The sequence below is a fragment of the Apodemus sylvaticus genome, chromosome 18, assembly GCF_947179515.1.
Source record: "Apodemus sylvaticus chromosome 18, mApoSyl1.1, whole genome shotgun sequence".
In the NCBI taxonomy this organism is placed as follows: Eukaryota; Metazoa; Chordata; class Mammalia; order Rodentia; family Muridae; genus Apodemus; species Apodemus sylvaticus.
Genome location: NC_067489.1, coordinates 61,123,984 through 61,196,072, shown reverse-complemented (window position 1 = coordinate 61,196,072; position 72,089 = coordinate 61,123,984). Strand labels below are relative to the sequence as shown.

At 36.3% G+C, this 72,089-nt stretch overlaps 2 pseudogenes; both read left to right on the top strand.

Annotated features, from left to right (window-relative positions):
• Positions 1–32,066: 32,066 nt before the first annotated feature.
• Positions 32,067–32,494, top strand: LOC127668897 (mitochondrial import receptor subunit TOM20 homolog; annotated as a pseudogene).
• A 21,690-nt stretch (positions 32,495–54,184) lies between these two features.
• LOC127668484 (short coiled-coil protein B-like) lies at positions 54,185–54,627 on the top strand (annotated as a pseudogene).
• Positions 54,628–72,089: the final 17,462 nt, after the last annotated feature.

The window sequence follows — 72,089 nt, the reverse complement described above, 5'->3', positions numbered from 1 at the left end:
ACACAAAAATATCAATACACAAAATAGTATTTAATGGTTAAGTCATTATAAAAAGGGTCAGAAAAGCAAGTATCCACAGTATTTGAGCCTAATCATAAAGCATCAACTATTCACATCAAAAAATTATTTCTTTTTTTAATTGATATATTCTTTATTTATACTTCAGATGAGTTCCCCTTTCCTGGATCCCTCCTCCCTGAAAGTCCCATAAGCCCTCTTCCCTTCCCCTGTTCCCCACTCCACCCCTTCCCACTTCCCTGTCCTGGTATTCCCCTACACTGCTACACTGAGCCTTTCCAGGACCAGGGGCCTCTCCTTCCTTCTTCTTGGACATCATTTGATATGTGAATTGTTTCCTTCATATTCCAAGCTTCTGGACTAATATCTGCATATCATTAAGCAAAAAATAATTTCAAAAATGTATTAATAAATTAATTTCTTAGAACTGACTAAATGATTCCACATTATTAGCAAGGAAACAGAAGATCTGGATACCACTATAAACCCAAATGTGCATTGCCAGTCTGTCTAAAACAGCTATGCAATTGAATTAGATGGTAAGTCCACCAATTGATGAGTGGATACGGTAAATGGAAAAACAAAATCATGCAATTTGCAAGTAGATGGCAAAAAGAGGAAAAATGTCAAATGATGTAACCTGAACACAGAAAGACAAAGAACACCTGATCTCTCTCTCAAACGCAAATTTTAGTTTTCAATCTAATTTTGCTTGATGATTCTGGAGTATCACTAAAAGCCACAGCATCAGAAAGAAACTATTGTGGGTGCAATGCCTAAAGGTACAGACAGAGTGGAACATAAGAAACATGAAAATACAGGAGAATGAGAGGGTTAACAGATTTAAGGAGGGACTAACAAGAGAGGAAATGGAAGAGACAAGGGACTACAAAGGCTAACCAAATAGAAATGTTATATTCTACATGAAAATGTAGTGTATTAAGACTCAGCAGGACTATGTATTTTTAAAAGCTTGAGTGGGGGATACCCTAAAAGTGAGCCAATGTTTCTCTTAAAGCTGTGTTTTATTAAAAAAAATTCCAATGCTTGTTGCAGGGTACCTCTTTCCAAGTTGCTGATTGAAGAAGTTCCAGGGGCCTCTTAAATAATACAGGATATAGCCATTTTCTTGCTTGTCAATTAGAATGAATGATAAAAAACTATTTTCAAAGAGAATAAATTGTGGTTTAAAAGTTGTAAAAAATATCAAGTCATAGTTGGGCTTTAAACTACCTCCTTGCTGCAGGAGTTGTGGTGCTGGAAATACTCTGCTATGTGCTATGATAGAAAAGGCATCAAGTGTCTTACCCTGTTTGAGCCTTCTAAACTTCAATATTAGCCTAGAGAAGGTCCACACAATTGTGGAACAGTTGTGTGTTGTGATACAACAGTGATGAAAGTAATTAACTCCTCTAAGTGGATTAGATGCCTTCTTCATAGGAAAGTATCCATGCCTTGTATGACATACCTGTTAAAAACATTTTTTATGTATCATCAATATTATATATACATAATATATATCATATATACATACATTCATATTCATTTATGTACATGCAAACATACATACATACTACTCACTCACTCACACACACACACACACACACACACACACACACACACAGATGTATATATGTTTGTGTGTTGGGGGGGGGAGTTTGAATGCTCCAGTGGGGAACTTGATGTTGTTCAACTAAGCTGACATAGCATCAAACTCCTTTGAACTATTTCTGTTTATACTAAAATAGTACTGTTTTAGCTAGGGTTTCCATTGCTGTTAGGAGATACCCTAATCAAGGCAACTGTTTAATTGAGGTTGCCTTACAGTCTCTCAGGTTCAATTTATTATCATCATGGCAGGAAGCATTGTACCATGCAGGAAAACTAGAGAAGGAACAGAAACTTCTGCATCTTGTTATGACTGGAGCCAGGAGAGACTGACTATACTAAACTGGGTGGGGCTTCAAAGCCTACCCCGACAGTGATGCACTTACAAGGCCACACCTATTTCAACAAAGCCACACCTCCTAAAAGTGCCAGTTCTCATGGACCAAGCATATTCAAACCACCACATGTACTCTCAGATTTAATCAGAGAAGATTCCCTTTTTTAGTGAGCAATGGTAAAAGAGATGAATTGTCAACCAAGGTAATGTGAATAAGTGTTTGTTTTTTGAGTGTTCATCCCTAAAACATATGTGTGTTTGTGTGTGTGTGTGTGTGTCTTTGTGTGCATGCATGCGCACATGTGTGTGTGTGTATGTATAGGTATGTGTTTATGTATGTTTATGTATGCTTATGTATGTTTATATGTTTATGTGTGTATATATATATGTATACACACACATATATATGATTTATTAGAGTGGCTTAGAGGCCACTTTAATAGCAGTCTCCCAATGGAAATTAAAAATATTCAGGTCAATCCAGGAAGCAAATTATCTCAGTTGGTATTCCAAGGAAATAGATTCTGCTTCTAATAAAGGAATGAACTTCCTAGGAAGGGTGAAAGGGCAAGCAGGTGTGGCTCAAATATAAAATGGATCTTCCCACCTAAAAAGATTATGATTAAAGATGGCTCATTAAGAAAAACAACCCCCTCACAGTTGTACCCAGCCTCTTGCATTTTAGTTGATTTCAGATATAGTCGATTTGACAACCAAAAAAAGTTATCATAAACACCAATAGCACTAAAATCAACAGTTAATGAGTAGGACCTCATGAAACTTAAAAAGTCTTCTGTAAATCAAAGGATAATGTCATTCAGAAGAAAAATTCAGACTACTGATATGAAAAAGATTTTTACCAATCCAATAGAGAATTTACAAAGATTTTTACATATCCAATACAGTATCAATGTATAAAATAATTAAAAAACTAAAAGATAGTATATTAAAAAACAAAATAACTGAACTAAATATGGGGTACAAAATTTAGCAGAGATCTTATAAAAGAAAATGGCTGAGAAACTCTTAAAAAACTTCAAATTCATTAGTCATCAGAGAAATGCAAATCAAAACATCTGTGGCATTTCATTTTAAAGCAGTTTACATAGCCATTATCAGTAAAATAAATGTTATGTTATGCTAGTAAGAATGTGGAGTAAAGCAAATACTCATCTATTACTGCTAGGGATGCAAACTTGTATAGATACTAAGAAAGTCGCTGTTCCTCAGGTAGATGCAGTTGATGTACTTTAAGATCCATGTTATACAACTTTACATTTTAATACAAAGATACTTACCGATCCATGTCCATTGACATTCTACTCACAGTAGCCAGAAAATTCTAACAACCTACTTGTCCATCAACAGGAATGAATATAGAAAATGTTATGCAATAGAATATTATCCAACTGCCTAAAATTATATATAATTGTGAAAGGATCTTCACCAACCCTAAATCTGACAGAGGGCTAATATCTAATATACACAAAGAACTCAAGAAGGTAGAACCCAGAGAACCAAATAACCCCATTAAAAAGTAGGGTACAGAGCTAAACAAAGAATTTTCACATGAAGAACTAATACCCCCAAAAGTTCTTTTACTGTTGAGAATAGTTTTAGCTATTCTGGGTTTTTTGTTATTCTAGATAAATTTGAGAATTTCTTTTTCTAACTCTGTGAAGAACTGAGTTGGGATTTTGATGGGGATTGCATTGAATCTGTATATTGCTTTTGGCAAGATGGCCATTTTAACTATATTAATCCTGCCAATACACGAGCATGGCAGATTTTTCCATTTTCTGAGGTCTTCGTCGATTTCCTTCTTCAGAGACCTAAAATTCTTGTCTTAAAGATCTTTCACTTGTTTGGTTAGAGTCACACCAAGATACTTTATATTGTTTGTGGCTATTGTGAAGGGTGTCATTTCCCTAACTTCTTTCTCAGCCTGCTTATCCTTTGTGTATATCCAGTGGAAAAAAGATAGCCTTTTCAACAATTGGTGCTCTTTCAACTGGAGGTCAGCATGCAGAAGAATGCAAATTGATCCATTCTTATCTCCTTGTACTAAGCTGAACTCCAAGTGGATCAAGGACCTCCACATAAAACCCGACACACTGAAACTAATAGAAAAGAAACTGGGGAAAACCCTTGAGGACATAGGTACAGGGTAAAAGTTCCTGAACAGAACACCAATAGCTTTTGTTCCAAGATCAAGAATTGACAAATGGGATCTCATAAAATTACAAAGTTTCTGTAAGGCAAAGGACACCGTCAAAAGGACAAAATGGCAACCAACAAATTGGGAAAAGATCTTTACCAAGCCTACATCCTATAGAGGGCTAATATCCAATATATACAAAGAACTCAAGAAGTTAGACCCCATGAAACCAAATAACCCTATTAAAAAATGGGGTACAGACCTAAACAAAGAATTTTCGCCTGAAGAAAATCGGATGGCCGAGAAGCACCTTAAGAAATGCTCAACATCATTAGCCATTAGGGAAATGCAGATCAAAACAACCCTGAGATTTCACCTCAGACCAGTCAGAATGGCTAAGGTTAAAAACTCAGGATACAGTAGGTGTCGGCGTGAATGTGGAGAAAGAGGAACACTCCTTCACTGCTGGTGGGATTGTAAGATTGTACAACTCTGGAAATCAGTCTGGCGGTTCCTCAGAAAACTGGACATGACAGTTCCAGAGGACCCTGCTATACCTCTCCTGGGCATATACCCAGAGGATTCCCCAGCATGCAATAAGGACACATGCTCCACTATGTTAGTAGCAGCCTTATTTATAATAGCCAGAACCTGCAAAGAACCCAGATATCCCTCAATGGAGAAATGGATACAGAAAATGTGGTATATATACACAATGGAGTACTATTCAGCAATTAAAAACAATGAATTCATGAATTTTTTTAGGCAAATGGATGGAACTGGAAAATATCATCCTAACTGAAGTAATGCAATCACAAAAGAATACACATGGAATGCAATCATTGATAAGTGGATATTAATTAGCCCTGAACCTCTGAGCACTGAAGATACAATTAACATATCAAATGATTCCCATGAAGAAGGAAGAAGAGGGCCCTAATCCTGGAAAGGCTTGATCCAGCATTGTAGGGGAGTACCAGGACAGAGAAAAGGGAGGGGGAAAGATAGAAAAATGTATGGAGAGAAGAGGACTTATGGGACATATGGGTGGGGGGGGGGGACTGGGAAAGGGGAAAGCTTTTGGAATGTAAACAAAGAATATAGAAAACAAATAAAATAAATACAAAAAATGGTCATATCTTTTTCAGTTAGTTGTCTCATGTTTTACATGTTTTTACAATTATTTCTACTATGATGGTTCAGGTTAAAATGGCCCCCATAGTCTCACAAATTTAAATGCTTGCTCCCCATGTTGGGACTGTTAAGGAAGGATTAAAAGGTAAGACATACTACTCCTGGCCCTATACCCAAAAGTTGCTCTACCATACCGCAAGGACATGTACTCCACTATGTTCATAGCAGCCTTATTTTTAATATCCAGAACCTCAAAACAACCCAGATGTCCCTCAACTGAAGAACTGGTAGGGAAAATGTAGGTCATTTGCACAATGGAATACTACTATTCAGCTATTAAAAATGAGAACATGAACTTTTCTCGCCAATGGATAGAACTAGAAAATATCATCCTAAGTGAGGCAACTCACACTCAGAAAGACATGCATAGTATGTAATCATTGTTAAGTGGATATTAGGCAAAAAGTACAGAATACCCATGATACAACTCATAGACTGTATGAAGTATAACAAAAAGGAAGGCTCATGCTAGGATCCTTCAATCTCAATTGCCCAGCCTCACCGCTTGCTCCTTTTCCCCTCAGTTTATCTTCCTCCCTCTCCTCTCTCCTCTCTCTCCTCTATCTCCCTTTTCTCAGCTACTGCTCATTGGCCTTGCCTGACTCTATGCTGCCTTCACACTCCCCACCATGATGATCAAGAACTTACCCTCTGAAACCTTAAGCAAGGCCCTAGTTGAATGCTTCCTATTACAAGTTGTTTTGGTCGGGATGTTCCTTTGCAGTGAAAGAACAGTGATTCGGACATTTACAATGGATAATTAAAGCATATGTCAACATAAAATTCTACTTAAGTTTGAAAATAAAAATTCAGTTTTCACTTAATCTAGAAGTGCAGAAAACTTGTGTTTGGAAATATAAATGAGAGTGAATTCTACACAGATTAACCATTTTAGAGAAAAGCCTTTGTATCATTAAGTGGTTACTACCTCACTCATGTTGTGTTTGAGAAGTTTTGCGTTTACTTGGGTTAACTGTGCTTAGGAGAGAATGTTAGCAAATGGTGATGATAAGAGACATTTAGTAGGTCTAATTCTAAAAATCTAAGTTTTTAATAACTCTTCCTGAATAATCAAACCTGCTCCTAAAGCCTGAAGTGATATAAATAATATTTGAAGGCAGAACTGTCTATCTAATTTCAGAAGAGTGATATTTATAATTTTGAGATATATATATATATATATATATATATATATATATATACATAATAAAACTTTCTGGAAGCCACTTCATGTGGCACACGTCTATTATAACACACAACAGATTGAAATTTGACGCAGATTGAAGAATATGTTCTATTTTATGAAGCCTAACTTAACAGAAAATGTCTTAGTAAAGTACAAAGTTAAACCTAAAGGTGATTATTTTAATATATAACCATATTTATTAAAATTATTTATTCATATTCTGAGATAATGGGGTTGCCATTTTATTGCTAAAGTGTAACTATTTGGGCCATTTCTGCTTAATTTTCTAATGGCATTCATAATAATGTTGTGTAAACATTAAGATCTTTTTTAAAAAAAATTGACATTACTTTCTATTACCTTAGGCTACTTTGAAAACCACTGAACTGATCTGCAGCACTATTTACCCATCATTATTATATTTCACTTTATAAAATCTCTCCATCTGTGAGAATGTTAATAGTGGCACTCCTTTCTCCTTCCCCTTCTCCCCTGAGCAGGGGGTGGCACTTCAAGTCTCTTCAAAGCTAGGTGCTTCCTCTTCCAATGAGACTAGAAAAATATATCCCACATACAGGCAACAGCATTTGGGATGGCCCCATTTCAGTAGTTTGTGACCCACATGAAGACTAATCTGTACATTTGCTATATATGTGCAGGGAGGCCTAGGTAAAACGAGTTTATGCTCTTTAGTTGGTGGTTGAGAATCTCAGAGTCACAGGGCCCAGGTTAATTGAATAAGTTGGTTTTTCTTTGGAGTTCCTATCCCCTTCGAGCCCTGCAACCTTTCATCCTGTTCTTCCCCAAACTCTATCCACTCTTTGACTGAGGGTATGTGCATCTGTCTGAGGCAGCTGCTTGGGGGAGCCTCTTAAAGAACAATGCTCCTGTCTAGCTGTAACATTATGGTACCTAAAGAGGCCACCTCCTGTAGAAAGACAAGAATCCCAGCGGAGTGATTGAAATATAAACCTACCCACAAAACTTTCAGCCCCAAATTTATCCTGTCTATAAGTAATTCAGGCACTGGGGAGGTAGCAGCGACAAATGAAATGTATATATATATATATATATATATATATATATATATATATATATATATATATATATATGCTCAGCCCAGGGAGTGGCACTATTAGAAGATATGGCCCTGTTGCAGTAGGTGTGGCATCGTTAGATGAGTCACTGTGGGTGTGAAGATCCATATTCTAGATGCCTGGAAGCCAGTATGCTAGCATCCTTAAAATGAAGATGTAGCATTCTCAGCTCCTCCTCTGCCATGCCTGCCTGGATACTGCCATGTTCCTTCCTTGATGATAATGGATTGAGCTTCTGAACTTGTAAGACAGACCCAATTAAATGTTGTCCTTATAACCAATTACTCCAGCTGCATATATAGCAGAGGATGGCCTTGTTGGACATCAACGGAGGAGTGGCCCTTGGTTTTTGGAAGACTTGATGCCTAGTGTAAGGGAATGCCAGGGCATGGAGACAGCAATGGGTGGGTGGGCAGTTGAGTACCTTCATAGAAGCAGGGGGAGGGAGGATGGGATAGGGAATTTCCAGAGGGAAAACCAGGAAAGGGATGACAATTGAAATGTAGATAAATAAAATGTCCAATGAAATAAAATAAAAAAGTTGCTTTGATCATGGTATCTGTTCATATCAGTAAAACCCTAAGACATGGCTCAATATAAGACCCATCCCATGGGCAATCACTAATCCCTAACACCACTAATTTTTTTCCCATTTTAAAAATATATTACATGAATTTACTATGCTTTCATTTCCCATTAGATTATTTTGATCCTGTAGGATCTGGAAGTACTTTCTTGTGGTGGTTTGCTTCATTTGAATTAAGTAGTCATTTGTTGTTTCTTCACTCAATATATTAAGTGTTCTTCAGAGTTAAAGACAGATTTATAGTACGACAACATTTGAGAGAAACTGACAATCAAATGAATGCATTAAGAATTCATATGGAATCAAATTTTGAGTGATTGTGAGGAAAAGAAAATAAAAATTCAGGTGTCTTTTTAAACTTGTAATTTACTCCCATTAACATTCTCTTATTGATACCTGCTGTAAGACAGTCAGGGCAGATGAAAAAACTGCAGAAAGCTAATCTGTGAGGAGACTACAGAGAGCCAAAGAGGAAGAAAAATGAGCTATTAAAGACCATTTTTACTCCATAGTGAGCTGACAGGAGGCATGGGATTAGTTCGATCTTCTTATATTTGTTGAGGTCTGTCTTGTGACCAACTATATGATTGATTTTGGAGAAGGTACCATGAGGTGCTGAGAAAAAGGTATATTCTTTTGCTTTAGGATGAAAAGTTCTATATATGTTAAATCCAATTGGTCTAAAATTTCAATTAGTTTCACTGTGTCCCTGTTTACTTCTGTTCTCCTGATCAGTCCATTGAGGAGAGTGGGGTGTTGAAGTCACCCACAATTATTGAGTTAAATGAAATGTGTGCTTTGGGCCTTAGTAAAGTTTCTTTTATGAATGAGGGTGACCTTGCATTTGGAGCATAGATTTTCAGGACTGAGAGTTCTTCTTGGTGGATTTTTCCTTTGACTAGCAAGAAGTGTCCTTCCATGTCTCTTTTGATGACTTTAGATTGAAAGTCAATTTTATCAGATATTAGAATGGCAACTCCGGCTTGTTTCCTGAGACCATTTGCTTGTAGAATTGTCTTGCAGTCTGTTACTCTAAGGTAATTTTTGTCTTTGACACTGAGGTGAGTTTCCTGTATGCAGCAAAATGTAGGGTCCTCTTTATGTATCCAGTCTGTTAGTCTATGTCTTTTTATTGGGGAATTGAGTCCATTGAAGTTAAGAGATATTAAGGAATAGTGATTATTACTTCCTGTAATTTTTGATGTTCTTTTTATACTTGTGTGGTTATCTTCTTTTGTTTTTGATGAAAGAAGGTTACAAAATTACAAAGTTTCTGTAAGGCAAAGGACACTGCCAAAAGGACAAAATGTCAATCAACAGATTGGGAAAGGATCTTCACCAACTCTAAATCCAACAGAGGGCTTATATCTAACATGTACAAAGAACTCAAGAGCGTAGACCCCAGAGAACCAAATAACCCTATTAAAAAGTGGGGTACAGAGCTAAACAAAGAATTTTCACATGAAGAACTTCAGATGGCTGAGAAGCACCTTAAGAAATGTTCAACATCATTAACCATTAGGGAAATGCAAATCAAAACATCCCTGAGATTTCACCTCATACCAGTCAGAACGATTAAGATTAAAAACTCAGGAGACAACAGATGTTGGCAAGGGTGTGGAGAAAGAGGAACACTCCTCCACTGCTGGTGGGATTGCAAGATGGTACAACCACTTTGGAAATCAGTCCAGCAGTTCCTCAGAAATCTGGGCATGACACTTCTGGAGGACCCTGTTATACCTCTCCTGGACATATACCCAGAGGATTCCCTGGCATGCAATAAGGACACACACTCTACTATGCTCACAGCAGCCTTATTTAAATAGCCAGAAGCTGGATAGAACCCAGATGTCCCTCAGTGAAGGACTGGATACAGAAAACATGGTATATTTACACAATTGAATACTACTCAGCAATTAAAAACAATGAATTCATGAAATTCTTAGGCAAATGGTTGGAACTGGAAAATATCATCCTAAATGAGGTAACACAATCACAAAAGAATACACATGGAATGCAATCACTGATAAGTGGATATTAATTAGCCCTGAAGCTCTGAATTCTCAAGACACAGTTAGCATATCAAATGATACCCAAGAAGAGGGAAAGAGAGTCCTCTGGCTCTGAAAAGAGTTGATCCACCATTGTAGGGGAGTACCAGGACAGGGAAATGGGCATGGGGTGATTAGGAAATCGGTGAAGGGAAGAGGGCTTATGAGACTGATGGGGAGGGAGGAACCTGGAAAGAGGAAAGCATTTGGAAAGCAAACAAAGAATATTGAAAAAATTAAAAAAAAAAAGAAAAATGAGGCAAGATAATACATTTAAAGACTATTTATATGAAGTCATAGTAGATCATTGGAAAAAAAATCCACCAGTTTAATTTGGACGACTAAATATATATGGTCTTAATGTCAAAAGTTTACAGTGATTTAGGTTATATAACATGACTGTTCAATTTAAAAATAAGAATTTCAAATTTCCTATGTATTATAGACTAAATGTCTAACGTTTCCCTTTAATGAAACTTTGACAGTGTTAAACAGGTTCTCTCATCATCCCTGACTTCAAGCTTTACTACAGAGCAGTGGTGATAAAAACTGCATGGTATTGGTACAGAGACAGACATGTTGATCAACGGAATAGAATTGAAGACCCAGAAATAAAACCATGTACTTATGGACACTTGATCTTGACAAAGAAGCCAAAAATATACAATGAAAAAATAAAGCATCTTCATGAAATGGATTTGATCTAACTGGTTGTCTGTAAGTAGAAAAATGAAAATAGACCCATATTTGTTACCTTGCACAAAGCTCAAGTCCAAGTGGATCAAGGACCCCAAAATAAAACCAGATACATTGAATCTAAGAGAAGATAAAGTGGGAAAGAGCCTTCAACTCAATGGTACACGGAGAAATTTCCTAAATAGATCTCCAATGGCTCAGGCTCTAAGATCAAGAATTGATAAATGGGACCTCATGATGCTGGAAAGCTTCTGTAAGGCAAAGGAAATAGCCAATATGACAAATCTGAAACCTACAGATTGTAAAAAATCGTCATTAACCCTACATTTGATAGAGGGATAATATACAAAACATATAAAGAACTCAAAAAACTTATTACCAAAACACAAAACAACCCAATCAAAAAATGGGGTATAAAGCTAAACTGAGATTTCACAACTGAGGAATCTTGAATGGCTGAGAAACACCTAAAGAAATGCTCAAAGTCCGTATTAATTAGGGAAATGCAAATCCAAATGACCCTGAGATTCCACCTTACACTAATCATAATAGCTATGATCAAATACACAGGTGACAACACTTGGAGAAGATGTGGATAGAAAGAAACACTCCTCCTTTGCTGGTGGGATTGCAAACTGGTATTCCCACTCTGGAAATCAATCTGGTGGTTCCTCAGAAAACTGGAAATCTACATGAAGATCCAGCACTACCACCCTTGGGAACATACTCAAAAGATGCCCCACTATACTACAGGTGCAAGCGTTCCACTATGTTCATGAGGGCCTTATTTATAATAACTTGAAGCTGGAAAGAATCCCGATGTCCCATGACAGAAGAATAGTTACAGAAAATGTGGTTCATTTACACAATGAAATACCACTCAGCTATTAAGAAGGAGGATAGTCTGAGTTTTGCAGGCAAACTAGAAAATATCATCCTCAGTGAAGTAACTCAGACCCAAAAGGACATGCATAGTATGTACTCACTAATAAATGCATGTTCACCATTAAAATAAATGAATAAAATAAAATAAAATAAGGACAGAATACCCAAGATACAGTACACAGAATTCAAAAAGTTCAACATGTTCTAGTGCCTAATAAGGATGTTTAAGTACCACTTGGGAGTGAAAAGATAGAAATCACAAGTTATGAGGGAGGTACCTGGGAGAGATAGTGGGTGGGGCAGGGAGGGAGTAGTAGGGAGAGGGGAAACTGATATGGTATTGAGTGAGGGAAAAGAACTGAAACTCCGAGGGCCAGCAGAAAGAATGGAAACAGGCAACCTTGGGAGATCGGTGGTTAGGGGCACCCTCCAGAATGTACCAGAAATCTGGGAGGTGAGAGACTCTAAAGACTCAAGGGGAGGCACCTTAGTGAAATGCCTGATACTAGGGAGAGAGAGAGGTTATAGAGCCAACCTCCAGGAGGAAGACAGGGCATCAAATGAGGCAGAGTGATGCCATCCCACAGTCTCAACTTTGACCTATAATTGTGCATCTCTAAAATAATTACAGGGATGGAAATGGAGAGGATCCTGAGGAGAAGAAGGTCCAGAAACAGACCCAAAGTGGGATCTAGGTCAAGGGGAGGTTGCAAGTCCTAACACTACACTGAGACTATGCAGCACTCACAAAAAGGGACCGAACATGACTGCACTCCAGAAGACCCAACAAGAAGCAGAAAGAGTCAGATGCAGATATTTGCACCCAACCAATGGTCAGAAGCAGCTAACCCCTGTTTTTGTATTAGGTAAGGCTGAAAGAAGCTCAGAAGGGCACTCGTGTAGGAGGACAAGGAGTCTCATTCAGTCAGGACCCCTGAGATCTCTCAAATACTGGACCACCAAACAGGCAACATACTGAAATGAGGCCCACAACACACAGACAGTGGAGGACTGCTGGGTCTGTGTTCATTCAGAGATGATGCACTTAACCCCTAAGGGAGGCTCCAGGAAGTTTAGAGATCAGATGGTGTGGAGGGTTGACACATTCACATGGAGACAGGAGTGTGGGGAGGAGGTATGGAATGTGGAACAGTCGGAGGGTGGATGTGGGCAGGGAAGCAAAATATGGAGTTTAAATAATAAATAAATTAATTAATTAAAAAAAGACTGGTTCTCTGAGAACTGATAAGAGTATTTTTTCTTTTTTTAAATATTTTTATTTTCTATATTCTTTGTTTACATTCCAAATGATTTCCCCTTTCCCGGATCCCCCCTCCCCATATGTCCCATAAACCCTTCAACACCATGTCACTGTATGTCTGCAAAAGTCATTTAGTAAGTCAGACTTTGAAATGAGAAAGAACCAGCTGAATACTGAGTAGTCATAGCACTTTAGTTACCAAACATGTTCTTGTCTTAAAATTACAAAATAATACATTCCCATAGAGGAATAGTGACACCAACACAGCCCCAAGACCTTCGATCTGTCCTGTCTGAATTATGTTCTGGGGTAAAGGCAACACTAAAATTGTGGGGATGGACAGATAACAACTGACCCATCTTTAGACCCATGACACGAGAGGCAGCCCAACCTTTATACTGCAGTGGGAGGCCAGCAACTAGAACTGACTGAATAGCTTGGAGATCTAAGATAGAACCAAACAAAACCTAGAAAAAAAACTGTGAAATGATCCCTAACAATGCTCTGCTATAATGAGCATAACCATCACAGAAGTTTTGTTCAGCAACTGGTGAGAACAGTTGCAGAGGCCCAAAGTCAAACATTAGTCAGAGCTTTTGGAATCCTGCATAAGAGGAGGAAGAATTATAAGAAGCAGAAAGCTCAAGGACTCTAAAAGAATATCCACAGAGTCAACTAACTTGGCCTTATACGAGTTCACAAGACTGAACTGACAAGCCTGTATGGGTCCTTTGCATATAAGGAATGGGTGTGTAGCTTGGTATTCTTGCAGGACTTCTAATGGTGGAAGCAGGTGCTGCATCTGACTCTTTGTCTGGTTTCTGGGATCTGTTTCCTCCTACTGTGTTATCTTGTCTAGTCTTAATATGAGAAGTGATCCCTACTCTTACTCCACCTTGATATGCTATATCTGCTTAATATTCCTTCGAAGCCTGACCTTTTTTGAACGGAAAGGAGTAGTAGATCTGGAGGAATGGGGAGAAGAGGGGAGGGACTAGAAGATGAGGAGGGAGGAAAAACATTGGTTTGGATGTAATATATGAAAGAAGAATAACAAAATATTTTAAAATTCCATATAATATTTTGGATAATATTCTTTTATTCTTTTGCTTCCATCAATTCAATTTCCTAGAAAATAATGTGCTATAAATACTATGTAACATATTTTATATGATTATGAAAAATAAGTAAGTTCTTTGGTATATGGTAACTCATATATGCATGTATACACGGAGAATTTCATATAAATATAGATATAGATAAATATAGATGATGATATAGATGGTGATATAGATGATGATATAGATATAGATATGAATATAGATATGAATAGATAGATAGATGATAGATAGATAGATGATAGATAGATAGATAGATAGATAGATGATAGATAGATAGAATATTATATATAAAATATCAAACTCAATATTAGGTACTCCTATGATACTATAACCCATGAAGATTTAAAATGCCCATCCACACCTTAACTCTAAATCACATGGATGTATACAACACAAATTTATTGCAAATCTAAAATATTTGTAAGTATGCAAAATAATATTAGTATTTATTGAGACATCGAATGAATATCAGGTGTTAACTAAAGTTGAACCTCTCTTGGCAGAGATAGTGCTTCTCACTCGATAGTAAGTACAGAACAGGACAGTTCCTGACTTTGCATTTTAAAGGCATTTACTTATCTACTCTTGTCATGAAACACTCTTGCTTTGCTAGCTGAAGAGTGTTTTGTGTCTCACTAACAAGTTGTTCTCAACACTTCTGGGTGTTTTTCTGCATCTACTTGAAGCCCTGCCAAGCGTTTATGATTTCTCCTCACATTGAAATGCTGTTCCTCCTGGTAGTCAGCAGACAGGAATGTCTAGAGGAAACGTGTGGCATTGGTGCAGCATTTTCTATCATACTCAAATACTTATCAAAAATTTTTATAGTGCGCCTTTGTAAAATTTTTGGAAGAAAAAATTGAATCAATTCTACTGATATATTGAAGAGTCCATAAAGGAATAGGAATGCATATGCAGTTGCTTTCTGCCAACTTATTAAGTCATCATGACAAAGAGTGAAGAAAAGATGATCAGACAAATTTTTATTATAAAATGTATGTTTGAGCTGGTATAAGGTATGTGAGAAAGTCAATGTAGGACAAAGCATACACAATACCACTAAGGCTCAGATATAAGTGAGTATTTTATGGTTGCACGGATAAGCAGTTCCTACCTGATATCTACACTGGGCCTATACTTCTAGCATACTGATATCATAGATTCTGCAAGGATGAAATCGAGCAGAAAGTAGACTTTTTTGAGACGTAGCCTTTTTCATAGCATTGCCCATAAACGTGAAGCCAAGGCACTATTGCTTGTAAAACAATGTTAGCAAATATTCCAGAGCACAGCAATCACATTAAAAAGGGTCTCTTATCTTGCTTGTAGCCACACCTCCAGTCTGTTTGCCCTGGCAGCAGATCAGAATGATCATAGCCAGACAAGCTTACAATCTTTATTATTATTTTTTTAAAGTGAACTAATGATTTATTTTAGGTGCAAGGACAGAAGATAAAATATTGACTGTGTTTATCTATACAAAACTTCAATGATAACTTAGTTATGGTCTCTCTCTCATAAGTAAGTCTTTTTTATTATATTGCACCTATTTCTTATGTTTTGAACATAATCCACACCATCTATAAACCTCAGACTTCTTTCATAAACTGATAACTCACTGATAGCATGGGGATTTATTATGACAGTTTAGGTTCTCAAACTGAACATACATTTGGTCAGAGTTGGTATTCCTCTGTAATCAGAGTCTGTTAAGTAAATCTATACACAAGTTTCTTATTTTTCTTTTTTAAAATTATCTTAACCTTTTTTGCACAGTCAAGTTGTTATCCCCCTGTCAATCCACCATCATCTCATTCCTCCTCCCCCATCTCCACAAGGATGTTCTCAACCCCCACTCCATCCCACCACACCATGCCAGGCCTCCCCTCTCCTTGGGGTCTCATGTCTCTTGAGGATTAGGTACATCTTCTCTCACTGAGGCCTGTGGGTTTTGTTTTGTTTTGTTTTTTAAATAAAAACCCAGTTATCAAATAAAGAGTAAGATGCTATACAGTTTTATTGTAGGCAAAGGATAAATAACAATATAAGAGAGTGGCTTCATTACTTTATGAATACTAGAAGCATTTTTATAACTAATAATGTGATTAAGTGTGTTGGAACACATTAAATGTGTGGGAGCATTACTCGAAGCTTAGCCTAGAGAAATCAGCTGGAATTTTCTCCTGAGAAGACTTGTAAACCATTTAATGATATTTGTACAGTGTTCTAAAGACAATGAGAAAACAAGCAGGAAATATTAAACTGGGGAAAGACATGCTGTGGTGTGCATTTTTAAAAGTTATCTTTGGGGCAAGGATCCATAATGGGTGATATTGGGGAAATGGAAGTAGTTAGAAGGCAGCTGAGGTAAAATGGTTTGAGTAATGGTGGTGGGTATGCTTATGCCCTTGGCAGATAACGGTTGTTGGGAGAAGGAGCCTGGCATAGCTGACATAGGCAGAGATGTAGAAACGATAGCCTGGATGACCATGTTTATGAGGAGAGTAGAGGAATAATAAAGGATTGTGTCAAAATTTTATACTGTTAAACAGGGAAGATCATAATCATTCTCTGAGGTATAAACAGGATATTTGGAAATGAAAATATTTCCATTTTCAATTATTTAGTTAGTGTAGATTGTATCTCAAAGAGAGTTTGCCATGTAGGCCAAGAGCTCAGCCAAGACATCTGTACTAAAGAAAAGATTTCAGAAATAATAGCAATTAGATAAAGGAACACATATGGCTGCCTATGGAAAGAGCTCACAGAGTCTTCTTACAGTTTAGTGCTGCAAGATACAGAAACAAACAAAAACCCGAAACCAAAAACCAAAAACAAAATCAAGATTAAAACATCTGTTATAAACTCAAACTGATGCAACACCACAACAATTTGAAAACAAAGTATACATTCCTTCCAAGGACTGTAAAATTATGTGGTGATTAGATTTGGGGAGAAGGCTCAACTTTAAGGACATATATTCAGGAAAGGAAGATAACATGTAAAGTGTCAACAATACTAGAGCTTCTAGTATGGAATTTTGAAGAATGTTTATAGTTCCTTAACATGACAAATGGGAATTTTGAGTTCTCATAGGTGTGCAGGCAAATGTGACTGCCATGATAGTGCTATGGCATAGAAAAGAGTGAGGGACAATAGGATGATAGGATGATAGGCCAGTTGTGCACAAAGATTACATTACCTTCAGGCCTGACTCTGATGTGGACTGACTCTAGAGAGTCAAGGTTTTCAGGAGCATGGTATTTTATAGACTATGGATCTTAAGTGACTAAATGATAACTGATATACTCATAAAGTACAGACAACAAAGTTTCAAAGTTTCTTAGAATAATAGCATGTTGTATAGAGCATTTTATATGTTTAATATGCACATATAATGTAGTATGTCTATGATAATACATAAATCACATATAGAGAGAACATACATGTGTGCAGACACTATAACATATATATAAGTAATGTACATAAAAATCCACAAAGAGAAAGATGATAGTTCTCCTGTGTCTACACTGAAAAGATGCTCCAAATTCTTCCAATATATTTTAATTTAGGATAATCATAGGCCAGTCACTTTAGACTAACATTGTATAGATATTCTGATATTAAATATTTAATAATTTCAGTATGAGTAGGATTCAAATCATAAGTAATAAGTATCAAGTCTTTCAGAAGATCAGAAAAAGTATTAGTTTGCATCAACCATATTTCTTTATTTTTATTCCATCTATGAATTCTACTGAATACACACTAGACTCTTAACTTTCTATGTTCAGCTTTTTTTTAATATTTCATTTTAGTCAAATTGTGTGTTACATTTTGGGCAAACTATAGTTGTCATGTATTGTAATTCTCATTCTTAGCTATGCACAATCTGTGCTTTAAGCCATCTAGTGGTTTTATCATTTCTATGTGTATTTAATGTCAATATATTACTTTGAAATCTGGCCTTTCCACTGTTGCTTCTGATTCTAAATATGCCTTACACATTTACCCTTTCATTCTCATAAGTTTGCTTGTGAAATTCTCTTAGATTAATTATATTCTTATGTGAAAGTCATATTTTTATATTATACATATTCATGGGAGGTTGGGGCTATTTTCTTATTCAACATCACATTCTTTTTGGATCTTGAATGACCTACTTTTGGGTTGTATCTGTCCAAATCAATTTTATATTTGTTCTTGCTGAATGTCTGAGGATTTTTCTGCCTCATGTGTTATTTATTTACTGCATAATCCTGGAGCAACTTGGGAGTTTATATCCATATCACAGGCTCAATGAAGGCATACACTGATTCTGAAATTTAAGAACTTGGGTTGAGGCCAACGTACTGTCTATACAGATCTTTCTTTTAAGACACTTACATCTCCTGTACTAACTTTCACTGACAGCTTTATGTGTTCTGTATAAAGGACTCAATGATGACCCCACATAAATTACTCTGGAGCTAGTAGAAAGATTCTACCTACTTTGTTCTGACATGATTCCTTCATAAAGAAATATATAGTTTAATCACCCATTTGAAGGCTCTTTTAGTGAAGAGGGTTTTAAGTATGTCACTCATTATATGTGGGTGAAACAAGTTTCATGACTGAATTGTTGAAGCTGTCTTCTTCCTCACCAGATATTTTCAATTCAGATCAGTCTAGGCTACAGAATCAGGTAGCGCTCTACCCTTTGCTTAGTAGAGTCCATCATTTTTTGGTGCTCTGCATTTTATCTATTGGTGACTTTGTGTTTTTCTTGGATTTCAGAAAACTCTTCCAAACGGAATAGAGAGAGGAAAAAAGGAAGTATTTAAGTTTCAGTGATGAAGCCAATATGAAAGAATGGATTATCCATTAGGCTGTATTAAATAGAAAAGATTTCTCCTGAAATCACGGCTTTCCAGTACAGTGACAGCCTTTTCTCTTTTCCATGAGTTGAAATGAAATTAAATCTGTTATGTAAGCTTTAACATGATTGGTTGATTGGTAAAACTCCTCTAACTATAGAGTATAGAATAATATTCCTCTCAAAGCTTTTCATTAAAAAATCATGCAGTTTACTTTAATGAATCTTGGAGGCAGAATATGCCAGAAATTTTTAAGTAGCCAAGCTTATATAACCAAACAAAGTTTTATAACATAAACATACTGTTTTCCTTCTAGATCTAGAATTTAACATGTAGAGAGGATGATAGTGACAACTACAGATACAGTTCAATCCACAAATAACAATGAACAACTACCAAATTTACTTAGACATTGCATAGATTTAAATGTTAATCAAATATAGAATGGATAAGGAAAATGTGGTTCTTTTATACAATGGAATACTACTAAGCTATTAAAAAGAAGGACATCAAGTATTTTGCAGGAAATGGAACTACAAAATATAATCCTAAATGATGTAACTCAGATCCTAAAGGAAATGCATAGTATGTACTTATTTTTAAGTGGATATTAGTAATTAAGTACAGGATAATCATTTTACAGTAAAATAGACCAAAAGAGACCAAATAACAAAGACTCTAGGGATGATGCTTGAATCTTTTCTCAGAAGAGGAAATAAAAGAGATACCATATAATTCTCCTGTTTCATTTATAGTTGAAATAGTATGAGTAATATCAGAAGCTATACTCATAAACTCTCACCAGCATGGTTGCTTCTTTAACCCTTAAATATTTTGCAAATATCAGTTAATATCCTCAAGTCTGGAGTTTAAATTTTTCTTTAGGATAATCTTCAAAGTGTTTCATTAATGATTTATACACACACACACACATGCACACACATACACACACATCACACACACATGAACACACACACGCATATGCACGCATGCAAGTGTGTGTGTATATGTGTGTGTGCGTGTATGTGTTTGTGTGTGTGCGTGTGTTTGTGTGCATGTCTATGTGTGTTTGTGTTTGTCTGACTGGGCTTATGTGTACCACATGTGTGTAGCGTCTACAGAGACCAGAAGGTATCAGATAACCTGGTACTGGAGTAATATGTGATTGTAGACAATGAGTTGCATGATCTAAGAGCTAATTCCTGGTTGTCTGCAAAAGAATACATGCTCTTAACCACTGATTCTTCACTCTAACCCCAAATATGACTGATTACAATATTGCATTTGAGATCAGAATCCCAGAAAGTCCCCCTTTTAGTAATTTTACTTTTATAATTAATATTTGGATTAAATTCAATGATGATGCATATTGCTTAAGAAATGTCAGCCTAGCAAATAATATCTTTATATTTAGTTTTCATAAACCTAAACAGAAATTTCAAAATCATGTTTATAAATAGAATATCTAAGCAGTTGTTTATATTTGAATGAAAAGAAACATAAATCAAAAATCATCCTCCTTTAATTATATCACAGGTTTATTTCTAGAAAGATTTGTTTTGCTTTTTTTAAAACTAGGACATGGTGCAGAAAGAGAGCAGTGATGCTTTTCAGACACGGACAACAAATGGTGCATTCTAGTGTTGTCGACTCTACTTAGTGTCATGGAAGACACAGGCTCAGCAGTAGAAAGCAATTGTCTCTTTAAGAGCTAAATCTTATTTGTGCACAGCATTAGCAAGAGCCCCAAGGCAACAATGAAGATGTTTTCCAAGTATTGCTTGGGAGTTTATCAGTGATTCTCCCTGACATTAATGGGAGTTCTATGGGCAATTCTGCTCCCTTTGCTGTGAAATGTGTAAGTGAGGCTTTCAATACAAATGCCTTTTCAGGCTTTCTGAAGATTTGGTGAAGAAACAATCTGAGCTATGAATGTGTCTAAAACCACTGAAATAACTGTTTCTCTGGTGTACCTGCTCTACGTATAGGAAACTATTAATCAATTTTTTCCTGTTTTTTAAGTTGAATGGCTTTATTATTCCTCTTTCCTTTTTGTGGGATTTTATTACCAGGGAGGCAAAGCTATGAGTCTCTGTGAACATATTTCTAAAATAGCCCATTTACATGGTCAAAAATACAAAGACTTAATGTTAGTAAATATTGAGTTAATGAAAGTGGCTAACACCAACTCTAGATGTCAATAATATAATGAGGGTTCAATTTCAAGGAGTTTAACACAATCATAATACAACAAAAGCACCATACAAACCTGATTTTCCTGTTTTGTTAATTAGAAAATAATTTTATATTATGTAATACCTGTCAGTATTTTTGCATGAATGTATCATTGTATCCAATAAATATGGCAATCTTTGATCAGGCCAAGGACTGTTTTCAGTAGTGTGGAATGAAAACTACTACCACGTGGTTGCTGGGAAGCAATGCAGAATTCTCTATCAGAGCAGCAAGTGTACTTAACTACTACATCACCTTTCCATCCCTGACAGCATTCTTTTTAACACATTATATGAAGAACACATGCACATTTTAAAGTAACCATGAAATAAAGTATGAAGTGTAAATATAAATGCAAAATCTTATAAGTGAAAATAAAAACCTTATTCAAACACAGGAGCACATTTTTTATTTTAGTCTTTTTTATATTATATATATTCTTTATTTATATTTCAAATGTTGTTCCCTTTCCTGGTCACCCCACCCCCAACACAGATACCCTAACCCATTCCCCCTCCCCCTGCTCACCAATCCACCCACTCCTGTTTCCCTGTCCTGGTATTTCCCTATATTGGGGCATTTAGCCTTCTCAGGACCAAAGGCCTCTCCTCCCTTTGATGTCCAACAAAGTCATCCCCTGCTGCATATGTAGCTGGAGCCATGAGTCCCACTATGTGTACTCTTTAGTTGTTGGTTTAGTCCCTGGTAGCTCTGGGGGTACTGGTTTGTTCATATTGTTGTTCCTCCTATGGTGCTGCACAATTCTTCAGCTCCTTGGGTCCTTTCTCTAGCTCCTCCATTGGGAATCCTGTATTTAGTTCAGTGGTTGGTTGAGAGTGTCCTCCTCTGTATTTGTCATGCACTGGCAGAGCCTCCCAGGTGATAGCTATATCAAGGCTCCTGTCAGCAAGCACTTGTCATCCATAATAGTGTCTGGGTTTTGTAACTCTATGTAAAATCTTTCATATGTTCTCTGAAATTGCACAGTTTTGGTTATAGGTTACTATTCTGATTCCCTTGCTGTGACTTAATAACCTGTGACAAGTGCTTTGTATTACACACCTATTAAATGATACTTTCAACTAATTTTGATTGAAATGTAAAGGGTTTTAAAAGAAGAAGTCTAAAGGATTTGCTGTATGATACAATCCATCAAAGTATGATGGGGTGTCATTTACTGTTCGGTGAAGGGGTGAAGATTTTTTTAAATGAAGAAGTAATTGCTATAGCCCCAAGGAAGATGAATTTATCAGGAAATTTATGGAGAACTTGGAATAGCACAAAGGTCTTTTTCATATTGGGTATGATAAATCTTGTCATCTTTTGTCATCCAAACTTTCAACTTATTATAGTTATAGTTATGGTAATACCTTAAGCCAGACACATTACTAGGATCTCTTACATCTCAACAATATCTGAATGTTGGCTTCTCAAGTAGCCTTAAAATTTTACAGTTTCATTCTTGCATGGTGAATAGCCTATGTCTAGTTGTCTATACATGACAGCGTTTTAATTATAGTCTGATCCAAATTAGCTTGCTAGGATGCAGGCTGGTCCTCTTTTGCTATTTTGTTTTCAGTTTATTTCTCTCTCCTATATTTCTTAAATCTCAGAATTGAATTAAAGTTAGCAAAAAAATGAAAAATGTTTAATTTATCTAGTTTTCAAAGAGTTTGGTTCTCTATGCCTTTTAATTGTATTAACTATATACATAAACTATATGTATTAACTATATATATAAATTATTAACTATGCAAAATTTCCACTACTGTCTGTCAATTTTATAATTTCTTAATGACATTAAGGGAAAAAGTAGTAAGGACTTTTATAATCATAGTTAAATGCATTTAAAGAGCATAAGTGTTCCTTAAATAGTAAGAAATTAATTTTAAACGATTGGATGCGGTATAAAATCTATAATTACATTTTCATATAATAAAAATAAAGTGATTACCTTTATAAGGGAAGTATGCAGTATACAGGATATCAAAAAATTGCGACACTTTGTTCATACAGAGACTCTACTGTTTAGTATCTAGGTTTTAATGCTTACATTGTTCTTGTCATTGTCCTAATGCCATGGCACTTGAAGTTCACTGATGGTGTCCCCACAGATGACATCAGCCAAAAACGGTGTGATTGAAACTGCCATCAGTGACCATTGCTTATATTGTCTCTGATTTCCAAGTTAATGCTCAATTTCATTTGCTACCATTTTACCTCAAGAAGGAATAACATAGTACTTAAGATAATTTCATGAAGCATTATTGATATCTATCTATCCATCTCTCTATCTATTCATCTATCTCACTATAAATGTATATATCACTATATATCATATAGTATATGCCCAATTACATGATATATAGTGATATGTATTTATTCACACACATATATATGCATATATATGCATATACATCAAAATCTATATCCTAATACTGTATGGAATTAAAATAACTGGCTTTATTTAACACACTCAAGTTTCAACTAAAGACCTTGACATAACATTAAATTTCAGTAGTTCTTAATTATGTATTTGTTTGGGTAATTTTCTCCTTGACAGAAAATTCAATGCTTTATACACTGTATATGATCGTTGATCCAAATTCCTACTTCTTTTATAAGTTGTTCTTACTCATGCCCACCCTATAGTCCTGGTTTATAATTCTGAGAATCTTAAAATTCAAAAAAGTAGTAGGTGCTGATTGATCAAGGATTTTAAGGAACTTGAATTTTAAACATTCAAAGGTCTTTTTTAGCTGTAACACTTATGAATAAATAGACATTTTTAAATTGGAAAGATGCTTAAGACTCTTCTGTAGCTCACCCACATGTGTTTGCATATGTTTCTAAGAAACTGACAGTCTCTCTTTATATATTTCTTTATTAAGGCAATAATTTGAATATTCTCTTTTAGATATTTGACATATTTTTATATATTATATTCTAATTTAATCTTCCACTTTTGTTCAGCTAAACTAAAAGTGAAAGTCCATCTTTGTTCTGGAGGTTAGGCGCTTAAATTCTATTATAAGGCTTTCTAGGTAGCATGCTAAATAAATTCTTTGTAATTTTTCAGTGTGTGCATGCTTCAAAACTGGATGTGCCTGACACATACTATGACTCTTTTCAGTCTGAGATTCCTGTTTTCACATTATTCAGGAGTATTAATTGACCCAGACCAAATGATGATAGACAGACGAATGATCTTCCCTAGACAAGATGTTTCTGTCAGAATTCCTAGAATCTCTGCAAGTACCTGGCAATGGGTGTGAGATAAAAGTTAATGACCTTGCAATGTGAGGATCCCTCTGGGTTATATGAAACTGTATAGTATAAGCACATGTATTCTCAAAACCAGACAATCATGTTCTTTTGTTGTTGTTGTTTCAGGAGACACTTGTTTTAGAAACTGAAGAAAGTCTCACACTTATGAATGGGAAAGGCTTCCAGGAAGACAAGAGTCAGAGAATTGTCTCTTTCTCCAATGCCAGGAGAAAGAAGATTATTGTCAAGCACTTGAGAGAAAATGCATTGTGGAATAGGGAAGGCTGGGTCCGGAAAGAACAACTGTGTATTGAGTAGTTGCCTGGGAAGTTGGAAAATTGTTCATTTCATGAATACAAATGGACAGGCCCAGGAAGGAGGGGCAGTCGAAGTTCTGCACTCTCGATTAGCCATCTAATTCAGAGTAGCTCTCAAAAGAGACAGGTAGTATGACAAAATGCATTTGTTATATTTGCTGTTTATTATGAATCAGCCTGCAAACTAATAAGTATCAATAGGGTGTGTTTCCAAATATTTTATTCTGTTTATCCCACAACCCTGCTATTCCTCTATATCCTTGCTCAGCTTCCTAAGATATTCACTTATCTCCCAGTCTTCACTTTTGGATTTGTTTTATTATCTCTCCTACCCATTCTACATAAGATACATTTTTGTAGTCATGAGGCATCCTTTCAAGTGTCCTGGCATTAACTCTGCTAATAATGTCACCATATGTAATATCTGAAAGCTAAAATCTGCATCTATGATAAGCAAAAACACTGTCATGTAAGTATTTTTCCTGCTTTTCCTCTGACAGAGCTACACGGGGGGGGGGGGGGGGGGGCATTCAAACTGAGACTTGGCAGGGTTTTAATAGACTTTGCACCATACAATGGATAAGTTTCCTCCCACTTCACATTCTTATCTGTACACAGTACTTTGTGGTGACAGATGACACCAAGGATGAACAATACATGGGGACTAGAGAAAGAGATGGAATGACTCTGTTAGAAGAGAGGGGAACTCAGCCACATGTCATCAGATCAAAGCTTCTACTATATGAGCCATGCATCACTGTCACTCCATAGAGCAGTAGGATGAGAGGGACAGAAAAAGCCATTAAAGTGTTCAGAATGATACAGGAGTTCATGATCAGCAAGAGGCAGAGTTTTCTGTCACTGGAACTAATTTACTTATCTCTCTGACTGGTATGCCTATATGCAAGGTCATGTATATAGACAGAGCAATAATGTGCTTACAACATACCACTTACAGTAAACACAAGCTCCATAGGCTCAATGACAAAACATTTGCTAGATGGCATTAAGAATTGAAATACTCACAGGAGCAATAATGGAGACAAAGTTTGGAGCAGAGACTGAAGGAAAGTCCACTCCAGAGACTGCTCTAGATTCATCCTATAAACAGTCACCAAACCCTTACACTATTATGGACAACAAGAACTGCATAGCAAAAGGAGCCTGTTATTGTTGTCTCCAGAGGGGCCCTATATATATATATAAAAGGGACCCAGAACATGGGGTGCCCAATAGAGGAGTTGGAAGGTGGACTGGCAGAACTGAAGGGGTTTACACCCCCATGGGAAAAACAATGATGTCGGCCACCCAGATGCTCCAGGACTCCCAGGGACTAAACCATCAACCAAAGGGTACACATGGTTCCATCCAAAAGTGTGGAGAAGAGGTCTTTGATCCTGTGAAGGCTCAGTAGATGCCCCAACAAAGGGAGATCAAGGAGGGGGAGGTGGGAGTGGGTTGAGTGGAGGGACATATACTTGGAGGCAGGGAGTAGGAGGAAGGGTTGGGTATCTTCAGGGAGAGAAGAAATTGAGAAAGGTTTTAGCATTTTAAATGTAAATGAAGAATATATTCAATAAAAAAACAGTTGATTTTCTTAATTTGATTGATTTTTCTTGATTTTATTGCCTTCTTTCATGTTATAGCACACTCTATTGTATCAATCTAAAGAATTTAAAATATATAATGATGAACAGAAAACCCAACTTGACAGCTATTAAAAAAACATACAGATGGTTTACAGATAAATGAAAGATAAATGACATCACTCATTATCCAAGAAATGGAATACAAAGCTACAAAGATGTATCATGTATCATTTGCTAGGATGTCTATTCAGATACTAAAACAAAAGATGGACATTGAGGGTGATAGAAAGAAAAAAAGGCCTTAATAACTTTTTGCCAGGAATATAAACTCATGATAACATTATAAAAAAAACAGTATAGATGTTGTATATATACTGTATATATATGGGATCTCATAAAATTGAAAAACTTCTCTAAGGCAAAGGAGACTGTCAATAGGAAAGATCAACAACCTACAGACAGGCTGAAGATCTTTCTCAACCCTACATCTGATAGAGTGCTAATATCCAATATAGACAAAGAACTCAAGAAGTTAGACTCCAGAGAATCAAACAATCCTATTAAAAATTGGTGCAGAGTGAAACAAAGAATTCTCAACTAAGGTATCTTGAATAGCCAAGAAGAACCTAAAGAAATGTGCAACATCCTTAGTCATCAGAGAAATGCAAATCAAAAGAACCCTGAGATTCCACCTCCCACCAGTCAGAATGACTGAGATCAAAACCTCAGGAGACAGCAAATGTTGGCAAGGATGTGGAGAAACAGGAACACTTCTCCATTGCAAGTGGAACTGCAATCTGGTTCAACCACTCTGGAAGTCAGTTTGGCAGCTCCTTAGAAAATCAGACTGAGCATTAGGACCACAGTGGAAGATTTAGAGGAATGACTTAAAGAGCTGAAGGGGATTGCAACCCTATAGAAAGAATAACCTTATCAACTAACTGGACACCTGCGGAGCTCCCAGTGACTAAACCACCAATCAAAGAGTATACACGTCGGGGGGGGGGGGGGGGAGGGCATGGCTCCACCTACATATGTAAAAGAGGATTGCTTTATGTAGCATCATTGGGAGGGGAGGCCCCTGGTCCTGTGGAGGCTTGATGCTCCAGATTAATGTGATGCTAGGGCACTGAGGTAGGAGTGGATGGGTTGGTAGAGAAGCACCATCATAAAGGTAGGACTAGGAGGATAGGATGAGGGGTTTGCAGAGGGGAAATTGGCAAGTGGGACAACATTTAAAATGTAAATAAATATACTCTGTCTTTACAGGTCAGCCTTGAGAAAAAAATAAATACAAATTAAATAACACAGTATTTAGAAAGAAATTGGATACTTCCTTTGGTATTCATAGAGAATCCTTTAGATTTATTTCTTAAGAAAATTATTTTCCCCACAATGTATTTTGATAATATTCTTTCATCTCCAAATCCTGCCAGATCCTTCATATTTCCCTACCCATCCAACGTCATGTTTTTCTTTTAAGCAAAAGATGCAAATTAAAATAAAAGTCAACAAGACAAAAAAATCACACACACACACACACACACATACACACACACACACACACACAGAGAGAGAGAGAGAGAGAGAGAGAGAGAGAACATGGAGTATTTTGTGTGTTGATCAACTATTGTTTAGCCCATGGCATCACCTGAGAATTTGTATAGGTCTTTGGCACGTTGTTACAGCCCCTGTGAGTTAATATATTCATCAGCCCTGTTGCACCTGAACGTAATCCTTCACCTCTGTTTCTTAGAATGTTTCTGCATCCAATTTAACATAGATATCTGAGGTTTAATGGGAGGAATTTGATAAAGACAACCCATTTAGGATTGAGTAGTCAAACATATATCAATTTGTGAACACTTTTCAGTTGTGGATCTGAGTGTTCATTACTACTTACCGAAAGAAGAGCCTTCTCAGATGAGGGTTTAACAATGCACTAATCAATGGGTATACCATCAGGTAATTGGGAGTGACTTTATTGGTGTGTTCTCTTAGCAGAACAATAGTAGTAGGCACATTTTTCTCCTTTATCTAATTCAAGCCAGCATTCCTCAGTTTTAAAATCTTAGCCATTTTGCATTCTTACAGGGTAAGATAAAAATCTCAAAGCAATATTTATTTCATTCCCCAAATGGCTAAGGATGTTGAACACATTTTAAATGTCTCTCACCCATTAACATTAAATTTCAAGAGATCATATCTTTGTTCCATTACTGAATTTCTTATTAGGTTTTGTGTTTTCTTAATTACCAAACTTTTAAATTCCTTTTATGTTCCATATAGTAACCCTTTGTTAGAGATAATTTTCCTTTCTTTAGTTTGCCTCTTGATCAAGTGATGCTGTCCTTGGATATTCAGAAAAGTTTTGATTTCATGATGTCTGATTTATTACTCAGAGGTTTTAATAATTGCTAGCAGAAGCCTGGTCAGAAAGTCCTCTCCTGGTCCAATAAATTAAAATGAATTTTCTACTTTTTCTGTCAGATTCTGGATAACATGTCTAATCCTCAGGCCTTCAGACTATTTAAAGTTTGGTTTTTGGCAGGATGAGAAATAAAAATCAAGTTTTATTCTTCTACAACACCATGAGATTTTATCAATATAGTTTGTTGAAGTTAATGTTTTTCTCTAACATATATTGTTGGGTCAAAAACTTAGGTGGCTATCTAGATATTGGTACATATATGAATCCTCAATTCTATTCCATTGCTCAATTACTGTTTTTATGCCAGAACTGCGGGCCTTTTTTTTTTTTTAAATGAATGTATCTTTGGAGTATAATTTTAAATCTTGGATTATGCTAACTTTGGCATGTTTGGTGCTGTCTGTTGTTATTGTTTAGGATTGGGTCTTGTGAACTGTAACAAAGTAAATCAGGTCAACCTCCTGACAAAGAAAATGATGTCATTGTATTTCTTAATTAGCCAAAACCCTTGCTCTATAAATGTCCTTCGCAGGACATTTTTAGGTCCCTAACATATGGCCAGAATAAGTTACAACAGAGAATACTGTTGTAGGTTGTATCTGTTAAAGATACAGAAGCCTCAAGATAAAGATTATCTTTCTTATACTATTTGGCTTACTTATGCCACAGAAATATTGAAAATTATCTAGCTATATTAGGTAATAATATTTCTTTTTATAACAACATTTATAAATAGCTAAATTCAATTTTGAAAATAGTTGAAGATATGCTAATACTGTGCCTATAATTTCCCTACCTGTACTGTTGATGGATTGCAATGAAAAGGAAATTCTGAAAGCAGAAACAATAACAGAACAGCAGCTCATTTACATAGAATCTTTGAATTGTTCAAGTCAATTTTCTTTTGCCTCTTGGCAAATGTTTTTCCACAGCGTCAGATGTGGAATGCATTCTTACTGGCTATACTAACTTCCTAACAGCTGAAAATGCAGCGTGAGTCCAAAGACTAAGAACAGTTTTGGAATAAATCACTTTTATTTCATGGAATAAGGCAAAGCCATTTTACTAATGGATCTCAATGAGAGTAAGAACATGACACAAATGTTCTAAATTGAATATACTGAACAGCATTAGTTCTTGAACTTCCCCATTAACATCTATATAAGCTGTGTGCCAGACTGAGATTATAGATTCTCTTCTTTAATGTTCAAAATGGATATTTTTAATTGGCTTAATTTAAGTTGTATAACTTATGTTTCTGTCCAAAACATCTTTTGTTTCCATGAAAAGTACCTTTGTTTATATTTTCTTCATCTTTTGTGTTTTTCCCAATGTATCAGAACATTCTTATTATTTAGAAGTCATTATCGATTAGAAAAATCAAAATCTCAAAAGTATGCACACAAACCCAGAAATAATTTCAGAATCCTCAGACAACTGTAGTGGAGTTCCAGTGACACAGTGACACTCCTTGAAATCATTTGTGTGCACAGACATGGAGCTGCAATTAGCACCTGAGATTCCATCCTTTCAAATGGCATAACTAAATAAAGCCCTCATCAGATTCAGCACCTATCTTTCTGAGTAGTGTCTACATCACTACGTCAAAGTGAAGCTGTGCAGATTTTCCTTTCACTCTCTGTACCTTCTGACCTTTCTGTAAACAAGTAACAAGTAAAGCGATTTTAAAATTATTTCATATGAAAAATGACAAATCACACAATATTTTACTTCTCAGTTCTTCTTAACAAAAAGTAATCTATATCGACATTGTAATTATTACACATTATTTATTTGGATAGAAACATGTTACTTAATGCTACAGTACTATTTCACTATTTGTAAAATAGAAATAGGATGTTTCTCTTCCCCACAGGTAATATTGTCTATATTGAAGGACTGTTCAAAACTAGAAGCTATAATGTCTTAGGTTATTAGGGTTAAAAATAAAAGAAGGTAATGGGGCATGTCTGCAATCCAGGGTCTGAAAAGTGTACACTGAAAGATATAAGTTCAAGATCAGACTTATCTCTAAAGTAAACTATTAGACAATTTGGGTGTCAAGAGGCCTGGCCTCAAAAGCAATGAATAAATAAATAAATAAATAAATAAATAAATAAATAAATAGTAAGTCTGTGGGCCTACTGAAAGGGAGCATGTAAAGAAAAAGGAACCAGGTGTGTGTGTGTGTATGTGTGTGTGTGTGTGTGCATGTGTATGTGTGTGTGCTTATGTGTATGTGTATGTGTGTATGTGTGTGTAACTCATTATTTTATACATCAACTTAAAAATAAATCAAAAGCTTTAAAATTATTCTACTGATGTCAGAAAGATTGTGCCTCCTGTAAAAAGTACATTCCCATGATTAGTGTAGCCTAGAATCTCTAGCACAAAAGATTTGTGTATACTGTTATGAACACCTGAACTGTCTATACAAGCAGACTATTTAGTGGTCTGACCAGGACATCATCTTATCCTCCATTGTCTGGTGCTGAAATATTTACCCTACAGAGCTGATAACAAATGAGCAACCATGGTAGACACAGGACAGTCCCAAACACAGTGAAACAGGCTGGATGTCTGACATCTGAAGGAGGGGCAGAGCCAAGAGTAGTGAAATGAAGTGAGGTGAACATTTACTTGATGAATGAATAAAAGGCAGGACTATGGTGAGATATAGTAAGGCATCCATACCAGGGACCCCTGTTAAAAGTCAAACAGCCAGTGTGGTATTACCAATGCAGAGGTATAGCCATGGTAACATCACAAGTAAAGGGGTAGAGTTTCAGAGTTGGCAATGTGACAAGGACAGTAATAGCAGAGGGAACAGCAGTGGAGATCACAAGTGAGGAGGTACTTAAGATACGTTACATCTGGAAGCTACCGCAGGGCCAAAGAATCCTAAAATCCTAGGCATAAATAAGACCTATAATATTCCCAGGGCTGAATATCTCTGAACCAGAAACCTCTGCTAGAGCCATTCCAGTAGAGGATGATACCTGTTGTTGTGCCCACTGTGTATTGCTAATGTTTTCCTTTCATCAGATGCCATGGGGTCTAACAGTTGCCAAAGAGGAGTACTGATTGAGGTTTTCTGTATTTTCTATTTGGGTAGACATAAAGGATCCACAGATGGGCTGCTCTGGCCCAGCACACGCCCCAGTCGAGTGAAGATGGTGGGCCAGAACAGTGCCATCACTGTGGGTGTGTGCTGTGCCCTATTCATCTGGTACTGCATCTACTTCAACAACAAAAGGCAGAGTGACCCCAACTTCAACTTCAAGAACAGGCTTTGAGAACAAAGAAACAGAAGCTTGCTAAGGGCTTTCCAAGTTACCTGATTTAAAAGATGCTGAAGCTGTTGAGAAATTCTTCCTTGAAGAGATGCAGCTTGGGGAAGCGTTATTAGCCCAAGGTGACTACAAGAAGGGCTTAGACTACCTAATAAATGTCATTGCTATGTGTGGACAGCCTCAGCAAGTGTTACAGCAGACTCTTCCACCACCAGTGTTCTAGATGCTTCTGACCAAGCTTCCAACCATTAGTCAGAGAATTGAAAGTGCTCAGAGTTTGGCTGAAGATGGTATGGGATGAGCCAAATACCAACATGATGAAATCTCAATAAAATAATTTAACAGTTAGCTTGGAAGCTGATCAACTCTGGGGGAATAAGGGCAAATTGTGTTTGTCATGAACTGTCCCACACTGACATCTGCCAAAGCAAATGTGAACTTTGGTAGATCCATTGTCTGTTCTATTTATTTTTCCAGTGAAAAGTATTTTGACAGAGCTTTCATATTATAAATACACTGAGTTAACCAAAATATCATGGATTTCGTTTGTTCTTAAAACACACAATGCGAATGCAAATATAGTAGTATATTACTTAGGTAAAAACTCCTGGTGATTTTAAAATGTGCACTATTCAACTATTCCTCATATTATGTTCCAATCTTTTAAAATCACCAGGAGTTTTTACCTAAGTATATTGTAAAATTGTGTAGAAACTTGTGTTTGTGAAAACTAAGCATTAAAACTTAGAAAGAAAGAAAAAAGAAAGAAAGAAAGAAAGAAAGAAAGAAAGAAAGAAAGAAAGAAAGAAAGAAAGAAAGAAAGAAAGAAAGAAAGGATCCAATGTGGTTGGCTAGTAACAGTTCCATGGAAGCCTAGCAACTATTTTAAAGTTTTGTTCACTCCTACTATTCCAGATCCATCCATCCTTGAAAGCCTTGGACATTATCCATATCTGTCAGTATCATATAAGTCTTAAATTTTAGATATTTCCTTTAAAATATATTGTATTTAAAATGAATACAAACAGAAATCCCAAGAGCCATTGCTTTTCAAACAAAATAAAAAAATGTCAATAGGGAATGTTTCCTTTTCGAGAATATAAATATACACTAGTGTGAAAATTTTCAAAAATATTTCTGTAAGCTGGAAATCAAGTTCAATCAGACCAAAAAAAAAAAAAAATCGAGAGGCCAATAAGTGTGCTTTTCACTCCAAAGATAGGAAACTCAGTCCAGAACCAGAGATCTGAAAATTCTTGGTTCTTGTAAATCAAACTGGCAGATTTTATTGAAAATGGGAAAAAGTCAAGTATGTAATATTCATGTGTGGTTAGAAAGAGTCCTACAAGAGACTGGATGTCAGATTCTGAAATGGCGATCCGTTGGTATGCTGCGATTATTTCTCACCCAACAGTGTAAGTGTTCTGGCAGAAAAGAAGTGCACAGGAGCTCTGCAGAAAATGAAATGGAGAGTTCAGGCAGATGGAACTGGGCAGTGGTCCTTGCCACACACCTGTCAATCAGGAGAAGACTAAAGCTTTAGGGTTTTGAGTATTTGAGCACAGAATCTACCTGAGGCCATAACAGATGATGAAACTGCATAAATTTGTAGGCCACTGGGATCTAGTTTAGAAATTATGAGAACTTAAAAATGTGAGCTGATATAATAACAGCTATATCTTGAGAGATCTAAACAACAATCTACATAGCCAAAAAGTTTTATATTATTATTCAAATGCCTAGGGTTTATTGAAAATCTAAAACACAAATGACACAGGTAAATTTTCATTATGCGAAGAACAAAAGGCAATCAATTTAACTTGACTTAGAGTGACCTCAGAAGCAGGACTTTTAAGCCAATTATTTTATAGTAGCTTATTATATGGCCTAAAGGTTTTGTTCGTAGATGCTTACACAAAAGGAAAACAAAATGAATATTCACAGAAACCTTTGCATTTGGATGTCATAACAGGCAATTATTTACTACAATTGCTCAAGTAAAAATAATAGTTAAGGGATAAATTTTTAAATATACCACTAAGCTTTATTCCCAGAATATCTATTTTTTCACAAGTAGAATCCTTATGTTTCCAATATATCTACTGATTCTGCTGTCAAGTTACCAGAATTCTAACTGTATCCCAGTATCTATATGCTTGTACCAGGGAATAGTAATACTAGAAAGCGTAGCTTTGTTGCAGTAGGTGTGTCACTGTGGACATGGGATTATCTTCCTCATCCTAGATGCCTGGAAGCTGGTCTTCTCTTAGGAGCCTTCAGATGAAGCTGCAAATCTTCTGTTCTTCCTGCACTGTGCCTGCCTACACACTGCCATGCTTTTGATTTGTTGATAATGGACTGAAACTTGAATCCTTTAAGCCAGCCCCAAATAAATGATGTTCTTATAAGAGGTACCTTGGTCAGGGTGTAGCAGCAATGAAACCTTAACTAAGAGAGAAGTTGGTACCAGGAACTGGAGTGTTGCTGTGATAGGCCTGACCATGCTTTTGTTTGGAAGAATGAGGATTTGTGGAATTTGGATTTGGAAAGCAGTGGAATTAAGTGGGGTTTAATGGGTTATCCCAGTAGGACTGTGAAATACTTTTTTTCTGAGGGTAATTTGAATTGTGCAGCCCAAGCCCAAGAATAGAGCAGAATTTCAGTATATGGCCTAGAGACTATTTTTTGTTATATTTTGGTGGAAAATGTGGCTGCCTTTTGCTCTTGACTGAAGAGTCTACTTGAGGCTAAGGTAAAAATATTTATATTAATTGCATTGGCAAAGAAAGGCTCAAAAAGCCCAGCCAGAGACTTCACTCTCTGGTTAAATCTCTTGAAGGCTCTTTTGAACAAGCATAGCAAGCTTAGAAAGAACAATATAAAATATATGGTTGAGTATTAAAGGGACACAAGGAAGTGAAATGGAGCTGAATCGTGTATTCAAGGATATTAAACTGAATTAAGGGAGTAATGATCCTGGGGCAAGATCCCACCCAGATAAATTTAGGTCCAGGCATGAGAGTACAAACTTTTAATTCCAGGAAGAAAAGGCAAGCAAATCTCTGAGTTCAAGTCCAGCCTTGCACAGGGCAAGTTCCAAGTAGAGAACAATGTAAATCTGAGCTTGGTGGACTATCCTTTTGATCCCAGTGTTTAGGAGAGAAATATGAAGATCTCTGAGTTCAAAGAGTCAATCTATAAAGCAAGTTCCAGGACAGCCAAACATAGGAATCAAAGGTGTTGGGAAACAGAAAGCTACTGATAATGTAATAGAACAAGGGGGCCATGTTCTTGCCCCAGCAAGAAGCAGAGCTCAGCAACTTTGGCTATTTGGCTCTAGCTTTATAGTCAAGAAAAGATTGAGACTACTGGGACAATTGATGCTAGTTAGCTGGAGCTAACAAATTAACATTGATTAAAAAGAGACCATCCTGACTGAGGCAATATCTTCTGGGAATTATTTTCTGAGAGGAAAAAGAAGCTATGTTGCAGTGATAGCTAATACTGTACCTTGTATTACAGCTGTACTTTGTAATGCATAAGAGTCACCCAGGTGGTACTGGTTTTGAAGACATAAAGGTGTCATGAAAAACAACTGAGACTTGGAACTAAGAGAGGCCAGAGAAGGCCATTGATAAAGGTGTAGTCTCAGTTGCCCTTGACATACTATGATTGAAAGGGTCATGCAAATAAGCTGATGCTTGGCACCATGAAGAGAGCCTATGAGAAGCTATTGATAAGGCTTAGTTGCAGCAGAAGACCCCAGTATATTGGAGATGGCAGTACCATGAGATGATCACCAAGAACTGCAGAGCAGTTGGGTCAACCAGAGCCTTGAGTGCTACAGGAGGCAAAGATGGAGAATTAATACAAGCCCTTTGGAGGAGGCCAGGAGGTTGTGTGTGGTTCTCAGACAATGGAACAAGAAGCTACAATGTTGAAGGTGCCCTGCAGACCTCAAGATGTTTGAGATGCCAGAGTTGTGGGATACCTGATGAGGAAAACTGCCAACATGAAGTGGAAATATCCCAGGAGAAAGAAGTTTGTTGCAGTCAAAAAGAGAAAAAAGAATTTGGAGATCTGAAGACCACTTGTACATGCAAATGCAGAGTTTGGAGTTTGTCTAGCTGGCTTCTTATCTTGTTTTTGGAATCAAAGTAAAGATATTGGATGAATTTTAGGAGACTTTGAACTTTGAACTGTTAACATTGTTCAGATTGCTATAGACTGTGGAGACTTTAGAAGTTGGGCTGAATGCATGTTTTATTATGCTATGGCTATGTATGGCCTTCAAAGACTCATGTTTTTGAACAAGTCTATGAAAGCCAGGGAGTGGAATGTGATGCTTGGTATATGCTTGGCCCCAGGAAGTGCTACTATTATAAGGTATGGCCTGGTTGGAATAGGCAAGTCACTGAGGGCATGGGCTTTAATATCTTCAGCCTAGCTTCCTGAAAACTAGTCTTCTTCTAGCAGTCTTCAGATCAATATATAGGACTTTTAGTTCCCTCTCCAACATATTTGCCTAGCCATTACCATGCTCTCACACTTGATAATGGACTGAACCTCTGCAATTGTATGCCAGCCCCAATTAAGTGCTGTCCTTACAAGAGTTTCTTTGGTCATAGTGTCTATTCACAGCAATGAAACTAAAACTAAGATAACATATTCTTTATAAGCTGACTTTACAGAGAAACTTAAGAGATAAAATCATAGGTGTCACCTTGTAATGTACTAAGAAGGATGCTGGGCATGTCTTCATTGATGGAGCATTCTAATAGAGTAAAAAGGACTCCATGGTTCCTGTGATATGAGTTTAGAGTTTACATATTGACAGAATTAACAACTTATGCAGTGTTATATCAACTATGACAGAGATCAAGACATTGCATCACTAAAATAAAGTACTTATCCACATTTTCTCTGAAGAAATAAAGACCATGGAGAATATAAGAGAAGTACATTTAATTGTTTCATTATTGAATAGCTGCTTGAATATAACATGACAATTGGCACAATCAAGAAATTATTTTCAACTCCATGAGTTTTTAGTGATATTTCCAAAAGCATCAGCAAGCTTACGTTCCTAGAATATTTTAGTTTTTGGCACTCATACAGGTTACTTTGCTACTAGCTAAAGTAGTAATTTAATATTTTTAAGTAAAAGAATGTTATAGAAAACTTTATTTTTAAGCAAGCCAAGGGCAACACCATGACAACTAATGCCTTATTTTTTCAAATGGGGATCTTAATGGAAATAAAAAAATAACTATAGCTATAATAAGAGATTCTAAATTTGAAATTGAGAAGAACTATCAAAGATTGAAGTACACAAAGTGCCATTTCATCTTTCTATCTAAAACGTGTTTATGACCTGAAGAGAATGAAAGATGCTCTTTTAAAAGAACACTGGGTAATTATTTTTTCCATTAACATGAGAGAAAGAGGAATCCTTTTAACACTAATTTTCAGTCAGTTACAATTTAGCATGTAACATGGGTCTGTTAGATTTAGATGCAGAAGAAGAAGAAAACAACTCACTCTTGGAGCATTGCGTGCTTCTTTACACTAGTAAAAGTTAAAAGCAAATAAGAGCTTTGCTCAAAATCACCATAAATTACTATACTGAATATATTCTCTTAATTATTATTATTAACATGTTTCTTACTTAAATCACATACTTAGTATCCTAAGGTACATAAAAGTAAGCAATGCCAAACAATACAGGTAATACACATCACTTTTAAAATGACAGTATGCTTACATGTTATTACAGGACTGTTAATAACAATTTACATGCATTCCTAGTTTTAATTAATAACATTTAAGTTAATGTACTTTTCTGTGTGAAGTTGAATTTTCCACCTGAATAGTACCTTCAGTGTTTCAATATTATATTATCAGAACACATCTTTTACTAAATTAGTAAAATTTACAAGTGTTGAAAAATTTTATAGTTGTAGTAAAATAACATGACTAAAAGCACCTTAATTAAGAGTTTATTTGTGGGTCATGGTTTAAAGAAGAATTTATTGTGGGTCATGATTTAGAATGGTAAGAAAGGCATGTCATGGTAGCATAAGGAGGGTGTTAGTTATAAGAAGCAGAGGAAGAGAGAGGAGAGAGGAGAGAGAGAGAGAGAGAGAGAGAGAGAGAGAGAGAGAGAGAGAGAGAGACTGAGAGAGAAAGACAGAGAGACAGAGAGAGACAGAGAGAGACACACACACACACACACAGAGAGAGAGAGAGAGAGAGAGAGAGAGAGAGAGAGAGAGAGAGAGAGAGAGAGAGAGAGAGTGATACTTCTGGCAAGGTCTCATCTTCTGGAGGTTTCATTTCCATTTTAATAAGTGTCACAAGCTCAAGTCTTAAACAACTCTTTGGAGGACGTTCCTCATTCAAACCACAACAAAACATGTCCTCAGGTCCTATAGGTTGATTGCCAACTGGTCACATAAAATTCATTTAGTACTACTTCTAGAGTACTCAATGTTTTCAATAGTTTCAATGCTATTCAAAAGTCCAATAAATACATTTCTTCTGTGACTCAAGACAATTCCTTGGTCATAATTTCCCAATCAAGACTATTACATCTTTCCAACATGAAATGACAATAGTTATAAATTACCATGCTGTCCCAGAAATGAGGAATGGGAACAGAGTAAGCAAAAGATTAGAACAAAATAATTCCCAAACCTCACCAGGCAAAGAAGTCCTAGAGATTCATGTCCAGCACCAGTATTGAAGGGTTTAGGTGTTAGAACCCCTGTAGCATTTTAGTCTGCACCACACATAAGTTTCCAGCTTCTTGTTCTGTTTTTCAGCTCTGCTTGGCAGGTGTCTCGTGATGCTGTACCTCTGATATTTTGTTTTTTCTATCACAACCTAGGATCCTTCATCATAGCTTCTTTCAATTGCCTCTCAGGAACAATTCTTGGGGACTCTTTCCCTGACACTTTGTCTGGCCGCTGATGTTCTCTGAAGGATGAAAATGATAATGAAGATGAAGAATCAATGATTGCTATGCTTTTATCTTTTGCATGCTTCCAAAGCCAGTACCATCTATATGACACGGCCAAGGCTTGCTGCCAGTTTTGGATGTACTCTTAATATTTGGAACACAAATGTAGTAGCTTTTGGTAGAAGCAGAAATTCCTTTGTTCATTTTCTTCACTGTAACTGAAATTTTATTTGGGCAGATTATTTCCCGGCAGCACCTTTGTTATCTTCCCAAGACACAGTAGAAGGCTCTTCTTCCATGTCCATTGTCCCACCAACAATTACATCCTCTTTTTTATTTCAACATATTAGTTGGATCCAAGAACACAATTCACCATGCCGACATTACAAAGAAGGACATACCAACAATACTACCTAACTCTGATGCCTATGAATCATAGTAATGGTCAGCACACCATGATAATCCTACTGGTACACCAAGCATTGCATACATACTTTGGTAGTAAGCAACAACTCTCTAATTGAACATAAACTCATTAAAAAAATAAATTATCCCTTATACTGTAAACCTAGCTAACTACCTAGGGCTAGTAAAATCATGGATACTAGAGGAGAACCTATAACTTCCATTTTACTAAACCAGCAGAATCCTTTACTTTGTTCTTAATGTTTTTCCTTATACCAACGTGAGTGTAGAGCTTACCCCTCACCAAGGAATGTTCTTTTGAAACAGGTGGAGATCACTGGAAAAGCAACAAGCTAACAAAGTGCAAAGTTGTGGATCCCAATCTCAAAATTTATAGCATAACTTCTGTTCTGAAGGCAAAGATCATTACAGAAGAGGGGACAAAAAGATTGCAACAGCCAGAGGATTAGGAAATAAGTTCTGAGATTATGTCTTTTAGTAACTTCAGAAGATACACTAATGAAGTTTCACCAACACAGTTGCCTACAAAAGATTGTCCATAGCGGAACACAAATAGACTGTCAAGCTCAGGAGGCCATAATCTTATGCTGAAATTTGGGACTAGCACACTAATTGACTATTCAATACCTGATGGACAACTCTGAAATATGTACACCTTGGGATAAAAGAGCAAGGGAATTGCAAGTTCATGCGAGGGTTTGGATAAAGGAAAGGAAAGAGAGAAGTCAGGTCATTATAGTCTCAACACCAAAAAAAAAAAAAAAGAAAGAAAATATTCTATTGTCATTAACAGATGTTATTTTACTTTTTATGAGCTCCATTTTTACTTTAGCCTGACACACTTTTTTTTTTTAACACTGTATATTTACATAGGAGTAGCAAGGTGGTGACTATCCCACATCCCACAGACTGTCTTACAATTTCTAATGTTTTCTTCAAAGTAATTAGCCCATTAAATTGTGGTTTAACTTCATAAAAATTGCAAAGTTGTAGGAAGAAGATAATCAGGCTTTTATTTGCTTGTGCTTTTGTTGTTGTTTTAAGGGACAATGCAATTGGCCTCTGGCGCCATTGACAACAGAATCCCTATTACTCTCTGAAACTGCAAGATTCCAGGTCTACACTGTCTGCATTATTCTCAGCACTACTGTCTTTCAGGATTGTAGAAGAATGGGCTATTACATTCTACTTGTGGTAGTCAGCTACTTCTCTACTACACACATCTAAAATTTTACACATTCTTCCAAAAATAAACATGCCTGGATTGGTATCAACTTCTGTATTAGTTTTCTACTTTGAAAAGTTTTATGTATATGTTTAGTGACACATTAAATATATGCAATTTCTAATAACATTCAATGTTATTAATGTTTCACCTTAAATTAATCTGTACGTTAACTGTATTAAGCTAAATGTTATATGGTAGGATAGAATTTTTAAGAAAAAAAATGGAAGAGTATTCATTCAGCCTATTTAATTGCATATATTTCTGTCCTCATTGACTTAACTTTCTCTGTCCTGGCGAATAAATCTAGGCCATCACTTATGCTATACCATGCCTCAGCCACTGAGCTGTATCCTCTGAGGTCTCCTCAGTAGAAATTGACAACTTCTATATTTTTTTCTCTCTTGGAGTGGTATAATTTTGGGCTGACAGATTTTTTTCCTAATATTTTATTCCATGAGATGAAATTCTCAGATAAATTTTTGACTTGTGCCTGACTTTGGATATATATTTGCTATGCTATTACAATAAATCAACTATTTATTTGATATATAATATCAATATTTAAATGATATATATTTTAAAATTTAATAAGACCTTGTGCTGTATATAAAATAGCTGCCAATCCTAAACATCGGAGCATAAAGTTGGTAGAAAATGAGAAGTTTTACATTTATGGACCGCCCATGCAGTCTAAGGTTACTATCACATTACCTTCTTAAACCAGGATCACTGGATAATTTCCAGAAAGATGAACATCTTTTGATTATTAGTGAGCCTACATTACAAGTCAACTAGTGCTTGTATATTTTTGGCAGTGCTGCTGGGAATGAAAACAGTACTCAGAGGTCAATTACTAACCTCACCAGAGAATTCCATAGCAAAGAAAATTTGAAGAGTTACTTTCCCAAAAAGGAAATGTGTGTCAAATCTTAGGAGAAACTATTCAGACGAAGCATACTATAGAGTTACATCACATATTAGCAGGATGATATAATGCTGAAAACCAGTAGCAGCTTGCATATTTTAGTGTCGGTGGTTATTATTGTATTTTACACTTCAAGTCAGAATTTCTGCCTTCTCAATTACATGAGGAGGGACTAGCAGGTGTAAAGTCCATTTATTTTTATTGGAATCTATTACAAAAAAGACATTCAGTCTGCACTCTCTACTAACATGTTTTACTTATTACTGACTTTGTGTATATGTAACTTCTTGATAAGTTAAAATATTCTGAAAATAAGTATTCTCATTGGAAACAAATCAACTATTTTGATATATATTTAAAATTTAATAAGACCTTTGTGTTCTCTATAAAATAGGTGTCAGCCCTAACTTATTATAGTTGTGAGAAAAGCATTTCTTACTGTCTGTAATAAAAGATGGTTTGTTCAGCATGATTTGTAGATAAATGTAGATGCCTGATCCAGAGTATAAATTATAGAGTCAAATAAAACTATAATATGCTTGCTATTCCTGTCTGTTTTCTAATTTAACAAAGGGTCAGAGGGTCTTAAATATCATTCATTCCTTTATAACTTATTCTCCTTTTGGCCATGATTACACACTTAATTCTGCTTTTGAACCTGCTATTGATACTATTGATACTTTTTGTAGCCCGGTCACTTATAGCAAATTCTATTAACCGAGCTTTACTTGCATTGAATCCAAGATTATACAATAAGGGTTACTATTTAATAAATGTTAAACCATATACATGATATAAAAGATGAAAAATATAGGGAAAGTAATTCAATTAAATAGATCATTAATGGCATGTCCAACAATATCACACTGTAACAATGTTTCATGTTTCAGAAAGGGAGACAAAAAAATGAAATGAAAAAGAAATTTAAGGAAATTGTGGTATTGTGTTCGACATTTTACCAAAAATTGGGATATCTTAGTGATAGCCAAACAGACTAACACACACACACACACACACACACACACACACACACACATACAGAGATACACACAGACACAGACACACACACATACACACACACACACACACACATATGATGACTTAAATCTAGTCACTAAAAGAGAAAAAGTAACTCACAGAAAAATATAGATAGAAACTATGGCTTATTTTTCCATAGAAATAATGCCTCTATTGGTTGACAATTTGTTTTTACATTTTGAAATTTTTTAAAAGAAATAAAACATATGTATAATAGACAGAATGACTCTTTTAAATACTTAATTCCTCTTATTATATGATATGTTTAATATAGTATATAAAAGATATTGTGAATATTAGAGTATAAAATATATATTTTAGATAGCACACATGAGTGTCATAGGACAATTATTAGAAGTTATATGCATTAAACTGAGATAGTGGAATATTAATTTATTTTATTTTGCTTTTCTTGCATTATGCTCTCTATTAGAAGGCTTTTTTAATTTTTTATTTATTAAAAAGGGAAGTAAAAGGAAGTAAAATACTTTATGATAAAATTAAGGATTTACATGGAAAATATTTCAGATAAACACATTAAAATTGACAATTTTCATGGAAAATTTAAGAGTAAATTGATAGATATATAAAGCATTGCTAAATTAATTGAAATATGGGATAGAAACATTTTATGATAGAACTGAAGATTTACATGCAAAATATTTCTGATAAAATTGTAGAAAACATGTTAGAATTGATGATTATCATGGAAATTTTATATGGATATAATAACAGTAGGTCTAAAGGTATTCCCAAGTTGAATGAAAGTAGAATTATAAACATTTTCTGATAAACTTGAAGATTTACATGGAAAATATTTATGATAAAATTGAAGAAGTATATAGAAAAACATGTTAAAATTAAAAATTATCATGGAAATTATGTAGATAAAATGATAGGCATAAAGATAATTCTAAGTTGATTGAAGGTGGAATTATAAACATTTTCAGATAACATTGAGGATTTACATAGAAAATATTTCTGGTAAAATTCAAGAAATAAATAGACATTAAAATTGACTATTTCATGAAAAATTTTACATATAAAATGGTAGATATAAAAATTCTTTCTAAATTAAATGAAGGTGGAATTAGAAACTTTTGTGATAAAATCAAAGATTTGCATTGAAAACATTTATGATAAAATGGAGAAAGTATATAGAAAGACATTAAAATTGAAGATTATCATGAAAAATAATGTAGATTAAATGGTAGACATAAAGAAATTACTAAATTAATTAAAAGGGGAATTAAAAAGATTATCTGATAAATTTATAGATTTACATGAGAAATATTTTGTTAGTCTATATCTTTTTATTGGTGAGTTAAGTCCATTGTTGTTAAGACATATTAAAAAACAGTGATTGTTTCTTCCTGTTATTTTTGATGTTATTTTTATGTTTGTGTGTATCTTCTTTTGGGTTTGTTGGAAGATTACTTTCTTGCTTTTTGCAGGGTGTAGTTTCCCTCCTTGTGTTGGCATTTTCCATCAATTTCCTTTGTAGGACTGGATTTGTGGACAGATATTGTATAAATTTGTTTTTTTTTTTTCGTGGAATATCTTGGTTTCTCCATCTATCATGATTTGGAGTTTTGCTGGGTATAGTAGTCTGGGCTGGCATTTGTGTCCTCTTAGGGTCTGTATGAAGTCTGCCCAGGATCTTCTAGCTTTCATCATCTCTGGTCTGGTGTGATTCTGATAGTTCACCTTTATAAGTTACTCACCTTTTTTCCCTTACTGTTTTTAATATCCTTTCTATGTTTAGTGAATTTGGTGTTTTGATTATTATGTGCCAGCAGGACTTTCTGTTCTGGTCCAGTCTGTTTGGAAGGCTTCTTGTATGTTCATGGACATTTCTTTCTCTTGGTTAGGGAAGTTTTCTTCTATCATTTTGTTGAAGATATTTACTGGGACTTTAAGATGTAAATCCTCGCTCTTGTCTATACCTATAATTCTTAGGTTTTGTCTTCTTATTGTGTCCTGGAGCTCCTGGATGTTTTGGATTACGAGCTTTATGTATTTTGCATTTTCTTTGAGTGTTGAGTCAATGTTTTCTATGGTATCTTCAGCAACTGAGGTTCTTTCTTCTATCTCTTGTATTCTGTTGTTGATGCTTGCATCTATGACTCCTGAATTCTTTCCGAGGTTTTCTATCTCCAGAGATGTCTCACTTGTGATTTCTTTATTGTTTCTTCTTCTACTTTTAGATCCTGGATGGTTTTGTTTATTTCTTTCACTTGATTGTGTTTCCCTGTAATTCTTTAAGGGAATTTTGTGTTTCTTTTTTAAAGGCTTCTGGCACTTGCTGTGGTGGGAGAACAGGGTTCTGATGTTGCCATTGTGGCCTTGGTTTCTGCTGGTAGGGTTCTTGTGCTTGCCTTTCACCATCTGGTGCTACTTGATATTCTTGTCTCTGGCTGGAGTTTATTCCTTCTGTGGGCCTGTAAGCCTGTGTCCTTACTACTTTGAGCTCAAAAATGAAAGCACTGCTGGGAGATCACTCTCTCCTGGCAGACTGTGCACAGAAGGCTATGGAGTTTCCTGGCTACCTGGTGCAAATGGCTGCAGGAAGATTTCTGTCCGAGCTGTTCCAGTGATCTTAGGCTTATGTGCTCCTAGCAGGTCCCCTCCAGAGAGAAGGTGGAGATCTCACCTCTGCCCTCAGAATGTGAAAGCACTGCTGTGAGATCACTCTCTCCTGGCAGGTTATGCACAGAAGTGTGTGGAGTCTCCTGGCTCCCTGGTGCAAATGGCAATGGGAAGACTTCAGTCCCAGCTGCTCCACTGATCACAGAAGGCTGTCAGAATATTAATTCTTAATATATTTTAATGAGTCAATGATGAACATAGAAATTATAGAAATTGTGTTAGGTGCTATAATAGTTACACCTCTCTTCCACCAGTCCTTTCTTGTGGAGCAGACTCCTAGCTGGTCTGTTCCCTTGAACATATAATATCCTGACACAGCCTATAGGACTTGTTGGACTCAGAGCAGTTGGTAAGACCCACCCCTCTCCAGGTTTTCATAGCTGCTACTGAAAGCCTGGTGGACTCAGGACCCGTCACTCACCAAAACCCCCACCCTCTGAATAACACTCTTCTTCCACCTCTTCTGCCCCTTTGGCTGGATTCTTCCTGCTGGGGCAGAATCCTAGCTGGTCTTCTTCCTTGAAGACACTTCCTGACCTATCCTAGAGGACCTGCTGCACTCAGAGGAGTAGAGAATCAGCTTCAGAGCAGTTAGAAAATAGCTTGACTGCTACACTGAGGACCCAACGGACTGAATGTCCAGGCTACTACACCCAGCAAAACTCTCAATCAACGTAGATGGAGAAACCAAAATAATCCATGACAAAAGCAAATTCAAAAAGTATCTGTCTACCAATACAACCCTGCAGAGGATATGAGAAAAAAATTCCAATGGAAGGAGTGTTCAGGAGTACCTACGTGCACCAAAGAAAGGACAAAATATTAAGCATCTCACAACAAAGCAAAAAGAAGAGAACCACAAGCACATAAAGGCACTGATAAAAACAAACATATCAGGAATTTACAGTCATCTACCTTTAATATATCTCCATATTAATGGACACAACTCACATATGCAAACAAGATCCAGCACTTTGCTACATACAAGAAACATAACTCAATAACAAAGACAGACACTATCTCATGAAAAAAAGCACAGAAAAAGGTCTTCTGAACAAATGGTTCTAGAAATAAAAGAGGAATTGCCATCCTAATATCCAATATAATAGACTTTCAATCAAAAGTTATCAAGGGTGGTAAAGAAGATGGACACTTCATATTCATCAAGGGGAAAATCTACCAAGATGAACATGCATGCCCCAAATGGAAGAGTGCCTACATTCATAAAAGAAACTTTACTAAAGCTCAAAACACACATTGGACCCCCATACAATAATAGTGGGAGACCTCAACACCTCACTTTCACCAATGGACAGGTCATTAAACAGAAACTAAATGGAGACAAAGTGAAACTAAGAGAGGTTATGAACCAAATGGATTTAAAAGATATCTACAGATCATTGTACCCTAAAACAAAAGAATAAAACTTTTTGTCATCACCTCATGTTACCTTATTCAAAATCAATCATACAACTGGTCACAAAACAACTCTCAACCAATACAAGCAGATTGAAATAATACCATGCATCCTATTAGATCATTATGGTCTAAGGCTTCTCTTCAATAACAGCAAAAACTACAGAAAGCCCACATACAAGTGGAAACTGAGCAACTCTTTACTCAATGATAACTTGGTCAGGAAAGAAAAAAGAAATTAAATAATTCTTTGAATTTAATGAAAATATTGACACATCATACCGAAACTTATAGGGCACAATGCTAAGAGGAACATTCATAGAACTAAGTGCCCTAGGAAAGAAACTCGAGACATCGTACACTAACAACTTAACAGCACACCTGAACGCTCTTGAACCAAAAAACAAACTCACCCAAGAGGAGGAGAAGGCAGGAAATAGTAAAACTCAGTGCCAAATCAACCAAATAGAAACAAAGAAAACAGTACAAAGAGTCAATAAAACCAAAAGCTGGTTCTTTGAGAAAATCAACAAGATAGATAAACCCCTAGCCAAACTAACTAAATTCCCAAATGGCATTATCCAAATTAACAAAATCAGAAAGGAAAAGGGAGACATAACAACAGAGATGGAGGATATCCAAAAAATCGTTATATCCTACTATAAAAGCCTATACTCAACAAAACTGGAAAATCTAGAAAAATGCTATATGCTAAAGTTAAATCAAGAACAGCTGAACTATCTAAACTGGAAAGCTTCTGTAACACAAAGGACATAGTTAATAAGACAAATCAGCAACCTAGAGAATGGAAAAAAATCTTCACTAACCCCACATTTGACAGAGAGCTACTATCCAAAATTTAGAAAACCCAAAAAGCTAACTACCAAAAAACCAAAAAAAAAAAAAAAATGGGGTATAGAACCAAACAGAGATTTCACAACTGAGTAATGGCTGAAAAGTACCTAAAACATGTTCAAAGTCCTTAGTGATCAGAGAAATGCAAATCAAAATGACACTGAGATTCCCCTGACCACCTGTCTAAATGGCTAAGATCAAAACCTTAGTTCACTACACTTAATGGAGAGGATGTGGAGAAAGAGAAATACTCCAACATTGCTGGTAGGATTGCAAATGTGTGCAAACACTCTGGAAATCAATCTGGAGGTTTGTCAGAAATAGATCTCCCTCAAGACACAAGTATACCACTCTTGAGAATATACCCGAATGATGCCCTACCATGCCACTATGTGCATAGCAGCCTTGTTTGTGATAGCCAGAAGCTGGAAATAACCTAGCAGTCCCATGACAGAAGAATGGATACAAAAAATACATAAAAATTCTAGAAATTCTTCTAAATGTTATAATAGTTACATGTAAATGTTTTAATAATTTATAATTAAGTATTAAAAATTAGTGAATCCACAAAATCAATGATCATCAAAGATGAAAGAAACAGGTTAACAAAAAAATTATGAAATTCTTTTTCGTTTTTATATCACTCCTATGTAAGCATACACACACATACTCATACACATACAATCTCTTGAATCCATTTAGTGTTCTTCATATGTATATGCTTTTTGAGCTGACCACTTGGTATTGACTAATCAATTAGGAGTCTTATCTGCCGGGAGTCTAATTTTTCTTTGTAGTAGGTATTGATTGTTTACATCAAGGGAAGGGATCATATGAATTTCCCCTAGCCATGTTCACCTTGTCAATGGATATCATATTTTCTAATTTGAGATAATGATGTGATTATATTTCTGCTTTCCCTTTCCTTTTCTCAAACCATCCACATACTTCTACCCATTCACCTTCAAATTCATGCTCTCTCTCTCTATTGCTGATTTATATATATCTCCTAAATATAATCTGTCTGTCCATATATTGTTACTGGTATGTATGTTTTCAGGGCTGGTCATTTGAAACTGAACTATCAGTTGTGTCATTTTTTCCTTGGAGACACTTATTTTTGTTTAGAATGTCATATTACAGAGATTTCATGGTTACATTTTGCCTGGCATTTTAGAAAACCTGGTCTCACTGCAGACATCCTGATCTCTGACACTCATCATCTTTCTGTTAACTCTAAAGCAAAAAAATCAGTTTAAATTCACAAAATGGTAATTGTGACTCAAATCTGTATAATTATATTGTCAGTATAAATTATAAATTATACCATAAATATAAGAATAAATAACTTTAAAGATAATTAATAGAAAAATATATTCAACTTTGTTAAAGTATCAGGAATGTGCTTTGCACTCTTATTAAAATAATTGGGAAAATGGTTTGTTTTCTGTTTATTTATTTATATCATAGTACTGCATTTCCTCCTTGGGAGAAGAAGTGTGTCACTTTGGGAATGGACTTTGAGATCCTTCTCTTAGCTGTCTAGAAACCAGACTTCTGTTTCCCTTCAGAACAAGATATAGAACACTCCCCTCCTGCAGCACCATGCTATCTGGATGCTATCATGTTTCTCATCATGATGATAATAGACCCAACCTCTGAACCTATAATCCAGACCCAGTTTACCTGTTTCCATTTATAAGAGATGCCTTGGCCATGGTGTCTCTTTTCAGCAATGGAAACCCTAAGACAGAAGTCTTGGGATTAAATTTAACCAAAATGGCTTCCTGTCAGCGGCCTTAATATCCATGGACATATATATTATGGAATCTGAGTCAGAAGTATCTTTAGATACATTTTTTTATCCTATGTTTTTCATTTGGACTGTGGACCTCAAATGCATGCCCAAAGGAAGAGTGTGTACCAGATTCTTCCAGAAGAGAGAATCAAACCATGGTAAAAAGAATCACTAATACAAAAGTGGCCTCTCTTTTGTCCACAGCTTTGAAAGTGATGGGAATATATAGGTACCTATTTTATTTGTTTATGTACATGAAACTTGAAATGCAAACTGCTCAGGCTTAGAGCAGAGCAATTATGTTAACTTTGAATTTCTTCTTGCTCCTGGACATTCAACTTCCATATCCATCCCAAGTGGTTTTGGAGAATGTAGCAGAATGAAGATAAAGATGGGGATATCATGCAAGGCTTGTTTTCTCTCTCTCTCTTTTATTAATTCATTCATTTATTTATGTTTTACACTCCATTTATTGTCCCCAAACCCCTGTCCACCCTCTTATTGTTCCACGTTTCATACCTCCTCCCCACCCTTCTGTCTTCATGTGAATATCTCCATCCCCATCTCCCCTGACCTCTAAACTCCCTGGCACCTCCAGTCTTTTGAAGGTTAGGTGCATCATCTCTGAATGAACACAGACCCGATAGTCCTCTACAGCATGTGTGTTGGGGCCCTCATATCAGCTGATGTATGCTGCCTGTGTGGTGATCCAGTGTTTGAGCAATCTCGGGGGTCCTGATTAAGTGAGACTGATGATCTTTCTATGAGATTGCCTTTCTCTTCAGCTCCTTTCAGCCTTCCCTAACTGAACAACAGGGGTCAGCAACTTCTGTGCATTGGTTGGGTGCAAATATCTGCATCTGACTATTTCAGCTGTTTGTTGGGTCTTCCTGAATGCAGTCATGTTCAGTCTCTTTTTCTGAGCTCTCCATAGCCTCAGTAATCGTGTCAAGCCTTCGGACCTCCCCTTGAGCTTGATCCCACTTTAGATCTGTCTCTGGACCTTCTTTTCCTTAGGTTCCTCTCCATTTCCATCCCTGTAATTCTTTCAGAGAGACGCAATTGCAATTATGGCTCAGAGTTGTGACTCTGGGATGGACCCTGTCTCCCTCATTTCATGCCCTGTCTTCCTGCTGGGGGGAGGCTCAATAAGTTCTCTTTCCCTACTGTCCAGCATTTCATCTAAGTCTTGAGTCTTTGAGACTCATCCTGCCTTTGAATCTTGAGAGTCTCTCACCTCCCAGGTCTCTGGTGCATTCTAGAGGATTCCTCCAACCTCCTATCTCTGAGGTTGACTGTTTTCATTCTCTCTGCTGGCCCTCAAGGCTTCAGTCCTTTACCCTCACCCAATACCAGATAATAGTCCCTCTCCCCAGACTCCCTCTCCTCCCTGTTCACTTCCTCTCCCAGGTCCCTCCCTTCCTCCCCATTTGTGATTGTTAGTTCTCCCCTCCAAGTAGGACTGAGGCAAGTGATCCACTATGTTCATAGCAGCCTTATTTGTGATAGCCATAAGCTGGAAACAGCACAGATGTCCCATGACAGAGGAATGGGTACAGAATATGTAGTTCATTTACACAATGGAATATGACTCAGCTATTAAGAATGAGGATGTCCTGAGTTTTGCAGGAAAATGGATAGAACTAGAAAATATACTGAGTGAAGTAACTCAGACCCAAAAGGACAAACATGGTATGTTATCACATAAGTGGATGTTAAAACATACAGAGCCAACCCTGCATTCCCAGGATGAAGCCTACTTGATCATGGTGGATAATCTTTTTGATGTGTTCTTGGATTCGGTTGGCAAGAATTTTATTGAGTATTTTTGCATCGATGTTCATAAGGGAAATTGGTCTGAAGTTCTCTTTCTTTGTTGGATCTTTGTGTGGTTTTGGTATCAGCGTAATTGTGGCTTCATAGAAGGAATTGGGTAGTGTTCCTTCTGTCATCCCGGGAATGCAGGGTTGGTTCAATATACGGAAATCCATCAATGCAATCCACTACATAAACAAACTCAAAGAACAAAACCACATGGTCATTTCATTGGATGCTGAAAAAGCATTTGACAAAATTCAGCATCCTTTCATGCTCAAAGTCTTAGAGAGAACAGGAATTCAAGGCCCATACCTAAACATAGTAAAAGCAATACACAGCAAACCGGTAGCCAGCATCAAACTAAATGGAGAGAAACTTGAGGCAATCCCTCTAAACTCAGGGACCAGACAAGGCTGCCCCCTTTCTCCTTATCTTTTCAATATTGTACTTGAGGTACTAGCTCGGGCAATTCGACAACATAAGGAGGTCAAAGGGATACAAATTGGAAAGGAAGAAGTCAAACTATCATTATTTGCAGATGACATGATAGTCTACCTAAGTGACCCAAAAAACTCCACTAGAGAACTCCTACAGCTGATAAACAACTTCAGCAAAGTGGCAGGCTATAAAATCAACTCAAGCAAATCAATGGCCTTCCTATACTCAAAGGATAAGCAGACTGAGAAAGAAATTAGGGAAATGACCCCCTTCACAATAGCCACAAACAGTATAAAGTATCTTGGGGTGACTCTTACCAAACATGTGAAAGATCTGTATGACAAGAACTTCAAGATTCTGAAGAAGGAAATGGAAGAAGACCTCAAAAAATGGGAAAACCTCCCATGCTCATGGATCAGTAGAATCAATATAGTTAAAATGGCCATTTTGCCAAAAGTAATCTACAGATTCAATGCAATACCCATCAAAATCCCAACTCAATTCTTCACAGAGTTAGAAAGAGCAATTATCAAATTCATCTGGAATAACAAAAAAAAAAAAAAAAACCAGGATAGCTAAAACTATTCTCAGCAACAAAAGAAAGTCTGGGGGAATCAGTATCCCTGACCTCAAGCAATACTACAGAGCAATAGTGTTAAAAACTGCATGGTATTGGTACAGTGACAGGCAGGAGGATCAATGGAACAGGATTGAAGATCCAGAAATGAACCCGCACACCTATGGCCACTTGATCCTCGACAAAGAGGCTGAAAACATCCAATGGAAAAAAGATAGCCTTTTCAACAAATGGTGCTGGTTCAACTGGAGGTCAGCATGCAGAAGAATGCGAATTGATCCATCCTTGGCTCCTTGTACTAAGCTCAAATCCAAATGGATCAAGGACCTCCACATAAAGCCAGACACTCTGAAGCTAATAGAAAAGAAACTGGGAAGACCCTTGAGGACATCGGTACAGGGAGAAAGTTTCTGAACAGAACACCAATAGTGTATGTTCTAAGAGCAAGAATTGACAAATGGGACCTCATAAAATTACAGAGTTTCTGTAAGGCAAAGGACACCATCAAAAGGACAAATCAGCAACAAACAAATTGGGAAAAGATCTTCACCAAACCTACATCAGATAGAGGGCTAATATCCAATATATATACAAAGAACTCAAGAAGTTAGACTCCAGAAAACCAAACAACCCTATTAAAAATGGGATACAGAGTTAAACAAAGAATTCTCAACTGAAGAACTTCGGATGGCAGAGAAGCATCTTAAAAAATGCTCAACTTCATTAGTCATTAGGGAAATGCAAATCAAAACAACCCTGAGATCTTACACCAGTCAGAATGGCTAAGATTAAAAATTCAGGAGACAGCAGGTGTTGGAGAGGGTGTGGAGAAAGAGGAACACTCCTCCACTGCTGGTGGGGTTGCAAATTGGTACACCCACTCTGGAAATCAGTCTGGCGGTTCCTCCGAAAACTGGGCACCTCACTTCCAGAAGATCCTGCTATACCACTCCTGGGCATATACCCAGCGGATTCCCCACCATGTAATAAGGATACATGCTCTACTATGTTCATAGCAGGCTTATTTATAATTGCCTGATGCTGGAAAGAACCCAGGTATCCCTCAACAGAAGAGTGGATGCAAAAAATGTGGTATATCTACACAATGGAGTACTATTCAGCCATTAGAAACAATGAATTCATGAAATTCTTAGGCAAATGGATGGAGCTAGAGAACATCATACTAAGTGAGGTAACCCAGACTCAAAAGGTGAATCATGGTATGTACTCACTAATAAGTGGATATTAGCCTAGAAACCTGGAATACCCAAAACATAATCTACACATCAAATGAGGTACAAGAAGAAAGGAAGAGTGGCCCCTTGTTCTGGAAAGATTCAGTGAAGCAGTATTCAGCAAAACCAGAAGGGGGAAGTGGGAAGGGGTGGGTGGGAGGACAGGGGGAGAGAAGGGGGCTTACAGGACTTTTGGGGAATGGGGGGGCTAGGAAAGGGGAAATCATTTGAAATGTAAATAAAAAATATATCGAATAAAAACAAACAAACAAACAAACAAAAAAACCATACCGAGCACCTGAGATACAATCCACAGAATTGTTTTCTTGCTTAGAACACTGCAGTGACCTATCAAAAATTACTGTTTAGGACTGGAGAGATAGCTCAGCAGTTAAGAGCACTGACTGATCTTCCAAAGGTTCTGAGTTCAAATCCCAGCAACCACATGGTAGCCCACAGCCATCTGTAATGGGATCTTATGCCCTCTTCTGGTGTGTCTGAAGACAACTACCCTGTACATACATAAAATAAACAAATAATTTAAAAAATTAGTATTTAAACCACATTCAGGATATATGGTCTCCCTCTGTTCAGCCAAATATTCTCACCTGTGAATGAGAACTAAGAGACATTGATGGTGAAGACACGGGATACTCTAGTAAAATGTTTAGATTCCATTGAAAAGCCAGATCTGGGCTGATGCTGTCAGTTCATTGGGGAGCTGAGGCCAGAGGCTTCCTACCTAGCCTGCCTCCTTCCAGCGCCTCAGATGCAATACCACTCATTATAGAGTTTGCATTCAAGAGCTGAAAGTCTTTTACCCAAGATGCTGAATGCTGACATGTACACAGTTGATGCTGAAAATCAGGTGGAACTAGAAGAAAAAAACTTGACTTATTAATCAAGTGTTGGAACTCCAACACACACTTGAAGATCTTTCTGCAAGAGTAGATGCATTTACGGAAGAAAATCTGAAGCTAAAATTGGAAAATCAAGCACTTGGACAATATATAGAAAACCTCATGTCTGCTTCTATTGTTTTTTCAAACAACTGATAAAAAAAGCGAAAGGCAGTAAAGAGTTCACCTCCCCCTCTTCCATGGAAGGCTGTTCTTTTCCTTCCCCCTTAAGGCTTGGATATGATCCAAAAGTTATCTAAGATATCCAAAGATATCCAAGAGTATATTTGGTTGTTTCCCTGAGTATTTATAAAGAGAATGTCAGATCTAGGTAATACCAATGTTTAACAGGAACATCTCTGAGTTAATGTTATATGTATATGTTAATGTTATATGTATATGTATATGTTAATCTATGAAAATGTGCACATGGAGAGAATTTGTATAAAATTACAGATATTTAGGAAACTTGAAGATGAATGTTTTTCCAATTTGCATATATATATATATATATATAATCTTTTATCATAAGCCTAACCTATAAAATATATAAGGAAATAACCATGTTGTGAAAAAGTGACCAAAACCATATATTGGATGCACAACTTCTGTACCTTGTGCTCTATCTTGTGCCTCTCCTCATTCTGCCTCTTCCTTCCCATTTCCCTTCTTGACAGTAACTTTAGTAGTTACCTCCTATAAGAGTAACCTGAATTGTACTCTTCTTCAAAGAATGATGATAGTCTACTGCATAGGAGTGAATTGTAATTGCTGACACTTAACCAAAATAAGTAAAAATAAGTAATCAGAGTAAATTAGTATCCTTATTTAAGGCTTTGTTATTTGTGATATTGTGTAATAAGATAGGATTGCTGGTTTCTCTTCAATCATCTGAAAGTAGATTGAATCTCTAACAAATGGAGTGTTTTCTTAGAAATATAAACTGTCACACTGAGAAGCTAAAAACTCCCTATTGTATAAAATAGTCTGTTCGGTGTTGGAAACATAGGAATGCTGGTCATATGTATGTGAGAAATAATAATAAAAAATCCTTGAGGAAAGATAGAAATAGGAAGGAAAACTGGATTAACAGAAATAACTAACTACTGATGTTTTTCCTCTAGAAGTGTGTTACCTCTGGCCCATAGCTGCACTTTTGGGACATATATGAAAGTAAACTGAGTCTAATGTAAGTAGATTAAGAGAGACCAGTGAAAAGTTTTTTCTCAAGGTTTGTTTGTACCCAGGAGATGAACTTTGCAAAATTAATTGAGAGTATATTAGTATCAGAATCATGAATATAAGAGAGTTTCGTATATGTGATAATTATTAACATTAGTATTTTACCTCAGTTGTTATTCCAGAATTTCTATAAACTCAACTACTTAGTTTGAAGAATTTTAGTCATTCTTTTAACAAACTTTAAAAATTTAGTTTGTAGCTTCCATTTTATAGGGAATATCAGAAATAATAGTAAGGTCTTATTATAGGAAAGATCCACTAACGCAGCTGGTGGCTCCTAGATTTGGCTGCTTTGACTTGTGCAGTCATCTAATGTATTAATGTAAGCCTTGATGAGGGAAGTTAGCTATATGGATGTATAATCCTCACATTACAGACATTTTGCAACTCTTTTGTAATCTTGTTATAAATATTTAAAATTGTATTCAAGTTTTACTTTACTGTTTAGTTAAAATCTGTTTCAGGAAAAAAAAGAAAATGAAAGAGAATCGAGATCTGAACATTTTTGATGCAGAACATAGAGACAGGGAAGGTGGAGATAAATGAGACAGTACTAATTATAACAGTATACAGAGTTTGTTGTTATACAGGACCTTGAGTTTGGACCCTAACTCTGCAGACAGGGCATTTCAGTATATATCAGATCTACTGCATAGGAGTGTATGTCTACTCTTTGGACATGCTCATGTTCTGCTGGCCTTCTGGTTCTACAGTGTCTTCTAGAATCACATCTGGGATAACTCAAGTTCTGTGCTACATAGCTGAGCTTGGTTTGTATTCTCACATTACTTGTGCTTTCTTAAAAAATTACTTTTCTTCTGAGGGAAAAAAAACTAAAATAATTGAGAAATTGGTAGAATTAATGAAGCCATGCTTGTCAGACTTTGAACAACAAATGGAATATAGATTGTAGCTCATGATCTTTGCCAGATACTGGAATATAAAGGAAACTGTTTTGTCCTATAATTTTCTTCATTATAGGACCACTCCAAGGCTCTATAGAAAGAGAGCCTAATATAACATGACACTTCTTTAAAGTTATAGAGCTTGATTAGAGTTTGGAAAGCTACTGCAATAAGAGTTTGTAAAACACATTAATGAGGAAGAGGTTATACAGTGATCTCCACAGGATTCTGCTAAATCGTTAGCTGAAAACTATTCCAAAGTTTTGTTAAAGCAAAGTGCCCAAAGCCAGGAAGTGAAAAACAATCTTCAGGAGTTTGGGAGACTATATTTCTATTATGAAAGTGTGAAGTCCTAACACAACTGGTGGAATTCTCAGAGTTCTCAGGTCTTAATAGCAGGGCTAAATTAGTCACATCACTATGAACTTTGTGAGGTTTTGTTTGCACATCTTAAAAGCAAGTATCAAAGTAATAAAGGTAATTCAAAATAAGTTATATATTATGATATCATAATATATGATATATTATGTGAACTCGGCGCATTGATATGCTGAGATAAATTAAAGTCTAGTTTCTAATCTAAATTACCTCATTCCATAAGAAAACTACAAACATTTTCATGAATATAATGTACAGTTTGCAGTAAGAACATAATGTAGTACCCATTTCTAGCCTCTGTCGAAATGGGAATGAAATCGTGAAGTCATTCTACTGGGAGAGTTGATTTTATTTGAGAAAAACTGTGTATACTAAGAATTGACATGGATATTTGGCAAATTAAACCAACACTGTTGTTTAAATAACATGTTTCACACTTAGAAAGCAATCTGTCACTTTTGCAAAAATTTAAAATTATATGCTCTGGTAAGATGGTTTGGTAATTAAGAATGTTTTTTGCTATTATAGAGGACCCAGTGTTGGATTACAGTAATGGTATTTAGGGGTTCACTATCTCCTTTAACTCTACTTCCAAAGAATATGCCATCATCTTTGGATTCCTCCTGTACTGCATTGTACATGGTTCACATATAGATAAGCAGACACAGGCATATGTACCACACAATGTGCAACATAGACACAGGCATATGTACCACACATGTGCAACATATCCACACTCTCACATAATTCACACATGTTGATACATGTACAGACACACACACACACACACATACACACACACACACACACACACACACACACACAGAGCTGTCTACTATCTTAGTTAGGGATACGTTATGGTGAAGAGACACCATGACCAAGGAAACACTTATAAATAGAAGGAGTTAATTGATGCTTACAGTTTCAGAGGTTTTGTCCATTACAATAATGGCAGGCATCCTGGCAGCATACAGGCTGGTATGGTGCTAGAGACTGAGCTTAGAGTTCTATATTGTCATGTGAAGGTGACCAGGGGGAGACTGCATTCAAATCTGAACAGAGCTTAAATCTTGCCATCACAATGACACAGTTCTTCAGAGAAGGCCACACCTACTCCAGGAATGCACCTACTAGTAGTGCCACTCTCCTTGGGCCAAGCATTCAAACATATGTGTCTATAGGGACCAAACCTATTCAATCCATCACCCTTACTTTTGACTTGGACTTCTAAACACAATTAGCTTTGGTCTTGAGTAGCCCTGTAGGAACCCAAGAACATCCTACCTCCACATGGAAACCTCCAGAAGCTCCAAAACTAACGAGCTTGGAACTCTACCTGATCAATCCTATTCCAGTTCGATCTGACCTCCATCTTAGTTGGGTCTGACTAGGACACAGCCTTCAGAGGTGAGTTGTTCATGGTCCCCTGAGCCTTATTATTTATCTCTGAGCTCACTCTGGAATCTATAGGAGACTTATGGACACCAAGAGCATCCTGCTTACCCACCAAGACTAACCAGCTTGGAACCCTGCTCCACCAATATCATCACAGTCAGATCTGCCTACCATCTCAATTGGGTCTAACTTGGACACAGCCTATAGAGTAAGGTCTGCCTGAAGCACAGTCAGCAAAGTCAAGTATCCTGACCTTGATTTCTGGCCCAAAGCTTTTCCCACCATCCTGAGTACTCCTGTTACCATCAGGATCATCCAGCCAACAACAGTGAAAAACAGATGCCTAACGGACATCTTAGGAACACAATCAACAAGACCCAAGTTAATATTGCACCATCAGAGGTCAGCTAGTCAGCTATAACAAACCCTTGATATCTAAGATATCTGAACCATAAGAAGAGAATCTTAAATCCAGTCTTACAAAGATGATAGAGGCCTTTAAAGGGGACGTGAATAAATCCCTTACAGAAATAGAGGAAAATACAGTTAAACAGGCAAATGCATTAAAAGAGGAAACAGCTGAATATAAAGAGATGTAAGAGAATAAAACCTGGTGAAGGATATGAATAAAACTGCAAGATCTAAACAGGGAAGTGGAAGCAATAAAGACAATGCAAACTGAGCCAATCCTAGAGACAGAAAATTTAGAAAAGAAAACAGGAACTGCAGACATAAGCATCAGAACAGAGGAGATGCAAGAGAGAATCTCAGGGGTAGAAAATACAATAGAAGAAATCAATATATCAATCAAAGTAATATGCAAAATGCTAAATCTAAAAAGCTCATGGCACAAAACAGCCAGGAAATGTGGGACACTATGAAAAGACCAGACTTACTCGTAATAAGGAAAGAAGGGAAGATTCCCAGCTCAAAGATCCAGAATACATCTTCAACATTTTTTTATTATTTTTTTATATTTACATTTCAAAAGGTATCTCCTTTCCTTATTTGTCTCCAAAAACCAACTATCCCATGCCCCTCCTCCTGTTCATCAACCCACCTACTCCTGCTTCCCAGTACTGGAATTACCCTTCACTGGACCAAGGGCCTCTCCTCTCATTGATGTCTGACAAGGCCATCCTCTGTTACATACAGCTGGAGACATGGGTCCCTCCATGTGTACTCTTTGTCTGGTAGTTTAGCCCCTGGGAGCTCTGGGGGTACTAGGTGGTTCATATTGTTGTTCCTCCTGTGAGGCTGCAAACCCCTTCAGTTCCCTGGGTCCTTTCTCTAGCTACCCCAATGGAGACTCTGTGCTCAGTCCATTGGTTGGCTGTGAACATCAAATTCTGTATTTGTCAGGAACTGGCAAAGCCTCTCAGGAGACAGCTATATCAGGCTCCTGTCAGCAAGCATTTATTGGCATCCCTAATAGTGTCTGGGTTTGGTAATTGTATGTGGGATGGATTCCCAGTTGGGGCAGTCTCTGGACGGTCTTTTCTTCAGTCTCTGCTCCAACTGAGTCTCTGTATCTCCTTGCATGGGTATTTTGATCCACCTTCTAAAGAGGAATGAAATATCCACACTTTAATCTTCCTTCTTATTGAGTTTCATGTGACCTATGAATTATATCTTGGGTATTCCCAACTTCTGGGCCAATATCCACTTATTAGTGAGTGCATACCATAAATATTTTGATTGGATTACCTCACTCAAGATGATATTTTTAATTTTCATTAGATATTTTCTTAATTTACATTTTAAATGTTATCTCTCCCTGGTTTCCCATCCAAAAACACCCTATCCCATCCTACTAACCCTACTCACCAAACCACCCACTCCTTCCCTGTCCTGGCATTCCCATATACTGGGATATTCGTTCTTCTCAGGACCAAGGGCCTTTCCTGCATCCTTGAGATGAAACCTTTCTTTTGATGACCAACAAGGCCATCCTCTACTTGAGCTTAGTTTTGGTCTGTGAATTGTATCTTGGGTATTCCAAGCTTCTGAGCTAATATCCACTTATCACTGAGTACATACCATGTGTGTTCTTTTGTGATTGGGTTACCTCACTCAGGATGATATTTTCTAATTTCATCTATTTTCCAAAGAATTTTATGAATTAATTACTTTTAATAGCTGAGTAGTATTGCATTGTGTAAATATACTACATTTTCTGTATCCATTTCTCTGTTGAGGGACATCTGGGTTCTTTATAGCTTCTGGATATTATAAATGAGGCTGCTGTGAACATAGTGGAGCATGTGTCTTTATTACATGTTGGAGAATCTTCTGGGTATATGCCCAGGAGTGATATAGCTGGATCCTCCAGTAGTATAATGTCCAATTTTCTGAGGAACTGCCAAACAGATTTCCAGAGCAGTTGTACTAGGTTGTGATCCCACCAGAAATGGAGAACTATTCTTTCTCCACATCCTTGCCAGCATCTGCTGTCAACTGAGTTTTTGATCTTAGACATTTTGACTGGTGTGAGGTGGAATTTCAGCATTGTTTTGATTTGAACCAGCACTATTTGTTGGAAAGGTTTTTGTCTACTGAATGGTTTTAGCTCCTTTGTCGAAGATCAAGTGACCATAGGTGTGTGGGTTCATTTCTGTGTCTTCAACTCTATTTCATTGATCTACCTGCCAGTCACTGTACCAATACCATGCAGTTTTTATCACTATTGCTCTTTAGTACAGTTTGAGGTCTGGGATACTGATTCCCACAGAAATTCTTTCATTGTTGAGAATAGTTTTAGCTATCCTGGGTTTTTTTTTTTGTTATGAATTTGAGATTTGCATTTTCTAACTCGAAGAAGAATTGAGTTGAAATGTTGGTGGGGATTGGATTGAATAGGTAAATTGCTTTCAGCAAGATGGCCATTTTTACTATACAAATCCTGCTAATCCACAAGCATGGGAGATCTTTCCATCTTCTGAGGTCTTCTTCAATTTCTTTCTTCAGAGACATGAATTTCTTGTCATACAGACCTTTCACCTGTTTGGTTAGAGTGACACCAAGATACTTTAAATTGTTTGTAACAATTGTGAAGGGTGTTGTTTGTCTAATTTCTTCTCAGCCTGTTTATCTTTTGAGTAGAGGAAGGCAAATGATTTCTTTGAGTTAATTCAATATCATATCCAGTCAATTTACTGAAGTTATTTATCAGGTTTAGGAGCTTTCTGGTCTAATTTTTGGAGTCACTTAAATATACTATCATAACATCTGCAAATAGTGATTTTCTTTTTTTACCTTTTCATTTCCAGTTTGTATCCCTTTGACCTCCTTTTGTTGTCTAGTTGCTCTGGCTAGGACTTTGAGTGCTATATTGAACAGGTAGGGAGAGAGTGGAAAGCATTGTCTAGTCCCTGATTTTACTGGGTTTGCTTTAAGTTTCTCTCCATTTAGTTTGATGTTGGCTACTGATTTCCTTTATATTGCTTTTATTATGTTTCGGTATGGGCCATGAATTCCTGATCTTTGCAAGACTTTTATCATGGAGGGGTGTTGGATTTTGTCAAATGCTTTCTCAGAATCTAATAAAATGTTCATTTTTTTAAATTTCTTTAAGTTTATTTATATAGTAGATTACATTGATGGATTTCCATATATTGAGCCCTCCCTGCATCCCTGAGATGAAGCCTTCTTGATCATGATGGAGGATCATTTTGATGTGTTCTTGGATTTGTTTTGCAAGCACTTTATTGAGTATTTTTGTATCAATATTCCTAAGAGAAATCTGACTGAAGTTCTCATTCTTTGTTGGCTCTTTGTGTGCTTTAGTTATCAGAGTAATTGTGGCTTCATAGAATGAATTTTGTAGTGTGCCTTCCTTTTCTTTTCCTTTTTTTCCTTTTATAATTTGTAGAATAATTTGAAGAGTATTGGTATTAGGTCTTCTTTGAAGGTCTAATTGAACATTGCACTAAACCTACTTGGTCCTGTCGATTTTCTTTGTTTAGAGACTATTAATGATTAATTCTATTTCTTTATAGGTGATGGGACTGTTTAGATCATCTGGTCCTGATTTAATTTTGGTCTAGAAAATTGTCCATTTCACCCAGATTTTTCAGTTTTGTTGAGTACAGACATTTGTATTAGGATTTGTTGACTCTTTGGATTTCCTTAGTTTCTGATTTTATGTCTCCCTTTTCATTTCTAATTTTATTGACTTGCCTGCTCAACAAAATCTTAAAAGTAAATTTATCTAATCTAAAGAAAAAGATGCCTATAAAGGTATAAGAAGCTTACAGAACACCAAATAGATTTGATCAGGATAGAAAATCTTCCCACCACATAATAATTAAAACACTAAGTATGCAGAACAAAGAAATAATTTTGTTTCATCTTTTTCTATACTTAAAATAAATATCTTATTTTTAATTATGTTTATATGCAGGTGAATGGAAGAGTGGGTTACATGTACATAAAGGCAGAGTCTAGAGACTCAAGAAGAATCATATAATCCTCTGAAGCTGGAGTTACAGGTAGATGTTTGCTCACAAATATAGATGGTAGGAACTACTCTCAGATCTACTGTAAAAAAAAAACATATGAGCTCTGCTGAGCTGTCTCTATAACCATTCTGGCTTGTTGATCATTTATTAATATTTGTTTTCTTTTCTTTCAAAAAGCATCCAGGGGAAAAATCCAAGTAACATATAAAGCCAGACCTGTCAGAATTATATCTGAATTCTCATCTGAGACTCTAAAAGCTAAAAGGTCTTCAGCAGAGGTTTTGCAGACCCTAAGAGACCATAGATATCAGTTCAGACTATTATATTGGGCAAAATTTCCAGTTACCATAGATGAAGAAACCAAGATATTCCATGAGAAAACCAATCTTAAACATTACATTTCCACAACCCAGCAGTACAGAAGATACTAGAAGGAAAGCACCAAATAAATTAGTCTAACTATAGTCAAGAAAACACAAGAAATAAATAATTCCATGACGATTCAAACCAATATAATAGAAACACATACACCACCACCACGACCAGCAGCAACAACAACAATAATAACACTACCACCAACATCCGCAATAATAACAACATTAACATTATAGGAAATAATAATCAATGGTCATTAATATTACACAACTACAAAGGACTCAATTTCCCAGTAAAAAGAAGCAGGCTAACAGAATGGATGCAAAAACAGAAATCATCTTTCTTCTGTATATAAGAAATGTATCTCATCAATAAAGATAGTAATGATCTCAGTATAAAGGGCTGGAAAAAGAGTTTTCCAAGCAAACCAACCCAAGAAACAAGCTGTAATAGCAACTGTAATATCTAATAAGATAGATTGCTAACTGAAAACAAAACAGACAGGGAATGACACTTCATACTCATTGTCTTAGGTAGGGTTTTATTGCTGTGAACAAACACTATGAACAAGGCAACTATTATAAGAAAAACATTTAATAGGGGCTGACTTACAGGTTTAGAGGATTAGTCCCTTATTATCAAGATAGGAGCAGGGCAGTGCCCAGGCATGTATAGCACAGGAAGAGCTGAGAGTTCAACATTTGATTTGAAGACAAACAGAAGAAGACTGGCTTCCCAGTAGTTAAAGCCCATGCCCACAGTGAAACACTTCCTCCAATAAGGCCACACCTACTCCAAAAAGGCAATTCCTACAGATAGTACCATTCCCTGGGCCATGTATATTCAAATCACCACACTCATCAAAGGAAAAATTGACCAAGAAGACATCTCAATTCTGAACATCAATGTACCAAAAGCAAAGGCACTCATATTCTTAAAAGAAACATTACCAAAGCTTAAATCACACATCTAACCTCACACATTACAGTGGAAGACCTCAACACCCCACTCTCACCAATGGACAGGTCATTAAAACAGAAACTAAAGATATAAGGAAACTAACATCAATTATGATTCAAATGTACCTAACAGACATCTATAGAACATTTCATCCAAACACAAAAGAGTTCTCTGCACCTCAGAGAACTTTCTTCAAAATTGACCATATAATCTATCACAAAGCAAGCCTCAGCATGTACAAGAATATTGAAATAACTGTATCTTATCAGATTTTCATGGATTAAAGCTGGACATTAACAAAATCAGAAACAATATAGAGCCAACATATTTGTGGAAATTGAACAGGTCTCTTTGATGACTGGGTCATGAAAGAAATAAAGAAAATAAGGACTTTCTAGAATTCAATGAAAAATGAGTGCATTACATATCCAAACTTATGGGACATAATGAAAGCAATGCTAGGAGGAAAGTTCATAATACTAAGTGCCTTCATAAAGAAATCGGAGAGTTCTCATACTAATGAATTCAAGGTACATCTGAAAATACTAGAAAAAAAGAAGCAAACACGCCCAGGAGGAGTAGATGGCTGAAAACAATCAAACTCAGGAATGAATTAAAATAATTAGAGGCAAAGAAAACAGTATATACAATAAACAAAACTAGGAGCTGGTGGTTTGAAAACAAACAATAGACAACCCTTAGCCAAACTAAATAAAAGGTATAAAGACAGTATACTAACTCTCAGAAATGAAAACATAGTTATAATAATGGACACAGAGGAAATTCAAAGAATCATTAAGTCTTACTTCAAAAACCTTTACCTCCAAAAATGGAATATCTATAGAATACGGATGGTTTTCTAGACATGTAGGAAGAGCTGATCAGGTAAATTATCTGAATCAAGATCAGGTAAATTATCTGAATATTCTTATAACCACTCAGGAAATAGAAGCAGGCATTAAAAATCCCCCTTAAAAAAATCCCTGGACCAGAGAGTTTTAGTGAGGAATTCTACCAGATGTTCAAAAAAGAGCTAATACTAATAATCCTCACACTATTTTACAAAATTGAAACAGAAGGAACATTGCCAAACTCATTCTATGAGGCAACGTTCACCTGATACCTAAACTACAGAAAGACTCAACAAAGGAAGAGAATTACAATTTCTCTTATGAACATTGTTGCAAAAATACTCAATAAAAGACTTGCAAACTGAATCCTTGAATACATCAAAGATATCATTCACCATGAACAAGTAGGCTTCATCCCAGGAATTCAGGAATGGTTCCATACATGTAAATTCATCAATAAAATCCACCATACAAACAAACTGAAAGGTAAAAAGCCGTATGATCATCTCACTAGATCTTGAAAATCATTTGACAAATTCTAACACTCATTCATGAAAAACATCTTGGAAAGAGCAGGGATATAAGGTGCATACCTAAATACAACAAAGGAAATATAAATCCTATAAAATCACGAAAATCAGAGAGAAACTTAAACATGTGCATTAAAATAGTGGACAACACAAAGCTGTCACCTCTCCTTCTGTCTCTTTAAGCTCTCCCATGCTCAGTCGTCAGTAGGATTAACTTAGTGAAAATTGACATCTTACCAAAAGCAATCTACAGATTCAATGCAATTCCCATCAAAATTCCAATACATTTCTTTACAGATCTTGAAAGAACAATTCTCAGGTCTTTCATGATTTCAAGTATTCATCCCAGCTGTACTTAGAATATCCAATCCAAGTATCAGTCAACATTACTGGCTTTAGAACTAACCAAACAATTTTTCCCCATTTTCAGTCATTGAGTCTTCTTAGAGGTCAAGAAGATTCTAACAGAGGGCGATAATACATTTTCTTGATTGAATCTTGGTCTTCAGCTGAGATGACTTGGAGAGCTGGGTCTGAATCTAGCTGCTACTGGAGAATCTTTGTCTTTTTTTCCTTCCCCCATGCTTGTTTTGACAGGCTCATCAGGATGCTTATGTGTGTTTTTGTGAGTGACTGCATATAATTACAACTTAGTACTGTGTTCAGAGGCAAAACATTGTGAGAGAAGTTATCTGCAGAATGTTAGATCCTAAAATTTTCAGGATTTGGTCCAAATGGCTTCACAAAAATAGCTATAATCCACTGTAAAAATCGCTTCTATGTAGGTGCTACAACAAAATGAATAGGACACTCACTGGTCTCCACTTCCCTGCAGCTTTAGAATCAGAAGCCACGTTATTGTAGCTGCATAACATAGCTCATATATTAACTATACCTGGTGTTTGGTGATACAATTCCACACTTCTTTCTGATGAATTTAGGAGTGATATTGAGTATATATATTAGGACTGAAACCTTTCTCTCTAGACTCCATTGTGCTGTCTGCTGCATTAATATGGTAATAACTCTCTTAATGAAGCATTTCTCTGAAGGATGATTCATTTCTATGTCTCTTCCAAACCTCATTTTTTTTTTCATTTCTGAAGTCTAAGTGGATAAAAGCAATACTACATGGGATCAGAAAAACTCACTTTGCATCTTATTGAGTAAAGTATAAGAGTCATAGATTCTTCTTTCCTAAAATGAGAAGCAGTATAGGATGCTACAAGCTACCACTTGGCTCAGACATCAAAGGGGAGTTTAGGATGTTTTGAGGGAGATGCTACGACATCAGGAATCCATATGAGGCTAGATCAGAGCAAGCTACAGCATGGCCAATTCTAGGCATCTAGGAAGCATAAACTTCAAAGACACACCAAAGCAGATCCCCTGAGGCATGAGGAGGATCAGAGCAGGATTTGTTTTTAGCTTAAGTCTGAAAGTAGTATTGATGGTGTCCTCTTGTCACTGAAGTGATAAAGATTTAAAGGACAGTTCTACTCAAATATAAATAAATGTCAAATTTAATTTGGGTTTAGGGTCAAAATTTAATTTAGTAGGATAATAGGTATTAAAAATGCAGGAGTAGAGGCTGAGGAAAATTATAAATGAAGGAAAATGTTTTAATGTGATTAGAAGATTATGTTCCATCAAGGAGTCATTAATATTATGTTAGTAATATAAAGCACACACATGGGAGTGAGGAGCAGAAACAAAGAGAGAAAGAGAGAGGGGGTGAGAGAGACAGAGACAGGAGAGACAGAAGCAGAGAGACAGACAGAGATAAGTAATATATTCTTGTTGATGTTCTCCTTAGCTTTTAGTCACTGTGACAGAAACTTCTGATATAGAAACATGAAAGGAAGAAGTGTGTTTGTTTGCTTGTTTCCATTTACTTATTGTTTCAGCTGTTTCAGCTCATGGTTAAGTGACAAAGAGTTTTGTGGACTATCATGGTGGCAGAAATATATGACAGGTATTAGCTGTCCTCTTCAGGAATGACCAAGAAGTACACAGAATACAGAATTCAGGGACCCAGTTGGCCATTTTCTTTTTCATTTATTTATTTTATTTGTTTATTTATACACTTTTAATTTTTTTTTACATATAATACATTTTGATCACATTCCTTTTACTCCCACAACTAGTTCCAGATTCCCTACCCATCTCATAAGACAGGGAAAAAAAACATACACAAAATATATCTTGAGCCTGTATTGTGCTTGACAACTACTGGGTATGGGCTTACCCTGGGGTCTGGTTGATATACCCACTGACTCTGCATTGAAGAAAACATTTTTACTTTTTCAGATGGTCTCAGTTGCAAATAGTTTCTTGGTTAAGGGTGGGGCCTTGTGTCCTCTTCCTCTTCTCAGTACTGTGAGTTTTTTCTGGTTTAATCTTGTGAAGTTTTTGTTTCAACTGTTGACTCTTGAACATAGTATTAGCCCTATTGGTTGAATCTTGGAGAGAGTTTCCTTGTAGTTAGTTATCCACCAACCTTGGCTTTTACAATCTTTCTGCCTGCTCTCCTGTATAGATCACTAAACCTCTCAGTATGGGCTTGGATTTCTCTTATACTCTGCATTCTGTCCCATTGTGTGTCTGGGTGCCAAGTACCATCCACTACAAGAAGCAACTTTTCTGGTGAGGGTTGGACAATGCATGGATCTATGGATATAGCAATACGGTATTAAATACTATTTAATTGCTATGTATCTTTAGCAGAATAATAGTATCAAGTTTTCCTATCTAGTTGCAGGTCCTTGGCCACTCTAGCAGAGTCAGGCATGTGCTCCATCTCATGGATTGGCCTTTATATCGAATCAAAAGGTGGTTTGCACCATACCATGTTTTCCAGTATTGCACCAGTGTATCATGCTGGTGAGTCACTGCTATAGGACACAGCGTTCATAGCTTAGTCTTACTGATGAATACTTCTCTCCTCCTGTAGCACGTAAGCAACTTTCCAGAACCATTAACTCTAGTCAGGAAGGGTGAGTAGCTAGCTAGCTACCAGCTCTTCATGTTCAGAGACGTGTCTTTAATGACTCTAATTCCGGATTCTGTAAGAGTGAGGAATGACAATCTCATTATGTATCAAGAAACATTTAAAATAAATGCTTTCTGTTTCCTGTTAGTTTCTGTGCAAAAGATCCTGTTTGCTTGCTGCGCGTGGGCCACGGGGATGCTGTGGAGACGGAGACATGGGCTGCAATGAGATAGACCAGGCCAAACAGTTCCACGTGGGACTTTATTTAAAATGGGGAAGGGGTACCCGGCAGGAAGGAAAGAGAGAAAGAGAGAAGAAAAAAGGAGGACGGGGAAGTGCTGCCTGGTTATATACAGGTGATGACATAGTTACAGGTAAAGGTGGGCTATGGAATTCTGGGTAAACGGCAGCTGTTGCCTTGGCAACAGACCTATACATTGTCTTAGTTGTCACTTGTTTGATGTCACAAGCCTCGCAGGTCTCTGTACCTACATTTCCCCTTTCCCATGGGCATATTTTTGCATTGGCAAAATATGGGATGGCATGTATATTATGTCTATTAAGCATGTCTTTAGCAGTGGAGTTTTTACTGTTAAAATATAGAGATCAACCAGTGGTCTTGGCAGTAGTCTGTGATTTTTATGAAGATCTACTGAGATCACAAGATGTAACCTATTCTTGGTATGGGTGATTTTAGTAGGTGGCATAAAATATCTTTCAATTTCTTTTTTTATTTATTCATTCACTTTATATCCCAATCATTTCCCCCACTCCCAGTTCCCTCTTGAACCATTCTATGCCCCACCCCTCCTGTGAGAAGGTTGAGGCCCCCCTGGGGTGTCCACCCACCCTGGCACATCAACTATCTGCAAGTCTAATCACATTTTCCCCCACTGAGACCAGACAAGGCAGTCCAATTAATGGAATGCATTCCACAGAGAGGCAACATCTTTAGGAACAACCCCTGCTCCAGTTGTTGGGGGACCACATGAAAACTCAGCTGCACATCTTTTACATATGTGTAGGGGAGGTCTATGTCCAGTATGCATTCACTCTACCCATTTGTTCTGCTCATATAACAGAGTGGGGCTTCCTTCATATGTAACTCCTTTTGGAGAACACTCATAGACACAACCAGATGTGTAACTCACGTATCTCCTCAGTGACTCTTAATCCAGATACTATAAGAGTGAGGAATGACAATTTCATTATGTATCATGATACATTTGAAACAAATGCTTTCTGTTTCATCTTTCCCATGGGCAAATTTTTGCATTGGCAAAATATGGGATGGCCTGGATGTTATTTTCCTAATAAAGTAAATAGGAAATTAAAACCAAAATCAAGTTTGGCATCCATCCAAACAAGATATATGACCCACGTATCCTTTGTTCTTCTCTGCAGAGCAGTTAGTTTATACAAAGGCATGGAATGGAGATATTAAAACAGTCAGAGATACAATATGTCCTCTAACAGTGACAAATTTTGTATGTTTAAAAGCTTGGATTCCTAGGAATTTGAGAATAAAGAAGTGAGGCTGGGGAGGTGGGTCACTGGGAAAAGTGCTTGCTATGAAATCATGAAGGTCTGAGTTAAAATCTCCAGTACCCATATTAAAAACAAGGTGTAAACACATGCATGTATGTATCCCCACTAAGAGGAAGTCTGAAAGGTAGAAATATGCATGGGTTTAGCGTAACTTCAGTGCTAGAACTTGTCTAAAAACATAAAGCAGAGAGATCCAGTGAAAAGGGTATCTGATGTCAACTTACGATATCCAATTGCAAACACATATACTTGCATCCCCAAACAGAGTTTCTTATAAACATATATCTCACATAAGTAAATATATAAATAAATGAATACGTAAACAATCAAAATAGGTTATGTTATGGCTTCACAAAATGTCTGAAAATTAGTTTGTTAATGTTTACACAAAATTAAAAGATTCAACTCAAAATCATCATCTGAAACAGTGCTACATATCTTGGGTATTGTTCATAGCATATATTAAGGGAATTTTATTCTAATATTAATGAGTTTGTGTTCAGCATCAGTTTTTAAGACATAAATTCCCAAAGAATAAAGTATCAGTTGTAATAATCATTAGTTACAGACAAAATTTTACCTTTAATGATTTCAACTAATATTCTTCATAGTTGCTTTAGCAGTGTAATTCTTAATATTTGATACTTGATTCTTTATCTACATCCATATTGGACTTTTTTTCATTTCACATTTGTGTATAGTAAATCGCTTTCCAATAAGATAAACTGGGTTTTAATAACCATTAAATGTTCCTCACAGAGGCAATGCTGTGCTCATCCAATAATAAAATGTTAAAATGTTTACACCATAGGAAAAACATCTAATGTCATGAAATTTTCCCTGTGTCTTCAGTTTCTGGTAGTCTTTAATCCATTAAGAACACATGTTGAGAACCTGCTAAGTGGAAAGCCTAAAGTGAAGTTATGTGATTAACAAAGAGGTAGAATTTGTGACTCTCAAATAGCAGCACCTTCCAATCATGATGTAGGTGAAATGGATGGATGAAAATAGCTTAGCACAGTAGAATTTATTCAAATATCTGAAAATGGTTCTATAAATGCATTAATTTTGAAATTTCAATAAATAATGAAGGCAAATATGAAAATATGGGGTCACACTGATAAGATAAAATAAGCATTAAACCAATACTGATTATATTTTGAAGGCATTAACACATACATGATCACCAGTCTTCTAATTTTGATCATGGAAGAGAATAGAGCTGGTCATAACCCTTTAGAATATTCAAGAGAAGAAAAAAAATCTGATATAATATTTAACTAAAGGTATTGGTACAATCCCTTTAAAGGTATATAAAATGAATTTGCTGGAGACTATTCAGGCATAATAGTAGAAAAAAACATTTATAAAATCAATTCTTATTCTTGATGGTTATCTAGAAATTACAGAAAACCACTAGAGAAGATATAATGCATACAGAGCTACACAAAATATGAAAATTAGAATTTTAAAAATTTAATATCTGAAACAATAAATTTTGAGTATAGGAGACAAATGGAATCTCACTAAGAGATGCAATGAATAAAATAAAAGGATGAAGGATAATTTCTAAATTGTATGGTTGGAAAACTGAGTTGGTAATGTCAGCTGTACACAAAACTTCTTATTAATTATCTACAAACTAAAACAGGTAAGAATAAAAGTCATCTGGCTGCCATACCAATCAGGAGTTTGACAAACAAAATCATACTAATGCAAATAATTTATTGCCCATGTTAACAGCTTAAGTACAAGACAGAATGTGTGCAGCAGGAAAAAAATAAGTCAGTGGATTATTATCTTTGGTCCTTTGCAATATTATATCTACCTTATCTTTTCAAAACATGTATTGAAAGACGACTATTCACTTGTGCATATTCACATATTAAGCAGTTTTAAATAAACTACTTTCGGTGTTCAAGGATAAAATAAAATGTGACAGTTTATTATTATGGCTAATATATAAGGAAGGAACATTTTTCAAGAAATCAATTCTGTTTTATA